This window comes from Gossypium arboreum, chromosome 2 (assembly GCF_025698485.1).
Source record: "Gossypium arboreum isolate Shixiya-1 chromosome 2, ASM2569848v2, whole genome shotgun sequence".
NCBI lineage: Eukaryota > Viridiplantae > Streptophyta > Magnoliopsida > Malvales > Malvaceae > Gossypium > Gossypium arboreum.
Window position 1 is genome coordinate 112,618,371 of NC_069071.1, and position 72,089 is coordinate 112,690,459.

At 33.1% G+C, this 72,089-nt stretch overlaps 2 protein-coding genes and 1 non-coding gene across 8 annotated transcripts; 2 read left to right on the forward strand and 1 right to left on the reverse strand.

Moving 5' to 3' along the window:
* Positions 1-10,801: 10,801 nt before the first annotated feature.
* On the forward strand, positions 10,802-21,726 carry LOC108466980 (1,4-alpha-glucan-branching enzyme 1, chloroplastic/amyloplastic). 5 transcript variants are annotated; one of them, XR_001868736.2, is made up of 23 exons: positions 10,818-11,216; positions 11,901-12,055; positions 12,356-12,576; positions 13,235-13,333; positions 13,900-13,942; positions 14,087-14,146; positions 14,678-14,758; positions 15,605-15,721; positions 16,353-16,436; positions 17,370-17,491; positions 17,669-17,788; positions 18,314-18,443; positions 18,545-18,655; positions 18,893-19,021; positions 19,161-19,264; positions 19,374-19,518; positions 19,731-19,878; positions 19,979-20,079; positions 20,309-20,386; positions 20,514-20,669; positions 20,868-20,942; positions 21,036-21,311; positions 21,417-21,726. XR_001868736.2 is itself a non-coding variant. In XM_053025183.1 (22 exons), exons 3-22 carry the CDS (start codon positions 12,383-12,385, stop codon positions 21,237-21,239), a joined length of 2,301 nt encoding a protein of 766 aa, XP_052881143.1. In that variant the 5' UTR covers positions 10,802-11,079; positions 11,906-12,055; positions 12,356-12,382; the 3' UTR covers positions 21,240-21,726. The 5 variants fall into 5 exon arrangements, 4 of the variants coding, with proteins under 4 accessions (XP_052881143.1, XP_017622897.1, XP_052881144.1 ...); XM_053025183.1 differs by having other exon boundaries at positions 10,802-11,079; positions 11,906-12,055; positions 21,036-21,726; XM_017767408.2 differs by having other exon boundaries at positions 21,036-21,726.
* A 32,509-nt stretch (positions 21,727-54,235) lies between these two features.
* On the forward strand, positions 54,236-55,701 carry LOC108462220 (uncharacterized). 2 transcript variants are annotated; one of them, XM_017762198.2, is made up of 4 exons: positions 54,239-54,730; positions 55,054-55,164; positions 55,265-55,345; positions 55,422-55,701. In XM_017762198.2, the coding sequence occupies exons 1-4, from the start codon at positions 54,479-54,481 to the stop codon at positions 55,494-55,496; spliced, it is 519 nt and encodes a 172-aa protein (XP_017617687.1). In that variant the 5' UTR covers positions 54,239-54,478; the 3' UTR covers positions 55,497-55,701. The 2 variants fall into 2 exon arrangements, with proteins under 2 accessions (XP_017617692.1, XP_017617687.1); XM_017762203.2 differs by lacking the exon at positions 55,265-55,345 and having other exon boundaries at positions 54,236-54,730.
* A 6,531-nt stretch (positions 55,702-62,232) lies between these two features.
* Positions 62,233-62,339, reverse strand: LOC128289756 (small nucleolar RNA R71). Its single transcript, XR_008279401.1, has one exon. It is a non-coding gene; the product is annotated as a small nucleolar RNA R71 (small nucleolar RNA).
* Between the last annotated feature and the right edge of the window lie 9,750 nt (positions 62,340-72,089).

Genomic DNA, 72,089 nt, shown 5'->3' on the forward strand with positions numbered 1-72,089 from the left:
TTCTCACTCTAACATGTACTTATGACTATTAGGTATTTTTACCGATTAAGCCCTTTTGCTCGTTTTCACTTAAAACCGAGTAGCACAAGTTGTCTAACATAATTTAAAACCTCATATTCTATCATAAAACACCAAAATACACAAATTTCACCTATGGGTATTTTTCCAAATATAAACCTAGGTTAAATTATTGCTAGCATAAGCTAAATCGAGCTACGGGACTCCAAAAACGTAAAAATCATTAAAACGAGGGTAGAACGGACTTACAATCGAGCTTGGAAGCTTGAAAACCCTAGCCATGGTTTCTCCTTGCTATATTCGGCCATGGGGTTGAAGATGAGCAAAATTGGCTTTTAATTTTGTATTTTAATTCATTTTACCCCTAAATGACCAAAATGCCCTTACTACTAAACTTTCCAAAATTCCATCCATGTCCAATTTTTGTCCATAGACTTAGAAATTGGTAAAATTACTCTTTAAGGACCTCTAATTAATAATCTAATTCAATTTTATGCAAAATACTTCTAGAACACAAGTTTTGCAATTTATTCAATTTAGTCCCAAATTTCAAATTAAGCACTTTATGCATAAAATTTCTTCACGAAATTTTCACACAATCATGCAATCATATCATAGACCTTAAAATAATCATAAAATAATTATTTATATCTCGGATTTTGTGGTCACGAAACCACTATTCCGACTAGGCCCAAAATCGGGATATTACAACTCTCCCCTTTAGGATTTTCGTCCCGAAAATCTTACCGAAAGCAGTCTTCACTTTTAATCTCATATTCGGTGTCAAGAACTTGCACTTAGACTGTACCTCCAATACATCTCTTCAATTTCTCATATGATCTAAAAGCTACGCCTCAACTCTCAACCGTTCTTAAACTTTCAACCCTTCTCGCTTCCCATGATATCATGACATAAAACCCGGATCTCAACTTGATTTAATGGAGACCGAATTCCAAGAAATCCGACAATCAAAGAGACCTGAAATTCCATGAATCGATGAGTAGTTCATTCAATACGATGTGATTTATAGATCTCGCCAAACATTTAACAATAAGATACATCACATTTTCCTCTTTCCGCCATAGAAATAATTCTGATATGGCCTCAAGAATAATCCTTCTCATTTCCATCCCAATATCAACATTGACAAGGATAATTTTGATAGATCCCAATGCTCGGCTTTAACCCCTTTAACAACTCCGATTTTATGTAACATCAGATGCTCTAAACTATCACATTACCTCACTGTCTTGAAACACATCACAATTTATACAACAATACATTACTGAAAGTCAGAAAGTCTTTGCTCAATGTAGACTAGTCTAGTTCAGATGCTTCGGTTACCAATATTCTCATCTATCCGAACTCTGTCAACATGTAATAAACTTTTCAGCTTTCACAAGATGGAAACCTTATCATTCGTAGTGACTTAAACTAATATTCAACTCTTTCTAATAAATATACACTTCTCGTTCAAACTATTTACTCTTTTATCCGTACAAAATGAAATTCTATTATCAAACTTGGGAAAAATAATCCTGACATAATTGTCACATGAAATCTTTCAAATAAATAATTTACCATACTTGACTAAAACTCGCTTTTATCACCTATGCCTTTATCGATGTCAAATCCTTACACGTAAATTAGAAAAAATCCCAATACTAAAATCACCACATTACCAAGATCAAATTAGAAGTATAGTCATATTTGACATGATTATCACGAGATGAAGAACGATTGAACATGAGTCATAATTGACAAATTATGGAACAAAGATAACAAGAAAACCGAATAAAGAAATCCAAGATAGAAAACCGGAATAAAGAAATCCGAATAAAGAGATCCGGATAAAGAAACCCAAGATACGATACTATGCCGGAGAATCGAAAACCAAACTCATAGAGAAAATACGGAATACCCGATAATTCTTCAAAGAAAGAAAGTCCGAAGAAAACATCATTTAATCCCAATGAAATCAAATATAACAAGATCAATATATCTTCCCATACATATATATTAGATGAAGCATCAAGTAGAAGAAAGCAGAATCATAATATCATACGTATTCTCTCATCAATTCTTATCGATTTAAATGAAATAGAATACCCGATGAAATAGAGCAATATAAATTATAAACTAGTCGACTACCAATGCTTTCATCCAACACCGAATTAGAAGACATTCCCATATAACAAGAATTTCTTCAAGATCAATAGCCATAGAAATATTTTTGAGAACAAGTAAACACATAGAACATCTCAAAAGAGATCACTAAATCATCCAATCATAATCTGTCACACTCGGATAGTTCACATTTCAATTATCATTTCCCCAACTAGTTCTGCCACACAAATTTCATATTAAACCATTCACTAAAGAATGTCGGTCTTGAATAAATTTCGATTTACCAAAGAGAATTCCTTCTCTAATCGGGACAAAGGTATAATTCCAATAATCTTTATATCAATCGATACTTTCTCGGCTCGACTTTACTTATCAGCTCATTTTCAATCTCGGATCATACTTATAATTATTCTATCACTGAACTCTTTGGGTTTTCAACAGAAACTTATTCAATACAAATCTCATGAAATTCCATTATAAGTACCACTTGATAAGGGGAGGGTTGTAGGACCTCGACTCGACTTTCTTATACATACACATATGACACAACTTCCATCATCATAGTAACATCATCAAAATCATGTCATTCATTCATGTTGGCTTACACCAATTTTCCTATTGTCCCATTTAGACAATATACTTATGCATACATTCTATGTTTTCTAGATAGCTTTACTTATCCATTCATTTAATTAAATTAATTCATGCTCATGACATTATATAAGGCCAAACAAACATAAATATTTGCATCACAATCACAACTTTCATTTCGTGCATCATCATGTACATATCATTACAATCATACAATTCAGTCCAACAATTTAACATAGATAAGTTCATTTCATTATAATCCTTTACCTCATAAAAATTATATACCATTAACATTCATCAACATTCGACATCCAATCAAGACAAGGACATTTTCATTCGTATTATGATATTATGACCTTTATTCATACCTCTACTACTTTTTATTTATTCCGTTCATCTTATCAAGTAAGCTACATACACTACATCGTATGAGCATTAAGCAAATATAGATATTTATCACAACATGAACTTTCATCTCACATATTATCACATATGTATCATAAACTTTTATTCGTACTTTTTTGAACCGAGACTTATCATAATCATAATTTTACTCAAATATCTTCACATAACATTGAACATGGTCGGCACAGCTCGGTTGGAGAGTACCCTGTCTAAATAAGACGGTACTTATACGCGTCGGAAGACATCACACTATCACAGATCAGTGGCATGTACAGCTAAACTTTTACACATGCTAGGTTAGTCCGAGAACCGACTAAACCTGCTCTGATACCACTAAATGTAACACCCGTACCCGAGACCGTTGCCGGAGTCGAACACGAGATGTTAACGGACTTAATTCATTAATTAAACAGCTCATACAATTCATTTTAAAATTTCCAGACAAGCTGGCTAACTGCATCACAGTCGCTTTAAAAATCATATCTCGAGTTACAAAACTCGAAATCCAATTCCGTAAATTTTTCCTGAAACTAGACTCATATATATATCTACTAATTTTTTTCTAGAATTTTTGGTTGGGCCAATTAGTACAGTTTATTAGTTAAAGTCTCCCCTGTTTCAGGGTTCAACTACTCTGACCTCTGTGTATTACGAATCAGATATCTCCCTGTACAGAGCTTCAATGACTATGACGTTTGTTTCTAATAAAACTAGACTCAATAAGAAATCTGTACATATAAAGCGTGACTTATAATTATCTTTGTAAAATTTATGGTGAATTTCCAAAGTCAGAACAGGGGATCCAGAAATCGCTCTGGCCCTGTTTTACAAAAATTTAAACATCTCATAAAATATAGCTCATATACCTGTTTCGCTTATTCCATATGAAAATAGACTCATCAAGCTTCGATTCCATAACTTATTCATTATTTAATTCCATTTCTACTATTTTTAGTGATTTTTCAAACTCACGTCACTGCTGCTGTCTGAATCTATTTTATGGTAAATTTTACCTATTTCATGGTTTCCATGGATTAGCTAGCAATTTGACATACATAATACCAAATATGATCATGATTAGCCATTCCAATGGCTAATCATTACCAAGCATTTCTATTTCCATACACTCAATAACCATATCATAAGACCATATATACAAAATGATTATAATGCTATACATGCCATACTCAAAATATACAAGCCATTATGCCAAGATGGTATACTGGATAGTGTGAGTGTGCCTCCGACCGCTTCCGATTTCCGAGCTGGCTTGTCAACACTACAAGGAATGAAAAGGAGGGAGTAAGCATAAATGCTTAGTAAGCTCACATGCAAATAGCAAGTAACATAACCATATAAGCAAACATAAAACATCATTTGCATAATCATCACCAAGACATTCATATCACCTTTTCATTTATCATCTTACCATATTGTTGTTATATCGAGTTTTCAACCCGAGGGTTAAGTACATACCTGTTCAAAGTATCCATTTCACAACACTTACCAATACGTCCCTTTCATCTTGAGTATTCCTCCATTTGAGTAGAACTTTACCCGTTGAACACATCGAATATAATTCGGATACATGGAAAGTTTGCACATAAGTGCCACATATGTAGCCAAGCTACCATGTAACCCGCCCATAAGTGAACTCGGACTCAACTCAACGAGCCCGGCGTTCGCATCCATAAGTGAACTCGGACTCAACTCAACGAGTTCGGATGCCTAGTTACATCTCACGAACTCGGACTCAACTCAACGAGTTCGGACATTCGCATCCATAAGTGAACTCGGACTCAACTCAACGAGTTCGGATGCTCAACCATCCTAGTGACATGTCACTTGTATCCTAATCTATTCCTAAGGTTCAAACGGGCTTTTCCTCGAACACTTATCCTTGCCGTCTTCCGTAGAATGCCGAAATCAATACTCAGTAACAATTATATTTAACAAATAATACACTTAATTTGCATTTTATTCAAAATAACCACAAAGCATATATTTCATGATAAAAATCAGCATATCATATATTTAACATCAATAACTTAAAATAACCATTATGCTACATTATTTACACATGAACTTACCTCGTATGCTAAAATGGCTATTTTTACCATTTCGCCCACAACTTGGTATTTTCCTATTTTAGCCCGAATTTCAGTTTTCCTTGCTCTATCATTTAAAATATAGTCTAATTAGGACTCACATTATTCAAATTGACCCAAAATCATATTTTGGAAAAATTACAATTTTTCCCTAAACTTTTGCATATTTACACTTTTGCCCCAAAGCTCGTAAATTAAAATTCAGCCTATTTTCTTATGTTTTATGACATGCTGATCATTTTTCCTTCTATGGCAACATCAAATTCTCACTCTAACATGTACTTATGACTATTAGGTATTTTTACCGATTAAGCCCTTTTGCTCGTTTTCACTTAAAACCGAGTAGCACAAGTTGTCTAACATAATTTAAAACCTCATATTCTATCATAAAACACCAAAATACACAAATTTCACCTATGGGTATTTTTCCAAATATAAACCTAGGTTAAATTATTGCTAGCATAAGCTAAATCGAGCTACGGGACTCCAAAACGTAAAATCATTAAAAACGAGGGTAGAACGGACTTACAATCGATCTTGGAAGCTTGAAAACCCTAGCCATGGTTTCTCCTTGCTATATTCGGCCATGGGGTTGAAGATGAGCAAAATTGGCTTTTAATTTTGTATTTTAATTCATTTTACCCTAAATGACCAAAATGCCCTTACTACTAAACTTTCCAAAATTCCATCCATGTCCAATTTTGTCCATAGACTTAGAAATTGGTAAAATTACTCTTTAAGGACCTCTAATTAATAATCTAATTCAATTTTATGCAAAATACTTCTAGAACACAAGTTTTGCAATTTATTCAATTTAGTCCCAAATTTCAAATTAAGCACTTTATGCATAAAATTTCTTCACGAAATTTTCACACAATCATGCAATCATATCATAGACCTTAAAATAATCATAAAATAATTATTTATATCTCGAATTTTGTGGTCACGAAACCACTATTCCGACTAGGCCCAAAATCAGGATATTACAGGTTAGGGGTGTTACACTAATGAAATGGGAAACATTGAAATGGTTTAGATACGAACTGAATCATATATGTTTCTAATTTAAGTTGTTATATATATGATCTTTGTTACAAGTTCATTTTATGAAAGTTTACTAACTGATTGGTTGTATATGATGCTATGCATTAGCTATCTCAACATATGTCAAAAAATGCCAAATTGAATTGTTATTGTGTTAAATGTTTAGTTTATTGAATTATCGAGGTAAGTTAAGTAAATTTCATATGAACTTATTAAGTATTCAATATTCTTACCCCGTTGTTCTTCCCTTCCCTTGTCGATTTCACCTTGCGGAACACGTCAAGCGAATCATTCAAAGCTCACACCATCCTATTTTTGAATCAGTAGTTTTTCAATCGTTTAAAGTCCAAAATTGTGGCATGTACATAAGTGTTATGTATTTGTTAGGTTTTGAATGTTCGTCAGGGTTTGAAACCTATCTAATGCTTAATCTTGGCAATGTTAATGCTTAGTTAAAATGGTTGGTTTTGGTAAATGTATTTGAGTTATGTTTGATGATTTAAAATAGCATGTTTGAATATGGTTTGACATAGACAAGAAGATGGAATTGAATAGCTAATTGATTGGATGAATGGTATGAAATTGAATAAGTTGAAATGGTGTAATTTATGATAAATGGAACTTATATTGAATTGATCATATGGAAATGGTTAAATGGATTGTTTTGGTATGTGTTTGGAGTGTTTTGGTACAGGTGAAGTTGGCTAATTATGTTTAAAATGATAAGTTTGTGTAGAAGCTTTGAAATAGGTACCAAATGACTTAAAATTTACCAAAAATAGAGTCCTTGTCTTGACGAGCAATTTTCCTTATCGCAACATCGGTCGACAATGAGTCACGTCGCAATGTCGAGTGGCCTGAGGTCATGATGTGACCTACTATTTTGGACGTCGACCCTGAAGTTTTTAAAACTTTACAATTTGGTCTTATTTTGAGCTCGGGTCAATAAAATAGCTTTTGTAAGCTTGATTAATGCTCAGATTTGATTGTGTAACTTAATGTAAATGTGTTTAACACTTAATTGCATATTTGAATGAATTTTTACTATATAATAGACAGTAGTTGCTTTGGCAACGAATGTGATATCTTGTAGCTCGGACCCAACGATTGGGTTAGGTGAGGGGGCTTACAGTTAAGTATTTAACGATGGGTGCCTAAAGTTTTAAATTTTGAAAATATTAGTGATGAAATTGAAAGTTTTTTAAGTTAGATGACCAAAATAGAACCTATTCAAAAGTTAGGTGACCACCAGATAATTTACCCTAAAAATAAGTCACCGTAATCACAATTAATACACATCAAAAGAATTATAACCGTAATCAAAATCATTAAAATGCATAGGATTAGAACTAAAATACGTCCAAATTTAAATTAGAAAAAAAATTGGGCATTGTCTATTTATTGTGCGACTTAAATCATAATAAATTCTGGAAGAACCTAAGCATGTTTTTATATTGGGTGAAACTCAAAATTGACATTTTAAAGTTCTCATAATTTCAATCATCTTTTGAGCCAATGTTTCATTGGCGTTTATTCATTACTTTTTCTTGATAATATTCTTTATATTCATTTTATAGTTCATATTTTTCATTTATTACTTTTGAATACACTGTAAAGCTCATTAATGAATTTTCAAATCTCGTACTTATAATGGACATAGAAGCAATGTAAAGGAGTGAAAGTTAGACACTTACCATATCATAATTCAAGTGTCTTATTCAGAGGAGTCCATAAGTTAAGTTAGATTGAATCTATTTTCTCGACCTAACCTAAAATATGAATAAAAAATTATTGAAGTTATCCATATTCATAAATAATTAACCTTAGCTTACTTAAATTTGCATGTATTATTTGTTAAAAATATCTTTTTTAATGTTTAATAATTTTATATATTTATTAAAATTTTAAATATAACAAAATTTAATTTGTTTTAAATATTTATATTATTATATTTATAAAATAAAAAAGCTGGGTCAAACAAAAATATAGTTTGGATCATGTATATTGTTAGTCAAATTCATCCTATATTTTAAATAAATTTAATTTTAGAATAAATAAAATACATAAAAATCGAAAATCGATTTGAAATATAGTATTTGGATAATTTTGGAATATAAATTAAAAAATATGATAATTGAACCAAATTAAATTCTTTTATTAAAATCCATTAATCATTCATTAAAAAAAATCTCAAAGATATAAAAGGTAATTTGCTTTAACCTTTTGTTTGAAACCTCACATAGTAATTTCATCCCTCAACAAAAAGGAAATAAAAAGGGGATGATAAAAGGCCATTTGATACCAAGAATTTGAGAGTATATGCTTTGAAGGATGATGACGAAAGAAGGATGGGGCATTGATTATGACCTTTGTTGGCACTTGCCTTCTATTTTGGGGATGACAACCATAAATCTACCATAGAGGACATTGTGTCGTTATCTAATTGAACCACATTCCTAATGGAATCCTTCTTATATGCCCTCATGATATTTTCTTTAATGAGATATTCTTTTCAAGTTAATCTTTTAAACAAAAGATAAGTTGGTAAAAGTACCATGAATGTCTCTTTATTAAAATTTAGATTATAATTGCTTCTTTATTAAAAAATAGGTAAATTAATTTCTATATATTAGATCAAATATTAATTTGGTCATTGTATTACAAATTCCATTTAATTCTATCGTTAAAATTTAGTTCATGTACATCAGTATGAGATACAAAGTAGCACGTCATGTGTCACTTTCTAATTATCCTATTAACCACTTACAGTTTTAACAATAAACATAGATAGAATTTTTAGCAAAAATGTTTAATTTACACTTTAATCTAATATATAAAATTAATTTATCAATTTTTAAGTTAAGAGAACAAAATCACCCTTTAAATAAATTCTATCATAAATATTTTTCATCCACAAAATCCAAATTTAAAACTTAAAATATTCAACTTTTAACCATTGACCTAGAAATAAAAATATTCATGAATCAAATTGAGTAAACTTTAGACCAAACCTAAATATGATATTAATATATTTTATATTTATATAAATTTAATTTAACCTGAAATATAAACTAAACAAATAACTCAACCTACGAAAACATATACCTAAAAGTATTGATGTCATTGTGCTTTGGCATTTATATGGTTTTATGAAATGAAAAATATCTTCCACAGTTCGGTTGCACTTCTGCCATGTTGCAAGCATTGCGGGAGCCACAAGGATACATAAAAATCAAGTATCATTTTATCATAGAAAATTTAGTTCAACAATCACTGAACCCAAAATTTTTATGTAAAATTCTAACAGCACATACAAAATTATATTGATTAATATAATAAAATAAAAGAATAATGTTATCTTAAAATTTATATTACGTCCGTAATCTTAGATAATTTAAAGGAAAAGATTATAATAAAATTACACCGAATCGTGATAATACGGAATGATTAAAATGTTGATAATTCATACACTATAATCTTATTATAGAACATAACATTACATTTGGCCAACCAAACGATCTATTCTATATCATTTCATTCATGATTTTTTCTTCAAATAAAATTAAAATATTCTCCATTAATAAGATCCTTGACTTCCTCACTTTCTCTCGATTAAGCCCATTTATCTCATCATCATCGTCACTTTGGTAAGCTTTAATATCTACTTCAACTTCTCAACATTAATTTAAATTTGTTGAATTTTTTAGATTCAGGATCAAATTGATAAAATTTGTAAATATGAATGGCTAAATTTGTTATTAAACCAATAAAAAATTTAGGCTTAAGGGTGCAAAAAGCCCTCAAATTTTTTTAACAAAAACAATTAAGCCTCTACTTTTTTTTTTGCACTCATTTGGGTACTTAAATTTTTAAAATGTTTCGATGTCCTCAAACCTTTAAAAAATAAAATTAGGCCCTTACTTTTTTTTACGCTAAATTGAGTATTTGAACTTTCAAAATTCATAAAAAGACCCTCAATATTTAAAAAAAACAATTATGCCCTTGCTTTTATTAAAATTTATTAAAACTAAAAAAATATAAAAATCTTAAAAAATACAAAATTTTAAAATTATTAAAAATCATAAAATATATAGAAATATAAAAATATAAAATTTTATAAAGCCATAAGAAAATTATACAAAATGTAAAGAAATGTAAATTTTGTAAAAAAATTATAAAAATTATTGTACCAAAAGAAATATTTTTATAATTTTTCTATAAATTTTTTATTGATATATTTTAAAAATTCAAGTGTTTAATTGAGTTAAAAAAAGAAGACTTGATTATTATTTTTAAATTTTAACTTTTATATCCTTAAACCAAGAATTTTATTTATTAAAACTAAAATATTTAATTTGTATGAATTTTTTTAAATAAAATAAAAGAAGGAAAATAAAACAGTAGGTTCAAGCATTAGCACCGTTCCTTCCTCATCTCTTGTGCTAAGCAAAATCCATGTGGCGGGGTCATTGATATTCAACTTCATTTCAGTAAAATAAAAATGAAAATGGACGGTTGAGAATGAATTTTGGATGTCTTCCTTTTGCTAAATCTATCATTTTACACCTATCCCCATGCATTTCTTCACATCACACGTAGCACCTTACAAATAAATAATATGTATATATATATATATTTAATTTTGTTTTCCTTCACTCTCGTTCACGCTACTCTCGGTGTTTGAAGCTTTCAGTGGCGAGAATTTTTCTTTTCTTCTCTCCTTTTTCTTCTCTTTTTCTGGATCTGTCATTATTTTTTTGCTTTCCAAACAGAAAAAAAAAAAGAAGTAAGTAATGGTTTACAGTGTATCTGATTTACGATTACCTTGTTCGCCTTCAGTTTACAGCTTCAACCAGTCTAGTTTCAATGCCTCTCGTAGAAGTAGCAGTTTCTCTTTATTGTTGAAGAAGGATCTCTTTTCTCGTATTCTCTCTCTCTCTCTCTCTCTCTCTCTCTCTCTCTCTCTTTATACTTTTTATTGTTTTCATTTTTGGATGTATGATTCTGTTTATGTTTCCTATTATATATTTTTATGCAATTTTTTATTCAGAGCGGAATTTATTTATTTTTGTTTTTAACTTTTTCGATGTAGTATATAATCAATCTAATTTTATTTTTATTGGTTAGCTTAGCGAAATTAATCACTCTCTCACTACGAGGAGTAACGCGGGAAGGAAATGTATGCAAATTCGATGTTGTATGCTTTATGAGATATAGAATTAAGGAATTTTTTTTAAATATTAGTTTATTAATAGTTAAATCTTCTTTGATTTAGGTAGTGATCCTGGTATGTTATAAGCGTTAATATTGAATTAAAAGAGGTGAATTGATCAACATACTTCAAAATATTACTGCTAAGTTTTTTCCTCTGTTTTTTTTTTTTTTAAAAGAAGTAATAGTTGCTAACGAGGGAAGCTTAGTTTAAAGTTGAAATTGGAATTTTAAGAAGGATGATTGCAGTGTGATGACCGAAATACTTCAGCAGAAAAAAAAAATGCTTTTGCCAGTATAAATTTAGTATTGTCAAAAGAATGCTATGGAAGGTGACTGCTTTCATGATCATTTGATTTCCATTATGTAGAAAATTGATTTGATGCTTGCTTGTAGGGAAGATCTTTGCGCAAAAATCTTCTTATGATTCGGACTCGTCGCCCTTAACTGTTGCATCCAAGAAAGTGCTTGTTCCTGATGATCAGGGTGAGGGTGCTTCATCCTTGACAGATGAATTGAAAAGCCCTAGCACTATTTCAGATGATCCACAGGTTTGCCATTTTCTGAGAATAATGCACTGTATTTTTTTATGGAAATGTTAGATTTTAGTTTTACTGTGTGCAGTTGAACATTCATGAGTTTATGATATAGGATTGAATTGAGAAATGGAAGTTTGAGATGGTGTTGATGTCAATCAAGCGTGTTGGTTCTCTGAAACAGTTTTGACTTGTTATCAAAAACTTGTGTTTCTAATTCTGAACTATCTCTTTTTTGGAAGGAAAATTATTGTAAATGACATAAAATGCTGCGGAATAACTGTCTATTTCCAATTAATTGTGATTTTGTTATAGGTAATTCATGATGTAGAAAGTGAAGAGATGGAAGATGATACGGAAATTGAGGTCGAAGAACAAGAATCTGTTCCTAAGGAGCTGTCTACCCCTTTAAACAGGAAAATAATTACCGAGAAAAGTGAGGCAAAACCAAGAACCATTCCTCCTCCTGGTATAGGACAGAAAATATATGAAATAGATCCATCACTGTTGGGTTTCCGTCAACATCTTGATTACCGGTAAGATCATCCTATACTTATATGTGTTACGTGTCCTAATTTGAGTTCAAATGTTGAGTCTCCTCTGGCCTTTATAAGATGGCTGTAGATTTCAGTTCTCTAGTTTGTTGGAATGTTTTTGCTATATTATCTTTAGTTGCTTGCACACTGCATTTTCCTATCTGTATTGTGCCAGACTTGCTGCTGGTCTTTGGAGGTCCATATTGGTATCTGGGTAGGAACTTGGCAAATACACTGTATTTGCATGTCTCCTATTTGCAGTAGGTACATGTGGTATATGAATATTTTTGCATTCTAACTACTGGGATGTCGACACTTTTGGTCTTATGTTTATATGTTCATTTGAACACCAACGTGAGGAATTATAGTTTGTGTTGGAATCTCTTTCCTGAAACATGTCAAACTTTCATGTGCCTAATTAACTTGCTTATTTTAGATGTCATCTGACTTGCCAGATTTATTTGAGGTTGTTTTCACTGCATAGTTCCCTGCTGCTTTATGTCTTTTAACATCAATTTTTTCCTCTTCCATTATGTTCTTATTTTGTCCCTGTCCCATCCCGTCCTGTCTTTTATATATATATATATATATATTCTAAATTGAACAGGTTAAAATAATGTTATGATTTGATTACCTTGTACATTCTGTCAAATTACAGGTATGCACAATACAAGAGAATGCGTGAGGAAATTGACAAGTATGAAGGTGGTTTAGAAGTGTTTTCTCGCGGCTATGAGAAGCTTGGCTTCGTACGCAGGTTTGCATTCTTCCCATACCTGGTTGTTAGCATGGTTATATCTTTTGTGGTTGTAGTGTTGCATGTTTATTGCTGCTCCCATTGTTGCATGAATTTTTTTTAACCCATTCTGGTTGAAACAAACAATTTTCATTAAATGAAATTAGTGTTGGAATATTCTTGTAATTAATTTTTGTGTGGGAACAGTGAAAGTGATTTTCCAGAACTTTTATATGTTTAAAATTCAGGCAGATTAGTCTAAGGTAAAAAAAAAAAAAAAAATGAAGTTCCTTGATGCTCAATGAAGTGTGAAGCATATGATTCTTCGATGCAAGTAAAATTTGAGAAATTTTATCCAAGCCCTTAGAATTAGTCCCTTCTCTATTGTATCTTTATATATTTATTTATTTTTGTGAATGTCTTTCCTTGTTTACTTCATGGTTTCTTTGTATCACATTGCTAAATAGCTACCTTTTAACTTTAATCTTTAGTAAAAATGTTTTTCTTTGTTCATTTTTATGTCTTAGAAGTCGTTTTCTGATACGTCGATGTTGCTTTTTCTGATTATAATCTCATCTGGCTTTCAGTGAGATGGGAATAACTTACAGGGAGTGGGCACCAGGAGCTAAGGTCTACTATGCATCATTTTAATATTTTGAGATTTTAACCGTAAATTTTATAAACTTCCATCCAATCAGAAAAGTATTATTAACTTTTAGGTGTTCTGTCTTCTTCTCAATTGTCGTGATTATTGTATTGCATTTTCTTTTTCAGTCAGCAGCACTGATAGGAGATTTTAACAATTGGAACCCTAATGCTGATATTATGAACCGGGTATGTTGTGCTTTCTTCTTTAGAACAGATGTCACCTGTCCATTATTTATTAATTGATATTTTCCATGTCTCGATGAACTGTTCTACCATTGATGGATTACTCGACAGGAAGTGTAGTGAAGAATCAGCATTGTCATCTTTTCACGAGTCCATTATATCTTATGTCATGATCATGATGAAGTTAAAACTTAATTAAGCTTGATTTTTTCAAAATACTTCGCCTAATTTCAAATCTGAATGTAAATATCTTTTTGTTTATGTGCGAGGACCCAAAGATTAGGTAGAGTTGGTATAATTCGAAGCTCCAAATGGAGAAGTTAAGAAGATAAACCTTATCAAAGCTTTTGTAATGAAGTAAAAATCCTCAGTCTTGTCTATATCACAGTTAATTGTATCAGCAGATACTTGTATTTAAGGCATGCTGTCTAAGTTTTTGACTGACATTGACAGTGATCTCTTTTGTAATTTTACATTCCGACTGTATTTTCCATTTAGTGTTTAATTCTAAAAATATTATTATTATTTTAACAGAATGAATTTGGTGTCTGGGAGATCTTTTTGCCTAATAATGCTGATGGTTCACCAGCAATTCCCCATGGTTCTCGAGTGAAGGTAAATTACCTGCAGATAAATATCAATTTCGCTAAGGAAAGTTATTGCTTTTACATTCAAAAGGCTACTTGTATATTATTCCTTCTTCCAGTTTTTTGATTCAGAGAAAAAAAAACTATAAAATTGCAACTCTTTCCTTACACATCAACAATGTAATTTTTTAACCTTTTAATCATGAACTGTGGACCAGGAACCTTTAAGTATGACTTGGTTTTCTACACTGATCCTATTGCATGTCTAATTAGCAGAAATCTCTATTGCATAAAAAATTGCAGTATATGATTTTAACATTGTTTTGTACTTCAACCTTTACTAAAACTCATGCCACAAAGGTGTGCTACTAAATGATTTAAAAAACTTGCACAATAATGAGGAGAAAAATAGGACATTTCAGAAGGCTATCTTCTGAGTTTGGTACAAAATGAGTTCTAAAATTTAAAAATAATTCCAAGTTCATATTAGTTTGAAGAGACTGGCTTTTAGTATTGTAACATGAATGTCTGTTCTGGAACTGTAATATGATGTATAGATTGGTCACGGAAGGCAATATCATAATTAAATTGCAGCATTTTCTTTGAGGCTGGATTGTGACAACAACCTCTCTAAACAAAATTGTTCCAAGTTAGCTTAGCTCAAATCGAACTAATTCCCACCTAAAAGGAAGAGAGAGAGAGAAAAGACAAAGATGGAAAAATGAAGAACATTTTCTTTAACTCTTCAAACCCCCAATCCGCTCTCGCTCGCCGCTACTAACGGGGTCTCGTGGACTGTTATGATCATGTCAACTATCATTGATTGAAAGCTCCTTTCCATGTCTATTTTAACTTTTTGACTGAATAATTGTAGATTCGTATGGAAACTCCATCTGGGATTAAGGACTCCATTCCTGCTTGGATCAAGTTCTCAGTTCAAGCACCGGGTGAAATCCCATACAATGGAATATACTATGATCCGCCAGAAGAGGTATTTTTAGTGTTTGTTTGTTCTTGACATTTTGTTGGAAGCATTAGATGGCTATTCTTTGAACTATAAGCTTTTTAGATATTTGGAGTTTGTGAAAAATAGGAAGTACCAACTAATGTTTGTGACAATCTTAAATGATTGCTTATTTACATGGACAACAGCATGCATGCAGACAAATATAACTATATAAACACATAGAATTTTTTATTCATCTTAGAATGAGTATATGAAGAGGTTGTTTCAATGAATCTCCTCCTTTATAACCTTGATGTTAAGACCAATTCCCTTGAAAAACGGTTTTTAAGAAAACAATTTCAGTTGGTTCACTTTCATACATAAGTCAGTTTCTAACTATATAAACACATAGAATTTTTTATTCATCTTAGAATGAGTATATGAAGAGGTTGTTTCAATGAATCTCCTCCTTTATAACCTTGATGTTAAGACCAATTCCCTTGAAAAACGGTTTTTAAGAAAACAATTTCAGTTGGTTCACTTTCATATATAAGTCAGTTTCTAAATTACATTCTTTCTTTTCCAGTTTAATTGCTGCACAGCACGATCAACTTAGTTCAGTCTGTTATATGTGTCTTTTATCTTTTTGTTACTAATGATGTTGCTCTTGTGACAGGAAAAGTATGTATTCAAACACCCCCGGCCAAAAAGACCAAAATCACTTAGAATTTATGAGTCACATGTCGGAATGAGTAGCCCGGTATGCATCTCCCTTTTCCTTGGCATGTTTCAAATTGTTAGTCAAATCTTCCACAAGTTCAGTTGCATATGGTTTTTTTAATTGTGAAGGAGGATCATAAGTTCTATAAAATCTTCATTCAATGCTATGATATGTGGGATCTTATTTTATATTCTAGTTCTTTCTAGACTTGTTAGAATAAATCTTCCTCTTAGGCATTAGGACTGAAAGTAAAGCAGTAGTTTTTTAAGAAAATACATTTTACAGGAAAGTCATCATAGTTTGTACTTAAATTATCAAATTTTCATTGCAAATTGGAAAAGGAAGAAAGAAGAGAAACATGTTACACTTGCATTAAACATAGTAAAGAGTGTCAAACATGGTAGCTGGCTCAAATGGCCTGTAAATTTCTAAATCAAATTGTTAGTACCATCCTGCATCCTGATGGCAGAGTGGCCTCTCTTAAAGAGAACACCCATTAAATTAAGTTCGCAAAAATCTATGTAGGTGTGTATGGTATACTTTTGGTGCTCTTTGTTCAAATGAAATTAGGTTGTCTTTCCATTTGGACTGTACTAATTATGTATTTTAGTAAATTTCTAAACCTGGTTGTTTTGGAAAAGGCCAGAAATAATAGTATAGTGTGTTTTAATTGTTTTTACAGAAGAAGATTCTGACATCTAATCCTTATCCTTCATTTAGGTAGTTCCATTCCATTGGTGGTTAAACATTTGATTTTGCATCAATAAACATTTTAGCCTTATGTTCGGTCTCACCATGGATAATGGCATATGCATATGATATATGACTAGCATGCTTGTATAGAATATGACTAACATGCTAAAACTTAATGTTCATGCATTCCATCATTCAAAGAAAAATTGTCCCACGAGCACCTTTGATCTTTATTTTCTTTGTTACAATTCTCTTAGCATTATCAACTCTCTGATGTAGGAGCCAATGATTAACACATACGCCAACTTTAGAGATGATGTTCTTCCCCGTATTAAAAGACTTGGGTACAATGCTGTTCAGATCATGGCTATTCAAGAGCACTCATATTATGCTAGCTTTGGGTATTACCTCCATCGTAATATTAGCTCAAATCTATTTGTTACTGTGTGTGTTTGTAAGTTTGTAAACTTGTACTAACTGCTATGTGGCAGATAGTAGACACCTTTCTTCAGAACTTGATTTTGGTTATGGAAACTAACATTTTCTTCTTATAACAAGTTGCATTTAATATTTTGCAGGTACCATGTGACAAACTTCTTTGCACCTAGCAGCCGCTTTGGAACCCCTGATGACCTCAAGTCACTGATAGATAAGGCTCATGAATTGGGTATACTTGTTCTTATGGATATTGTGCACAGGTAATAATTAGATTTGCAGGAGAATATAATTTCTAGAAACATGCCCTTCAGCTATATTTGATGTTATACTTTTTGTGCAAACATTTTCCCTGATTGTTTGATGTTAGATTTTTTGTGCCAGCAAAATTTCCTGGATTGTTTGTACAGGAAATGAGAACTTGAACTCTTATTCTTTTCCTGCTTTGGCTTTATGCTCATTTTTCCAGTAGACTTGATGCAAATATGGCCATGAGAATTTAGGCTCTTATTGGTTGTCACTTTTACTTCTTCGTTTCTCTAGTTGATTTTTGCTTCCTAAAAGGTTGCGAAAAAATAAATCTAAAAGAGAGAAGCAAAGTCGTAATTGATTGAGAATATATAAATGACTAGAATACTATAAAATTTCTAGTATGATTGTTCACGACCAGCTTGCTGTGAAAGCATTTGTTTGCTAATCCGCATTCATTTTTATTCTATGGTTAAATTAAGTTGCTAATTTTATTTTCCTATCTACCTGTGTATCTGAATATTGTTTTATGAATACAGCCATGCTTCCAATAATGTGTTAGATGGGCTGAACATGTTTGATGGAACTGATGGTCATTACTTCCACATGGGGTCAAGGGGTCAGCACTTGGTGTGGGATTCTCGCCTTTTTAATTATGGAAGCTGGGAAGTATGTACTTCTACCTCAACATTTCTTAATGAATAGCTTGTTGAAAGATTTTGGCTTCCTCCCTTCCAGTTGTAAATATTATTTCTTAATTGTTGCTTTAGGTACTAAGGTATCTTCTTTCAAATGCAAGATGGTGGCTGGAGGAATATAAGTTTGATGGGTACAGATTTGATGGTGTGACTTCAATGATGTACATCCATCATGGGTTGCAGGTATTATATATACGAGTGAATTTGGAGATTCTCCAATTTCATGATGTTATATAATAAGTTATTCACATGCTCAGATGTTAATTGCCCAGTTTTGACATTATTTTGAAACTGATGTTACATTTGGTTCTTGCAAGTAGTGAAGCATCATTCTTTATGTCTGTTTCTTAACAATTTTTTCTCGAGGACTAAATGGTCTCAATGTCCTGCTTAATATTTGTTTTCCTGAACTTCCTGTAGGTAGGATTTACTGGAAATTACAATGAGTACTTTGGATATGCGACTGATGTAGATGCTGTTGTTTATCTGATGCTGGTTAATGATATGATTCACGGGCTCTATCCTGAGGCTGTCACCATTGGTGAAGATGTATGTTCTATAACTCCTCTAAGAATAATCTTGAGCATCCTATGACTTATAAATTGTTATCAAGATGAGCAATTCTTTCAGGAGAATATCAATGTCCTTTATCTTCATTGTTTTATTCATGCTATTGCGAATGCTACAGGTGAGTGGAATGCCTACATTCTGCATTCCTGTCCAAGATGGTGGTGTGGGATTTGATTACCGTCTTCACATGGCCATTGCTGATAAATGGATTGAGATTCTTAAGTGCGCATCTATCCAATTTATAACTTTTTACCTTGCGATGACCTTTAATTCACTGTCTTGTGAAATATTTGATAACTATATGTATGTTTTGCCGTGTTATGTCATATAGAAAGAGAGATGAAGACTGGAAAATGGGTGATATTGTTCACACGCTAACCAACAGGAGGTGGATGGAAAAGTGTGTTGCTTATGCTGAAAGCCATGACCAAGCTCTAGTTGGCGACAAAACAATAGCATTCTGGTTGATGGATAAGGTTAAATATGTTCTTACTTACATTCATGCTGATTAGTATTACATGCTTAGAGAGCTAACTGGCTGTCGGGAATGCTTTTTTAACAATTCTTTTATATGTAGCTATTAGAAGCTTGCAATTATACTTCCTTTTGCTAAGTTATAAATACAAAAAGATAGAGCTAAATTAGCTTTATAATCTTCAATATAATTAGATTCAATTCCTTTTCGCAGGATATGTATGAGTTTATGGCTCTAGATAGACCAAGTACTGCACTTATAGATCGTGGCATTGCATTACACAAAATGATTAGGCTCATTACAATGGGACTAGGTGGAGAAGGATACTTGAATTTCATGGGAAATGAATTTGGACATCCCGGTAAGTGTCAACTGGTTATGAATCTTCCCAACATCTCATTCTTAGTATAAACTGGTGGTTCTTGAATGTGTGCTAATTTCTCCGTTATTCTTTTCTTTAGAGTGGATTGATTTCCCAAGAGGTGACCAGCGTCTTCCTAATGGTGTAGTAATTACTGGGAATGGTTACAGTTATGATAAATGTCGACGTAGATTTGATCTTGTAAGTTTCCACTTCAATTCATATTTTGCTTGTGTTGTAATTTGTTGCAAGTTTGATAGTTATGCGATTTACTTTCATCAAAGGACTGGCAGCATTTTTACATTTTATTTTACTATCAACAAAGGGTATAGTTGATCCATACAGTGGCTATGCGTATACGTCTCTGCTTTACCTGTGACTGTTCGCATGCCACCTCAAGGCATTGATATCTTTGGTTTTATGCAAACAGGGGGATGCCGACTATCTCAGGTATCGTGGGATGCAAGAATTTGATCAGGCTATGCAGCATGTTGAAGAGAAATATGGTGTAAGTATTGCTGGTGCTCACTGTTTTGCTGTTTTATACGTGCTAGCCTGTCTGAATAGTCAATACACTTTACTTTCTGCTTATTTAGAAAAGTAAAAATGATGCATGGTTGACTTTTTTAATTCAGTTCATGACTTCCGAGCACACATATATATCGCGGAAGGATGAAAAAGATAGGGTGATTGTCTTTGAAAAAGGCAACCTGGTTTTCGTATTCAACTTCCACTGGAATAACAGCTATTTTGACTACCGTGTGGGGTGTGCAAAACCAGGAAAGTACAAGGTATAATGTTTTCTGGATTCATGCATGCGGAACTTGAAAGAATTTGCACGTTTTTTGCTTTTCCACCGTACTCTTAATTATTCATATCCATTGGTCATTGATTTTGTAATCTGGTTATTGATTCTTCAAATATAGTTTTGACAAAGTTAAAGGTTGCTTGCCATGCAATGGTTAATATATATTTTTATCACCTTCCAGATTGTTTTGGATTCAGATGATCCGTTATTCGGAGGCTTCGGTAGGCTTGACCATAATGCCGAATACTTCAGTTTTGTAAGATATTTTTATTGCTCTTCCTACATACCATTGCTTTTAACATTCACTCTAGGGCTTTCTAACATTAAAACCTGACGGATGCTTTTACAGGAAGGATGGTATGATGACCGGCCTCGTTCATTCATGGTGTATGCCCCAAACAGAACAGCAGTTGTTTACGCCCTAGTTGAAGATGAACCAAAAGTAGTCAACGATTTGGAACTTGTTGAAATTCCTGAAACTGTTAAACCAGCAGCAGCAGAACCTGTTAAAGAATCTGAAACTGATGAAGAATCAGAGGCTTTAGACAGCTAAACCTTTCTCGACAGCAGAATCTCGTGTTATTGACCATTCAAAGTCGGTCAAGGAGCTGTCCCACTGAACGCGGTATTTTTTGCTTAAAAATTACGTATTCCACGATTAGTAGTTTCACTGCCTAGGAGATGAAATGATCAAGTTAAACCTTCCATCAAATGCCGGCCGGGCATACAGGTGAAAATTCGAAGCAGTAGAAGGCAATTCTTTCATGAGAATTAGAAGGGAAAAAGTAGACAACTATGTGGCATGCATGTAAATGCTTTCCCTGTGTTGCATGTGAAAATATAAGTTGCAGATACGAGGAACATGCTATTTACAGCAATGTGAGGTAATGGATTCCTTTTTAAGCTATTAATGTAATGACCGAATAATTTAATAAGAACAGTATTTCTGTATTTGTTCTTTCCTTTTTTACATTGTAATAGTTACGGTGTAATTTCGTTGGATGTTTGCTAGAAAGAGAAAGTTATAATGTCAAAAATAACCCTTAATGTTTGGCTGTTTGGTCATTTTGGCTTGTTCTTTGGAGCACTTCCACCCTAAACTTTTTTTTTTTTGTCATTTTGTCGAATTGATCAATTGATCAATTTTTAGCAGGTATGTTGATGTAGCCGTTAGTGAACTAGCAGTTAATAACCGTTGACATGACGGTCTAAATATAATAAAAGATATAATAAAATATTAGTGTAGTATTATTTTGTCTTATATACTACATAATAATTTTAAAATTAATAAAATTAATTATTTTTATTTAGTAATTTTTAATTTTTAGTTTCTTCTTCCTTATTGGTTTTTTTTTTCCATCATCATCACGGTCTTCGATCTTCTTGCCCATTGTTTCTTTGAAAACTTCAAAATCTATTCTTGAGTTTCAACATCATCATCACCGTAAGTCAACCTAAACATAATCTCATCAACATCACTGTATACCCTTCAATAACCATATCCAAAGTTTCTACAACTCAAATCTCTATTACTCAGTAAAAATAAAAAAGTGCTAAGTCGGAAGTTTGAAAAACAAAAAAGAAAATAAGTTAAAAAAGAGAGAAGAAAAAAAATAGAGAAAAATCATAGAGAATCGGAGATAGAAAAATCATAAATAGAATTGGAGCCTCTAGTGGTCTTCTTTCAAATTTAAACAGTGGGTTCGACGCTAATCTATGAAGAACAGCATACCTTCGAACCGAGACAATTAGACAGTCTAAGAAGGAGATCGAAAGGCATTTCATTAGAACTAGGTCGTTTGCTATTTTACTCTTGCTCCAAACTCCAAATTCCCATATTTTTGTTTTGATTTTCACCATTCTCATCAACTCCATCTATTATTGAATCAAAATTTAAAAACCCCCTGTTGTAGGCCAATTTTGGGCCTGTGTATATCAAGATTATATGGGCCCATTTATAACCTAATCCCTAAACCCACAAGCTTGTTTACAACATTTCAAACCCATTAAAATTACAAAGCCCAATGTCTAATACAAATTAACCCATCAGCTAACCCTTACCCAATACCCCTGACCTATTTACATTACAATACCCATCTAAACTAACCCAATTAACCTAAACCCAAAACCCACCAGCCCACTAAACTAACAGCCCATTACACAAATCAGAAACAAAAAATACCTAACCCCAAACCCTAGCCCCACTTTCGGCTCCCACTTGTGCTACCACTGTCACCAAAACCTGCAGCACCGGCCACCTGGCCTCTGGCCCCCATCACCTCCACCGTTCAACTGCTCCTGCAAGACAAAAAGGGACAGGACAGAAAATAAAAGAAAATAAAATTGTATGGCTATATAAGCTGATTAAAAGCAAAATCGTCTCTCTTCTTTTTTTTTCCGGATATTCAAGAACAAACAAATCAATACAAAATTAGATTTCAATACAAAGAATACCATAATCTCAGCGCAAGAACAGTGATTCAAACACCCAAAATCAGGGAATCAAAAAGTGAAAATATCAGGGATCAAAACCCTAAGGTGATTTTTTCTATTTTCATTTCTATTTTATTTTCAAATCTGTTTTTTCTATACCCCTAAGCACATAGAAATAAATAAATAATAATATTTTTAAGACGTAAAAATAAAATACAAAAAAATTTAAATTTCTTACCTTTTTCGGCCACTGTGTACGGTGGTCGGCGCCGGTGCCGGCGAAGGTTCGGTGACAGACCGGTGCCCCCCTGGCTGGAACTCCTTTTCTCTCCCCCCTCTCCTTCTTTTTTTTTTCTTCTCGGTTTGAAATGAATTTTTTAAAATTTTTTTATCTTATATAGGGGACCAAAACGGTGCGTTTTGGTCCCTCCCCCTGTTTAACATAAAAACGAAGTCGTTTTGGCCCCAGGTCGGGTCGACCCGACCCTCTCCGAGCAAGATCCGCGTGTTTTTTAAAACGGAAGGGTTATTTGCGCATTTAGCCCTTCCGCTTTTTTGTGCATTTACAATCAGATTTTTTTATTTTCAATTTAGCCCCACAATTTGTTGCGATTTTCAATTTGGCCCCCAATGCTGCTGCGCGTTTTGATTGAAAGGGTTTATTTCCTTTTTAGTCCCCCCACTATTTATGCGCGTTAGAATCAGTCATTTTCCTTTCTTTGTTATTTCAGATTTCCCCCCAAACTTTATTTTTAATTCGATTTAGTCTTTTTTTAGTTTGCTGCTTCATTTTCAAATTACTTGTTTTCATTTTCTGTTATTTATTATTATTAATTATAATCTTTATATATTTATCATATTTATTATATTTTATATATGTAGTAGTGTATATTTTATTATGTACATATAGGTATATGTATTTAATATATTTATGTATATACTTGTGAAACATTATTATTAGTTATTTTTTAACATATATATATTATTTAAATATTCTAATATTGTATTATATATATATATATATATTTCTCATATATTATAAACATGTGTTCTCAATATTATACATATTATTATGTATATTTTAGTATATACATATGTATTTGTGAAGTATTGTCAATAGTTTATTATTATTATTTTTAATATGTATATATTACATATATATTCTAACATTACATTATATATTTTTATATTATGCATATATTTCAAATATTATATATTAAGTATTTCTAACGTCATTATTATATATATATATACGTATTTATGTATCGTATGAATATTTTATCACTTCTAATATATATATATCGTATATGTTTATGTATCATATATTTTCTTATTTATTATTATTTTCCTTATTAGTTACATATTTTTATAATATTTCATGTATATGTTTTATATTAGCCTTATTATTTTATTAATCTTAAGTATCTGTTTTATTATATATATATATATATATATTTTTTTTACTATTATGTATATATGCTTTTGATACCATATTTATATATATTATTATGCACATGCATTAATATTATTAGTTATGTATCTTTATACTCTTATAGTATATTCCTAACACCATTATTATTTATGTATATATATATGTACCTTTTAAATGTTGTATTTTATATATATCATGTATATATTTGAATATTATGTAGTATATTTCGACACTATCACTATTTATATATATATATATGTGTGTGTGTTTTGACGTACATGTTCTTAATATCATTTTTATGTATGTATATTCATTGTTTTCTCGTGTTTGATACTATTGTTACGTTTAATATCGCGTGCATTGTCATTGTCTTTAATATTATTGTCGTACGTATTATGTGCCTTGATGTATTTCCAGCTATTATCTTTCGTTTCCCGCCCATTTTTATATATTACTTCGTTGTTCACTATTTTAAAATGTTTATTCATGTTTTTTTTTATTTTAATAATCAAGGCAACGTACCGATTTAACATTAAGTCATCGATTTCATCGCTATGTTGGGTGAACATCAATTGACTCGTGTTAAAACGGTATGTCCTTCTCAAAAACATAAAAATTAAAAGTTATCATCTTTTCAACTAGATCACGATTAAATCTTACACTGAACTTGTATTTTGAAAATCAAGACAACACGTGTTTATAAGATACCAATTTTGGGCGTCGCGAGGGTGCTGATACCTTCCTCGCGCGTAACCAACTCCCGAACCCTAATTTTTATCTGGCTTTTGACGTAAACCTAAACTCGGCCTTCTTTTTATTTTAAAAAGAAATATAATAGGTGTCCGATCACACCTAGGAAAAAGGATCGGTGGCGACTCCCTGTTTATTTCAAAATCAAACTTCAGTTTTCGAGTTTTCACTAAATCGCCACAGTTAGCGACTGAAGGCAAAATTTTACGTCGCTACAGCTGGAGACTCCGCTGGGGACCCTTTTTGAGAGTCGTGTCTAGAATTAAACTCGCGTTGTCAGAATTTTCAAAGTTCCTTGTTCAAATTGACATTTAATCGTGATCCTCAAATTTTTGTTTTCAAAAAGTCATGCATTCGCATTATGTGGTAAATATCTTTCTAACTCGTCTTGTCCTTTTGTTTTTCAGCTTTAAGTTTTATGGTTTTAGTTTAGTAGTTTTTAAATAAATGAAAGGTTTGTGAGTTTCCCCCACACACCGTGCACGTGCATATTTGCATAACATGAGCTCTATACCCGGGCTCCGTCCATTTAAGTGAAAGTAAACGCTATGCCTTCGTGAGTTAACTCGTCCCTCCGCACAGGCTAGTGAATACTTTCGGGTTACATATGACTTATGCTTTCGTGAGTTAACTTGTCCCTCCTCATAGGCATAAGTAAATGTAATCCCTCGAATTGAACTCGTGAGCCTGTGATGGGCTACGACCGAGGCTTTGTACTAATCTTAGTAGATGACAGTACGGACAATTCGAGTACCTGTATAGAACCGAAACCACATATAGTGAACCGTACGAGCCACCTAATTAGAGCCATGCCGAACCTCCGTCCGTTAATAGTCACCAAAATAAGTACATGGGAGAAACACCTCTTACCTTTTATTTCTTTGACATTTACACTTTCTATTTTGATTTTCCGTAATTCATATTTGTTGTACTAACCAAGATATTTGTCTGTGTTCTTATTTTGCATCATGCATTATAGACATCATATTAGGAAGGTGTTGACTAGAGATCGGTTGCCAAAAAACGGGTTTCTAATGGAAGATTAAATTATACAAACAATCGAGAAGAATGCCGTGGTTCGGGACTGGTCTCTAAAAACTCAGAAAGAAAAAGGGGATAGTCTAGTGGAGGGCTGTATTGCCAATTTGCCCGAGCACGTAAATGTGAATGTTCGCCAGAATAGCCTTGAAGATTTGGTTCGGGTTTGGAATCAGTGGGACTCAGACACTAGGGGTATCTTCACTGAAAGATATAGGGACATAGCCAACTTGATCGCTGTCAATGTAGATGAACGATTGATCCAAGCCATGGTCAGATTTTGGGATCCGGCTTACCAATGTTTTACCTTCAATCGAGAAAATATGACTCCGACTATAGAAGAGTACGTTGCTTTGCTTCGTGTTGAAAATGGACAATTCCATAAAGTATATGTGAAGGAGCCTAAGCCGATGACCTTCAAGAAAAAATTAGTGAGATTGACAGACATGACTGACGCATGGGCCAAAAAACAGATAAAGAAGAAGAATGAAAACATTTGCATTCCATGGTCTTCCCTACGATATTTGGTTTTGAATCATCCCGACATGTTGAAAAGGATAAATCTATTCGCTTTGGCCATTTATGGTTTGATCGTCTTCCAGAAAGTCCTTGGACACATAGAAGTTGCGGTGGTGGATTTCTTCGAAAGATTAAAACAAGGAATCAACCCTGTCCCGACTATCCTAGCCGAGACCTTCAGATCACTGATTAGTTGTCGGAGGAAAGGAGAAGGACGATTTATTGGATGCGCGCAGTTGCTCAATGTTTGGATCTTGAGTCACTTCTGGAAAGTAGAGCGCACTCCGTTCCATATGTTTTCAAAAACATTTGCCTCGTTGGAAGCTTATCTCAAGAAAGAATAGCCAAAGGAAGTCACTAAACAAAATTGGGTCTCAGTTTTTTAGAACCTTCGCGCCGATGATATAACGTGGAGAGCACCGTAGATTTGCCATTCGGTTCTGTTATAGGTTGGAAATCAAGATTGGGTACCACTACTCGGGCTATGGGGAGGAATTGGATACGCTTCGTTAATGGTCCAGAGGTAATTTTCTTTATGACAATTCATACCCGCCACTGAGGATTAGCGCAGTCCGAGTTTGCTTTTGAGGGTGAAGGCTATATGAAGAGGGTCCGAGGCGCTGCAAAATCTTGGAAGAAAGTTCATCTGATAGAGTTGGCCCTGTATGCTGATACTCTCACTCAAGATAACGACGTATGGAGAATGCAACGGGTGAATAGCCAGCAAGTTTCGTCAATGAATTACGCCTTTCAGAATCCCTTCTTGAAGGAAATGCCATCCGAGTTAGAAGTGGCAAGACAAGAGTTTGAACGCGAAAAGACCAAGATGTCAAGGGACCTCAATGCTTTTCAAGAAGAAAATTACCAGTTGAAGATCGACGTTCAGATTGAAAGGTCCAAAATCGAGAAAGTGCAAAAAGAAGTTGAAGTCGTAAGAAATGACTTAAAGAACCTCCATCTGGAAAATAAAAAGTTAAAAGGCACAATAAAAAATAGTGGGCTGGGCAAGTCGTCGGCAGAATAGAAAGAAAAAGTAAGCAACATTAAAGGCAGGATGGAATTTTGGAAAGGAAAAGAGAAGAAAGAGGAGGAAAAGGCTGCACGGGCTATGATTGAACTAAGGAGGAAGAACGCTAAATATGAAACTATGTCTGCTGAACTTACGATTAGTCAGTCCGAACGCCGAGAGTGAAAAGAGAGAATACGAGAATTAGAAGATATGCTGCAAGATTGTCAACAACAGTTAGATACTCTCTTGGAGGCTTTGGCAGAAAAGAATAGTCAATATGATAGAGACGTTCGTGCTTATGAAGAGGGCCTCCAAGAAAAAGAAATGCAACTTAGCTATTTGATTAATGAAATTCGTGGGGTAGCCATGCACGTGGTACAACTATCAGAAGAAGCTAAAATTCTCATTTGCCAATTCCCTCCAAGTCGAAGATCGAACATATCAGAATTCATAACACGAGTAAAGAAATATGGCGATATAGCTAGGAAGTTTGTGTAATGGCTGAATCGAAAATGGCAAAATGTTTTATAATAAATTCTTTTGATGAATGAAATGCCTAAATAGGGGCTATCTTGAAATCAACACCCATTTCTTGCATTTCTTTCATGATTGATGTTCATTTATGCATTCATTCATTCATTGCATGTACCTATCCCATAATCACTCGCTAAGGTTAGAATCATAAAGTTCTAAGTCACAACACTTCAAATCTGGAATCACGCCATTCGTATAGAACGCGTCGACAGGATAGAACAATGGAGGCTAAGTTCAACGAAAGAATCGAAAAGATGGAAAGAGTCCAAAGGGAATTGCAAGAACAACTGGCTAAGTCACAGTAAGAAACGAGGGATCTGATGGTGAGATCTCGAGAGGAATCACGTGAACAGAAGGATCAAATGGCTAAGATGATGGAGATGATGTCGGCTCTGGTAAAAGGAAAGGAACCTATAAACCCTGATATTGTGGAACTACAGTTAAAGGCTAATCATGATCAGGATCCGCCCCATCTGCCAGGATTTACTCCACCGCATGCCCACGCAACACAAAGAGGGTACGCTCAATGGGAACCTACAGGCCTGGAGCAACGACCTGCGCCACCTGCTAATCTGGGGCAAGGAATGTTCGTATCAAACCCGAGGGCTAGTCCTACTGATCCACTCATTCCAGATCTGGACGATCCAGCAGAAATAGCCAAGTTGAAAACCGGTGATCACGAGGCTCAAGAGAAGTATAGGAGCTTAGAGGAAAGACTTAAAGCAATAGAGGGTATTGAAGCCTTCTCTGTATTAAGTGCTAAAGAGCTCAGTTTGGTGCCCGATCTGGTTCTGCCTTCGAAATTTAAAGTACCAGATTTCGAAAAATACGATGGCACGAGATGTCCAAAGACGTATCTTGTCATGTTTTGCCTGAAGATGACTGATTACGTGAATAAAGATAAACTACTCATACATTATTTTCAAGATAGTCTAGTAGGATCGGCTCTTCGGTGGTACAACCAGCTTAGTAGGGAAAAAGTTCGATCCTGGAAAGACTTGACATCAGCATTCTGCGAGCAGTACAAGTATGTATCGGATATGGTGCCTGATCGAATGACCCTACAAATGATAGAAAAGAAACCAGTAGAAACCTTTAGACAGTATGCGCAAAGGTGGAGAGATATCTCAGCCCAAGTGGAGCCTCCACTGACTAAGACTGAGATAACAGTCCTTTTCATCAATACTCTGAGAGCACCATTCTATGACAAGCTGGTGGGAAGTGCTACAAAGAAATTTTCAGATATCGTAATATCCGGAGAACTTATTGAGAATGCCATCAAAAGTGGGAGGATGGAAGGTTCAGAAAGTTCAAAAAAGACAGCGTTCATGAAGAAGAAAGAACTAGAAGCCCGTATGGTGGGAATGGGAAGCTGTTATACCCCTAATCCATATCTGAACCAACCCCGACCTTAAAATTATCCTCCTCTGAATTTCTATTATCCTCCTCAGACCCCTTACTACTAAGCACCACAAGCACCACCTCCTTCCTACCCCGTATAAGCCACGAACAACCAAAGGCCCGTCACTATATTTCCACAAAACACTCTACCCGCTCAAAGCCAACCCAAAAATGAACCAAGACTAGCAAGGCCCAATCCCGAAAGACCGTAATTTACCCTTATTCCTGTATCGTATGGGGAACTGTACCAAAAACTCTTGGAGAAACAATTAATATCTCCCCATTACATGGCACCCCTTAAACCTCCATACCCGAAATGGTACGATCCAAACGCTAGTTTTGCATACCATGCCGGGAACCAGGGGTATTCTACGGAGAATTGCCTTGCCTTCAAAAGGAGAGTTCAATGACTCATCGATACAGGCATTCTGCGATTTGGTGGCACTGACGGTACGACCAGAAACCCATTCCCAAACCACATCAAAGGGAATGTGAGCGCAGTGGGAGAGGAGGACAAAGGGTAAAGTAGAAGATGAGTTTCTGAAATAAGAACGCCTCTGCAGAAAATCTGGGAGGTGCTAGTTGAAAAGGGGTTACTCTGTTATCTTAGCAAAGTATTCGAAGGAAGAAATGCAAAAGGTCAAAGTTTTTACGAATTCCATGGAATTGAGGGACACGGCATTCAATCCTGCGAGGAGTTCAGGATATTACTGCAAAATATGATGGATAATAAGGAGATTGGGATTTTTTATAAAGGCAAAGAGGCCGATAGAGGAGAAATATGCGCTTCTGACAATCAATCGTCAGGTGTCTCGTATAGCGCCGACCGATCGTTAATAATTTATTATGACACGAAGAATGAGCCGGTGAAACCAAAAGTGATAATCGAAGTACCATCTCCTTTCCCCTACAAGGACAATAGAGCAGTATCATGAAAATACGATGTCAATATCGTCACACCTGAAGAAGAAAAACCCAAAGCCATGACTGGAAGTGTTGGGGAAGTAGGTCATTTCACTCGTAGTGGGAGATGTTATTCGAAAGAGGTCGAACTTGTGAAGAAGAATAGTGCCTTGAAACAGAAAGAAAAAGCACCGATGCACGTGACTGAAGATGAGCATGAAACTGTGCCTGAACAAGAAGCTAAAAAGCCTGTGGACAAGGAGGAAGCACAGGAATTCTTAAAATTTATCAAGCACAGTGAGTACAACGTGGTGGAACAATTGAGTAAGCAGCCAGCACAAATCTCGGTATTATCTCTACTGTTAAATTCATAGCCACACCGGAACGCCTTGTTAAAGGTGTTGAATTAAGCTTACGTGGCAAACAATATATCCGTTGATAAGCTTGATAGATGGGTGAATAATCTAAACGCTGATAATTTCATTTCTTTTAGTGATGATGAAATACCACCCAATGGTAGAGGCTCCGTGAAAGCATTGCATATCACAACTCGCTGTAAGGGTTATATAATACCGAACGTGCTCGTCGACAATAGATCGGCACTCAACGTCATGCCTTTGGCCACACTCTCCAGGATTCCGATAGATTTGTCCTATCTAAGGCCTTGCCATTCCACAGTAAGGGCATTCGATGGAACAAGACGAGAAGTTATGGGAAAAATCGAGATCCCCTAGAAGTGGGTCCTTACATATATGATGTCGAGTTCCAAGTCATGGACATTACACCAGCATACAATTGCCTTTTGGGAAGACCTTGGATCCATTCCGCTGGAGCAGTCCCATCATCCCTCCATCAAAAGGTGAAATTTATCATGGATGGCTATTTGGTCACTGTCAAGGGAGAAGAAGATATTGTAGCATCTATTTCTACCGACGCACCATACATTGAAGTGAGTAAAGATGCTATAAAATGTTCCTTCCGATCCCTTGAATTTGTCAATGCCACATTCGTCGCTGAGGAAAACAGAATTTCCGCACCAAAACTATCAAGAAATACCAGGATGGGTATCAAGATGACTGTGGGAAGAGGAGCCCGAGCAAGGAAAGGTTTGGTAAGGTATCTGCAAGGAATAGTCAGGGCCTTAAAGCCGGTACATCACAGAGCTCAATACAGTTTAGGGTTCCAACCAGATGTACGTAAAAGGAGAAAATAGTGGAAGAAGGATCAGGAGAGAAGGATTGCGAGAACTTTGGGCCGAGAAATAGAATGGGAGCCCATAACCTACCCTCCTTTGTCAAAAACATTTACATTTGCAGGAATGATATACCCCAAACAGGATAATTCATGAAGCACGTGTCATTAATTGAAAGGGGTCTTCAGAATGTCAGTATAAATGTCATTGACAAAGGAAGTGATCCAGTTAAAGATGTTTCAACGATACGCCCTTGTCCTCCTAGTTTCATGTTGAACAATTAGACTGCCGAGGACCTTCTTGTAGTTTATAAGTCTTCAAAGTAATGCTCAAACATTAACCCTCTATTGTGTCCTTAGATATAATAGAATTCTTTTGTAAGAGCTTGCATTCGCTCTTTATCATTTAAATGAATATCAATGAAGATGCATTTTGTCACGACCTTTCGAATTATCACTAATTTCATAATCATTTTCTCATTTCATAGCCTATCCTTACATTTGCCTTATACCATGCCATAACATTTCATTTGTTGGTTCCAATACTTGGATGCACATCTATAGTTTCCTTTTCCATTCAACTTTCAGGTGCTCAGATATCAACAGCATGAACAAACCCGTTACGAGTCCTGAAATCGATTTTGAGAAGGCTGCTTGTTTAGGAGAATTCAAAGTCGAAGAAAATGCTGAAGACTATGTCTTGTCTCCTGACTTGCTAAGAATGGTGGAACAAGAGGATAAACAGATTTTGCTTTATCAAGAATTTGTTGAAAAAATAAATTTGGGAACTGAAGAAAATAAGCAAGAAGTGAAGATTAGGACCTCTATTTCAGAAAACACCAGGCATAATTTGATTGCTTTGCTCCGCGAGTACAAAGATGTATTCGCATGGTCATATCAGGACATGCCAGGATTGGATGAAGATGTAGTGGTCCATAAGCTCCCATTAAAGCCAGAATGCAAACCCATTCAACAAAAGCTAAGACAGATGAGACCTGAGATGTTATTGAAAATAAAAGAGGAAGTCAAGAAGCAATTTGATGCTGGCTTCCTACAAGCCTTCAAGTATCCAAAATGGGTGGCTAATATAGTCCTGGTACCAAAGAAAGACGGCAAAGTACGAATGTGTGTGGATTATCGTGACCTGAACCGAGCAAGTCCTAAAGATAATTTCCCTTACCACACATTGACACGTTGGTGGATAACACAGCAAAACATTCATTGTTTTCTTTCATGGATGGATTCTCGGGGTATAATCAGATCAAGATGGCCCTTGAGGATATGGAGAAAACTACCTTCGTAACAATGTGGGGGAACATTTTGTTACAAGGTGATGCCATTTGGGTTAAAGAATGCTGGGGCAACATATCAGAGGGCTGTGGTGACGTTATTCCATGACATGATGCATAAAGAAATAGAGGTCTACGTCAATGATATGATTGCTAAATCTCGAGGGGAAGAAGAGCATGTAGTGAACCTCAAGAAGTTGTTCGGAAGGCTGAGAAAGTTTCAGCTAAAGCTTAATCTAGCCAAATGTACGTTTGGGGATACCTCGGGAAAGTTGTTAGGCTTCATTATCAATGAAAGAGGTATCGAGGTTGATCCAGATAAAATAAAAGCCATTCAAGAGTTACCACCTCCGCGCACGCAAAAGAAATTCAGAGGATTTTTAGGGCGATTAAACTACATCACCCTATTCATCACTCAACTTACCAACCAATGCAACCCAATCTTCCTACTTCTTCGAAAACACAACCCGGGGAATGGAATGAGGAATGCCAGGTGGCCTTTGATAAGATAAAACAATATTTGTCTAGTCCTCCAGTACTAGTACCGCCAATCCGGGAAAGAACATTGATATTGTATATGACCGTGTTTGAAAATTCAATGGGTTGCATACTAGGGCAACACGACGAGTTAGGAAAGAAAAAAAATGCGATCTACTACCTCAGCAAAAAGTTTACTGAATATGAGGCAAGGTATTCATCCATTGAAAAATATTGTTGCGCTTTGGTTTGGGTAGCTCGGAGACTCAGGCAATATATGTTGTATCATACGACATGGTTAATCTCGAAGCTGGACCCAATAAAGTACATGATGGAATCACCTGCACTTTCAGGAAGAATGGCATGATGGAAAATCCTACTGTCAGAGTACGACATCGTCTAGGTGAGCCAAAAGTTGATAAAAGGGACCGCAATAGCTGACTTCTTAGCAACTCGAACAACAGAGGAATATGAGCCATTGAGATTTAATTTCCCAGATGAAGACTTGATGTGTATCACGGAAAAAGAATGCAAGTCACCAAAAGAGAAGTCATGGAAGATGAGCTTTGATGGTGCATCGAATGCATTGGGGCATGGGATTGGAGCAGTCTTAGTATAACCAGAAGGAAACCATTATCCATTCACTGCCATGCTGAATTTCTTCTGTACCAACAACATAGCGGAATATGAGGCCTGTATCATGGGACTTCGTACAGCAATTGAACGAAACATCGAAACTTTAGAGGTATACGGAGACTTAGCGTTGGTGATATACCAAATCCGAGGAGATTGGGAAGTGAGAGATTCGAAATTAGTCAAATGCAGCGATCTACTGGCAGGACTGATTAAAGAATTCAAATAAATAACTTTTAATTACTTCCCGCGAGAAGAAAACCAATTGGCTGATGCTCTGGCCACTTTGGCTTCAATGTTCAAAGCAAACAGACAAACATAAATAATGCCTCTTTAAATGAGCATATATGAAGTCCCTGCACATTGTTTCAGCATTGAAAAAGAGCCAGATGGTCGGCCATGGTTCCATGATGTCTTAAAATATATCAAGAATCAAAAGTATCCTGAACAAGCAAATGAGAACGACAAAAGAACAATCAGAAGAATAGCAGCAGGATTTGTTCTTGATGGGGACATCCTGTACAAAAGAGGAAAAGATCAGGTGCTCTTGAGATGCATGGATGCTATTGAAGCCAGAAAAATACTTGAAGATGTCCATGAGGGAGTCTATGGAACACATGCCAATGGTTTCACTATGGCCAGGAAGATTATGAGACTCGGTTACTATTGGTTGACAATGGAAAGTGACTGCATTAGTTTTGCAAGAAAATGCCACAAATGTCAAATTTATGGCGATAAGATTCATGTAGCCCCTTCGCCCCTTCATGTCATGACTTCTCCGTGGCCTTTTTCTATGTGGAGCATGGATGTTATAGGGCCAATTTCCCCAAAAGCTTCTAATGGACACCGGTTCATTTTTGTGGTTATTGATTACTTCACGAAATGGATAGAGGCCGCTTCGTTTGCCAATGTGACGAAGACCGCAGTTTGCAGGTTTTTGAAAAAGGAAATCATTTGTCAATACGGTTTGCCTGAAAGAATCATTTCAGATAACGCCCTGAATCTGAATAACAAGATGATGAAAGAAGTATGTGAGCAATTTCAAATAAAGCATCATAACTCCTCACCCTATCGCCCGAAAATGAACGGGGCTGTTGAAGCGGCCAACAAGAATATTAAAAAAATCATTGGGAAAATGACCGAGACCTATAAAGACTGGCACGAGAAGCTACCATTTGCTTTGTATGCATATCGCACATCGGTATGGACATCTATGGGAGCAACTCCTTTCTCTTTGGTTTATGGAATAGAAGTTGTGCTACCTATCGAAGTTGAGATCCCTTCTCTACGAGTCTTAATGGAATCGAAACTAGAAGAAACAGAATGGGTTTGAGCTCGATATGACCAGTTAAACCTTATTGAAGAAAAACATCTGAAGGCAATCTGTCATGGACAGATGTACTAGAAGAGAATGATCGCAGCCCATGACAAGAAAGTACGGCTAAGAGAATTCTACGAATGAGAACTCGTGCTGAGAAAGATTCTCCCAATACAGAAAGACCTACGAGGAAAATGGGCACCAAATTGTGAAGGACCATACGTCGTAAAGAAAGCATTCTCGGGTGGAGCTTTAATTCTCACTGAAATGGATAGGAAGGAATTACCGAATCCAGTGAACTCAGATGTTGTAAAGAAATATTATGCTTGAAAAAGGAAAATCAAGATGAAAACACGAAAAGGGCATCTAAAAAAAAAGATGATCAAGGTGAAAACCCGAAAAGGGCGTCTTGATTAACATGAAAGATTAGGATAAAAACCCGAAAGGACATTCTAATGAAGCGAACACTGGGCTTGAAAAGCAAGGCGTTTTGAACGGTGGGTCAAACAGCGAGACTACAGTATTTGAAACATTTCTGAAAGCTCGAAATCTTCGACGCAAGAAGCCATGCTCGAAAATATTCTTGATTGATGAACGTGGAAGAGTTCATGCGTTGAATATCTAGAGCATTTGCATTCGTTGAATGCGATCCCTTTTCTCTTTATGACACTTTTTACTATCCTTGGTTAACTTCCTTTGTTTGCTACCTTTGAAATGAATAAATGTGAGCTATCCCTTTCGTCACTACCTGACTATTTTCATGCATCTCATTACGTGGTTTATTTAAATGATAAATAGTGAAATGACATACTCTGAACAAAAGAAATGTTGAGCATTATCCGGATGAGAATTTGATAAGTACAAAAGCCTCAAAGCAAGAACAAAGTTCAACCAGGGGCAAAAGAATGATATTTGAGAAACGTTGACTATTCGTGAAACTTGAGGACGGGTACAAGACCTAAAGAGAAAGTCAAGAGCCGAAGTAATGAATGCGGATCATCACAAAAATCGTGACGAAAAAGGACATATGACAAACATGCCTGAGGCGCATAGCAAAATCATGTAGGCATAAAGGCATTTAAGACAAACATGTGCATATCATGATAACATCATGCATGACATATACAGATACTCCAGTAAAGCAAGAGGATGTGATGATAGCTGTACTGAATCAAAGGAAATGACACATGAGTTCCACCAGATGACATCTTTTGGTATTTTGATGTTTTTATTTCTATTTTTAAAAAAAAAATATCAACTCATATTGCGAGAGGTAAGTTGAGCCTCAGGGCGCGCTGAGGTATTTTCAATTTCTGTTTTTTCAATTTATATTTTTCAAAAATCAACTCATATTGCGAGAGGTGAGTTGAGCCTCAGGGCACGCTGAGGTATTTTAAATTCCTGCTTTTCAAAAAAATCAACTCATATTGCGAGAGGTGAGTTGAGCCTCAGGGCGCGCTGAGGTATTTTCAATTTCTGTTTTCTCAATTTATATTTTTCAAAAATCAACTCATATTGCGAGAGGTGAGTTGAGCCTCAGGGCACGCTGAGGGATTTTCAATTTCTGCTTTTCAAAAAAATTAACTCATATTGCGAGAGGTGAGTTGAGCCTCAGGACACGCTGAGGTATTTTCAATTTATATTTTTCAAAAATCAACTCATATTGCGAGAGATGAGTTGAGCCTCGGGTCACATGTCAAGGTATTTTCAAAATCTGCTTTTCAAATTAAGTTTCAAAAACCAACTCATATTGCGAAAAGTGAGTTGAACCTTGGCTCACGTGCTGAGCTATTCTCAATTTCTGTTTTAATGTCTATTTTTGAAGAGTCAACTCATATTGCGAGAAATGAGTTGAGCCTTGGGATCACATGCCGAGTAAAGAATAAAGATTGGAGCTGATTGAAGATACCAGATTTTGTCTCCCTGAAGTTGCAGTGGAACTGATCGAGGATATCAGATCTTGCCTTTCTGAGGTCGCAGAAGAAAAGACCACAAACTTTGTCTCACTAAAGCGATAGAAGAGCAGAATGAAGATGTATATCTTATCTTTCTGAAGTTACAGTAAAGCAGATCGAAGCCACAAATCTCATATCCTTGAAGCTACATCAAAGTAGATTGAAGCTACAAGGCGTATATCAGAAGATGCAGTGGATTGAACCAAAGCTACAAGACACAGTGGACTGGAAAGAGACTGCCTGAACAAGAAGAGCACCAACAAAGTCAATACTCAACAAGACTGGGCAAAATTGGCCTTCCTTTGTATCTTTGCTCTATTCCCGTTACACGACAATGAGCAAAGAGGGGCAGCTGTTGTAGGCCAATTTTTGGCCTGTATATATTAAGATTACATGGGCCCATTTATAACCCAATCCCTAAACCCACAAGCCCGTTTACAACATTTCAAACCCATTAAAATTACAAAGCCCAATGTCTAATACAAATTAACCCATCAGCTAACCCTTACCCAATACCCCTGACCCATTTACATTACAATACGCATCTAAACTAACTTAACTAACCTAAACCTAAAACCCACCAGCCCACTAAACTCACAGGCCATTACACAAATCAGAAACAAAAAATACCTAACCCCAAACCCTAGCCCCACTTTCGGCTCCCACTTGTGCTGCCACTGTCACCAAAGCCTACAGCACCAGCCACCTGGCCTCTGGCCCCCATCACCTCCACCGTTCAACTGCTCCTGCAAGACAAAAAGAGACAGGACGGAAAATAAAAGAAAATAAAGTTGTATGGCTGTATAAGCCGATTAAAAACAAAATCATCTCTCTTCTTTTTTTTTCCGGATATTCAAGAACAAACAAATCAATACAAAATTAGATTTCAATACAAAGAATACCATAATCTCAGCGCAAGAACAGTGATTCAAACACCCAAAATCAGGGAATCAAAAAACGAAAATATCAGGGATCAAAACCCTCAGGTGATTTTTTCTATTTTCATTTCTATTTTATTTTCAAATCTATTTTTTCTATACCCCTAAGCACATAGAAATAAATAAATAATAATATTTTTAAGACGTAAAAATAAAATACAAAAAAAATTAAATTTCTTACCTTTTTCTACCACTTGTATGTACGGTGGCTAAGCCAGCACGGCCGCGAAGGTCCGGTGACGAACCGATGCCCCCTGGCTAGAACTCCTTTTCTCTCCCCCCTCTCCTTTTTTTTTCCTTCTCGGTTCGAAATGAATTTTTAAAAATTTTTTTATCTTATATAGGGGACCAAAACGATGTGTTTTGGTCCCTCCCCCCCGTTTAACATAAAAACGAAGTCGTTTTGGCCCCAGGTCGGGTCGACCCGACCCTCTCCGAGCAAGATTCGCGTGTTTTTTAAAACGGAAGGGCTATTTACGCATTTAACCCTCGCCTTTTTCGTACATTTACAATCAAATTTTTTTATTTTCAATTTAGCCCCACAATTTGTTGCGATTTTCAATTTGGCCCCCAATGCTGCTGCGCGTTTTGATTGAAAGGGTTTAGTTCCTTTTTAGTCCCCCCACTATTTTTGCGCATTAGAATCGGTCATTTTCCTTTCTTTGTTATTTTAGATTTCCCCCCAAACTTTATTTTTAATTCGATTTAGTCTTTTTTTAGTTTGTCGCTTCATTTTCAAATTACTTGTTTTCATTTTCTGTTATTTATTATTATTAATTATAATCTTTATATATTTATCATATTTATTATATTTTATATATGTAGTAGTGTATATTTTATTATGTACATATAGGTATATGTATTTAATATATTTATGTATATACTTGTCAAACATTATTATTAGTTATTTTTTAACATATATATATTATGTAAATATTCTAATATTGTATTATATATATATATATATATATATTTCTCATATATTATAAACATGTGTTCTCAATATTATACATATTATTATGTATATTTTAGTATATACATATGTATTTGTGAAGTATTGTCAATAGTTTATTATTATTATTTTAATATGTATATATTACATATATATTCTAACATTACATTATATATTTTTATATTATGCATATATTTCAAATATTATATATTAAGTATTTCTAACGTCATTATTATTATATATATATATATGTACGTATTTATGTATCGTATGAATATTTTATCACTTCTAATATATATATATCGTATATGTTTATGTATCATATATTTTTCTTATTTATTATTATTTTCCTTATTAGTTACATATTTTTATAATATTTCATGTATATGTTTTATATTAGCCTTATTATTATTATTAATCTTAAGTATCTGTTTTATTATATATGTATATATATATTACTATTATGTATATATGCTTTTGATACCATATTTATATATATTATTTGCACATGCATTAATATTATTAGTTATGTATCTTTATACTCTTATAGTATATTCCTAACACCATTATTATTTATCTGTATATATATATATATATACCTTTTAAATGTTGTATTTTATATATATCATGTATATATTTGAATATTATATAGTATATTTCGACACTATCACTATTTATATATATATATATGTGTGTGTGTTTTGACGCATATGTTCTTAATATCATTTTTATGTATGTATATTCATTGTTTTCTCGTGTTTGATACTATTGTTACGTTTAATATTGCGTGCATTGTCATTGTCTTTAATATTATTGTCGTATGTATTATGTGCCTTGATGTATTTCCAGCTATTATCTTTCGTTTCTCGCCCATTTTTATATATTACTTCGTTGTTCACTATTTTAAAATATTCATGTTTTTATTTATTTCAATAATCAAGGCAACGTACTGATTTAACATTAAGTCATCGATTTCATCGCTATGTTGGGTGAACATCAATTGACTCGTGTTAAAACGGTATGTCCTTCTCAAAAACATAAAAATTAAAAGTTCTCGTCTTTTCAACTAGATCACGATTAAATCTTACATTGAACTCGTATTTTGAAAATCAAGACAACACGTGTTTATAAGATACCAATTTTGGGCGTCGCGAGGGTGCTGATACCTTCCTCGCGCGTAACCGACTCCCGAACCCTAATTTTTATCTGGCTTTTGACGTAAACCTAAACTCGGCCTTCTTTTTGTTTTAAAAAGAAATCTAATAGGTGTCCGATCACACCTAGGAAAAAGGATCGGTGGCGACTCCCTGTTTATTTCAAAATCAAACTTCAATTTTCGAGTTTTCACTAAATCGCCACAGTTAGCGACCGAAGGCAAAATTTTACGTTGCTACACCCCCAGAAACTGAACCTAACTCGTTTTTATCAACTTCCTTGGTCATTGTTGAACAGACACCTGAAAACCAAAAATTTTAAAAACAGAAAACTCCCATAAATTAAAAAACAAAAGCCCTTTTTAAAAAAAAAATCAATTGATTATGTGAAGTAGTGAAGTAATATATGACATGGTGGTGGTGGTGGACTTGGTGGATGGGGTTATAGAGGTGATTGGGACCATGGGAGAGATAGAGAAGTTAAACAATAGAGAAGAAACGGGGATAATGATTTTAATAATTTTAAAATCATTTACTGATGTGGCATATAAAATAAAATAGTGCCACATCAGTATTTAATTATATTTAGACTATCATGTCAGCGATTAATGTTAACTGTTAGTCAATTAACGGTCATATCAACATGTCTATTAAAAATTTATCAATTTAACTAAAAAAGTTAAAAGAATAAAAATTTCAAAAAAATAAAAATAAAGCACCAAAGTGATTAAACAATTAAACGTTAAAAGACTACTTTTGAAATTAAGCCAAACAAAAATTAAACTCACAAATTTTATGTTCCTTCTTAATTTGGTCAAAGCAGGGGAGGACTGCTGAGATTGGGCATTCATTGCGAACGTCTAAAATTGGTGCATTTGGAGAAATTGAACTTTAGGTTAGATTTTTTTTTTTATATTATACATGTTTATTTTATAATCTATGTTTAGGGTTTGTGATTATTTCTCTTGATAATGTTATCTCTAACATTTTAACTTATGTTTTCTCTTAAAAGTGCAATCTACCTTATCATTATTGCATCCAACCATTTGTTGATAGTACTACCAGATTTTTATGTAGAATTAAATGGATGAACGGGTGCATTACTTCATATATATATATATATATATATATATATATATATATATATATTTTTGGAAGAGTTTATTATTGATAATGGTTCTTTTAAAAATATGATTGTCCAAAATTGATGTGTTTTAAACAATAATTGTTTTGAATATAACAATTTTTGAAATACAATTATTTTAAATAAGAGTTGTTTTGAACTTCAATTGTTCTCAATAGAAGTTGTTTTCAAATGATGTTACACTAAACCGCAGTTATTTTAAATATAATTATTCTCAAACAATGGTGGTTCTAAAGAACAATTATTTTAAATAATAATTACTTTTTGGAAGAAAAAATCAAGGAAACAACGTTACTACTTGTTCCAAATTAACTTTATTATTATCCTAAAAATATAATTTTTGAAATATAATCTTCTTTGAGAAGAGAAAATATTAATAACTAAAATTATTTATAGATTTATTTATTTTTTCCAATTGAATTGACGTCTAATTAACCTACGGTCATAGACTTAATCAAAATTTTAATATAGAATAAATAAATAAATGTGAGATGAATTATACTATTACACAAAAGTTTAAACAAAAAGGATATGCTATTAATTTGATTAATATATAACATCTTAAACATAATGATATAGGTTTGATTTAGATTTAAGTTGCGCTAATCATATTGATTGTTTGGGTTTTACCTTGTTGCTGTAATTCATAAAATAATAATTAAAAGAAAAAAAAACCTGATATGCCAAATTTAATGTAGATTTTATAGAAAAATTTAAAATAAAAAGTTAATATTAAGGTTAGGGAAAAAATTTTAATCTTTTCTTCTCTTGATAAACAGGCATGATCTATGGCCAAAAAGAGAAGGCACGATTACATGTTTGGAGATTGAAATCAGTCCCATCCATCAAAATAACCTTCCATAATATCCTTTGAGCAAAAAGATGAGATAAAATAATCCAATGCCATGCACTTATAAATGTGCTTCTCACTTTTTTTCCTTTTCTGGCTAGGTTTAAAATTATTAGTAATATGCAGGTTAGCTCTTACTTTGACATGAAATATTGTTGTCAATAATACAGGAGGATATGAGTTTAAGTACGTTAAAGCACTTTATCCTCCTATTTATGAGTTGAGGAGGGACTATGAGTAGTTTTATGCATTGTGTAAAAAAATAATATATAATCAAAATCTATAATGAGATTATTAAAAAAAACTATTAATAATATTTATATGAAAAGATAAAATGGTGGAGACAAACAAGTAGACCTGAATTCCACATACAATAGTAATATATAGAGATAGAAATAAGTAACCCTAATTATTATTCAATCATTCATTAATATTGTTATGTATAAGTAGATGTTTTTGTATTTACATGTTCATTTTGCTGTACATATTCGGAGTTTATAGTTACTTTTTTAAAATGTCATTTCTAATATTTAAATTTACGCTTCTTTCTGGAAATGTAATGTGTCTTCATTTCATTTTAAGATTTAAAGGAATTATGAGTAAAAAGAAATATTATATTAAAAAATGCAAAGCTAGTTAGTAGTAGCGTATGACAACCTTTCAAAGGTTCTTTGCTTCAAAGATGAACATCTATCTTATCTTTAAATATTTATATAGGAAAGAAAAACATTAAAGTTAAAATGGAAATAAACTTGTTCAAAATCATATCGTAGATCCAAACTTTTATTTCTTTACTTAAATTTATTTTGATATTCACTAAATTTTAAAAAAAGTAAAAAATTAAAATATTTATTTTTGATTGGGCACAATTAATTGGAAATGTCTTTTCGACTATTTGCCTTTCTGTTCTTTATTTTTAGGTATATCGGCTTTTTTTGTCCTCCAATTTTATAAAAAAGTTATTTTAGCTCTCCATTTGATTTTTCGTTTTTTTTAATCCTTAAACTTGTATTTTTTGTCAAAGCACACGAAATAGATAAAAAAATATTAAGGTTTGTTAACTTTGCTGACGCGGCATACATGTGGGTAACATGTCATTATTTAATTAATTTTTTTAAATTTAAAAAATATTTTTTATAATTTTTAATTTTTAAAATAATTTTTATAATTTTTTTGAATTTTTATAATTTTAAAAAATTAATTAAATTTCGATGTGCCATCCACATGGCAATCGACGTGTATGCCACTAACAAACATTAACTTTTTCATCTTTTTTGGGGTGACTTAACAAAAATAAAATATAAATTTAAGGGTTAAAAAGATGAAAAATTAGTTGGAGGGCTAAAATAATTTTTTTTACAAAGTTGGAGGCCAAATAAGCCCTTATGCATTATTTTTATCCCAATTGGTAGAGAAATCCTACTAAAATTAGAGTTAATTGCACCAAACATCTCCAGACTATGACCGCATTCTAAATTAGTCACTAAATTTCAAAATAGCCTACTTACATATCTAAACGATTAGTGTTATATAAATCAGATCTTTTCACTATTAAAACTGTTTAATTTGATTGTTGACACATCAAATATTATGTGACATAACTTAAATTGAAAATAAAAAACTAAATCATTGTTGCATAACTTTTAAAAGTAAAAAAAAAAAGTAAAGTAAAATTAAAACAAGAAGACAATGAACGATAAAGCTTCTATAAAAGTTTTGAAAACTTCAAAACCAAGATTTTTACAACATTCATTTTTCTTTAAGAGTTCTACTTTAAATTATGCCACATAAGTTTTAACGTGTCATTTTACGGTTAAATTAAATTGTTTTAATAACAGAGGACTTGATTGATATAACATTGATAGTTTAGAGATGTAATTAGAATATTCTAAAGTTTAGGGACTAATTTAAAATAAAATTCATAGTTTGGGGATGTTAGCTAAATAACTCCTTTAAATTTTATGTTAAAAAAGATGGCCCAAGGCCCAAATTTAGCCCTAATTTTGTTTCACCTATCCATTTACTTTAGCCCCTTAAATAATTTCTAGTAATATTTATTTAGAGGCCCTAAACATTTATTCATTTAACAAAAGAGTCATCTGATCATTGATCAAAGGTTGAATCCCTAAAGGAAAATCCATAATTTTTTTTTTTAATTTGGAAGTGGTCATGGTGATGTTTATAATTTTGAAAGAAGCGAAAACTATAATCTAAGTCAAAATCAATTATAAAATTATTTCAATAACTCGCTATCACTTCAATCAATAACATTTGATAAATCATTTAATATTATCGATATTATATTATATCGGTCCGATTCATCAATATGGCTTTATTGCATTTTTTTTCCATAAGGATTCATTACGAAAATTAGGCATGAAATGTAATTAAACGATATTAATTAATGATGGTTCACACAACTACCATTAAAGGCTTGGGAAGGTTGCTTGTGGTTGAATTAACATTTTCTTGGTCCTTAATTAATTAGCATTGATTTGAGCTTGATCTATCTCGTTAAATAATTAATCAATGCAGCTGTTTCTTGTATTTATGTTATTTATTAGCATATAGAGACTAGATCTATTTATAGGGTGAGTTATATTATTGTATGATTTTTTTATTCAAATTTATTTTGGTCTAATCAATTTATTAACTCGAATTTGTCATTCTTTATCTCAATAATTTGTTATATATATATATATTTGGAGTTTAGAAACTATAACTAAACTATTCGAGGTCAAGTCACTTCAGAAAAATCGTCTTGTAGCCTTTGAAAAATTTCATTTGAGGGTTGCAGATAAAATACACCAGCCCCAAGGTCTTGACAATGCTATTGTTGCCATATATCGGTGATTTGGTGCCTTTTATGAAAACATATGTAACTCGAATTATCCAAAACGTTGAAGGATTTAAGGGTATAATTAATAGAAGTAAGCATTATATAAAAAATCAATTATAATAACTTAATTACGACAAAAATTATATCTATTTAATATTTAAAATTAATATTTTATATATTTTTATAATTAAATTTAAATAAAAATATTTTAATTAATAAAAATAATTATGATTGGGTAAAGTTAGTCTAAAGTCAATTTTTCTTTCTTCAAGTTCAGTCCAAACAAAATCGAACTTATCAAACTTAACAAATTATCCGAGAGTCTAATTGAAAATATGTAAAAGTCAAAAAGAAAAAGAAGGGGTGAAGAATGGTAACGTATAGCAAATAGGGGTTACAATCAAACCAGCTGTAGAATAAATGCAAAAGGGAGAATGCCCAAATTAACCCCTTTTGTTGATTCTAACAGCTCCGACATGTACCGACGAAACTCGTAAAGATAATTCTAAATTTAAGGTCTGAGCTATATTGACTTGGCTCGATAAATCAATTCTCTTATATTCCATAGTCAAATTGAGTCGACATTCAAAGTAAAAAGTAAATTCTCTTAATATTATTTTCTCCGAGAAAAGTCATAAATTTTTCTGGGAGTCAAAATTAAATTATAAAAAATTTTAAGTTAAAATATAATTTTATCATAGTTTTTAGAAAGATTAACTCATAACTATATTATTCTTTGAGGGGTTAAAGTGTAATTATAATTTTAGAGGGTCTAAGAGGTAATTTTTTATTTTAATTGGTACAGACTCTTGTTAGCCCCAGTTTGCCTATCCACATTACTTGAACTCAAAATCTTATATTTTTTATCACTCAGATCTTAATGAGAACGGAATTTAATCATTCTTCATTTCATTTCATTATATGGTGCTTTATAATTCACTTTTTTTTTCTTTTTATAATAATTGTGATGTGGATGAAATGTATTGGAAAGGATTGAGATTCAAATAAGATTTAGCTCACTAAAAAAGAAAGAAAAATAAAGTATTACATAAAGGGGATTCCAACAAGCAACTTGGATTATTGATATGTTTACACAAATAGACAAATTTATTGTAATGTTGTGTTTATAAAATTAAGCAACATTGAAAAGGTAAAGGTTTCTCTGTCTTTTTAAAGAAGAGAAAGGGTTAGATAGAAACAAACATTTTTGACTAATTTTTAGGTGTCATTACATAAATGTCTAGATTAGCTACTTGACCAGCATTTGGAGCAATATTTATAACTAATAAACTTTAGAATTAAACCCCTTTTTATTTTTAATTTCACAAGTTTAGCATATGACACGTGTATTTTTTAACAAAAAAATTAATATTCCCTCAAAATACATGGTAACATTTCACCCTTACTTGTGGGCCAAATAATTACCCTAAAAGGTATTGAGACATGTTGATGCAAAAATAAAATCGTGATGGTTCATAGTGATTCGCCTGGAAGGCAAAGAAACTTAAAAAAATAAGAATAGTCGGAATGTTGTTGACTAAGAGGATTAGAGTAGGAAAGGAGAAGACGTTAGAATGAAAGTTGAAAATGATCAAGGAGAGAGAGTGTTTCGGTCTCTTATCCTGATGTTTTTAGGCTTTTAAAGAGTTATTTATGATCATTTTTAATGTGTCACATGTTATCTATGTATTGGTTTCGGATTTCATAAAGTTTAATTAGTCTACTGATATCTTATTATCATAAGTATAAATTATCATATGAGGATAATAGATATAAATAACGAGTAAAAGACAAATATTCTATCTACATTAAAGATATGACCTCGATGATATAAGATCACAAATAAAAGGTAATCTTTGAAGGCATTCACCTAAGAAATTAGATCTCTCGAGTTATAATCATAACCAACTAAAATACATCAAAATTGTAAAACTCTCTCCAACATAAAATAGGGTGGTGTGAAGCCAAAGATATGATGACATTTTGGGCTGCCTTGATTTTAGAGTGGAGTTATAATTATATAGGTCAAAAAGCCAAGAAATTAGGGCAAGTAAAGGCAATTAAATCTTATAAAAGCAAATTGAAGGCCGATGCTTTAATTTCATAGGAATTATTATAATGTAACTTTCACAATGTTTAAATTGATTTTACAAACAATTGAAAAAGTGGGTGAACTCGTAAAGAAAATATTTTTTGAGTCTTAATTTTTTAAAAATTGTTTAAATAGACCTAAAAAATGAAAACAGAAACATTATAATTTTATATAATTGTTGAGTGTTTTTCTTTTATCGCTCTAAGATGGTGATGTTTGTATATTTATATGATATGAGTACTATTTATTAATATGACATATTCGATAGGTTTCATGCATATAAGAACATATCCTACTCTAAACCTAACATATGTAACTTTGCTGGAAAGCAAGTTCTATTTGCGAGCTCAATAAAATCCGACCCAAACCCTTTCGAATTTTTGGGCCAATAATAATAATTATCCTACCAATAATAATAGAATTTATACCAGATTTTTTAAACCCCTAGGCCACATGTATGTATTGTAGGGGTGATAGATATTGAAAAATTAAATTATTGAATTTTGACTGATTTATTTAATTTCTAACAAGTTAGGTTAGGTCAAGTGAATTAGATAATTGGGAATTCAGTTCTACAAACTTTGGTTAATCACTAATTTTCGCACTATTTAAATTTTAAAATTTTATATTTGGAAATTATAAAATTCACAAAGGTTGAAATTGAGATTTTCTTTAAGATAATAAATTTGAATCTCACTTTGTTAAATTATATATGAGTCATGTCTAGATTTATTCGCTTTAAATCAGAATATTTCGTTATCAAGAGAAATTTTAATTTGATAACTTTGAAATTGAGTTTATATATATATATAACATTAATCTCATTACAGGTTATTATCATATCTATTTTTTTTATACAATATTTAGAACTACCTATAGCTTCTCTCCAACCCTTAAATAGGAGGATAATGCGCTTCAGCACACTCGAACCCACGTTCTCCTATACTGATAACAATGTCAATACCAATCAAGATAGGAGTTAATCGGCTATCTATATTCTTGTTGGAAAAATATGAAATTGACTGTTTTATTTAATTTTTGACACGTTAGGTCAACTGAATTAATAACAAGGGAATTTCAGTTGTTAAAAACTTTGGTCAACTTGTGGTAATTTCCCAGAAAATAATTAATATCCCAAAACCTTAGCAGCATTTTTTTGGTAATTTATATGTTGTTTATTTTGTTTCAATAAAGTAAGAGTCTACAAGCCACTCTTGAGTCAGTCAGTCTCTCAAGGTATTATTCCACATACTAGTTAGGTTTTTACCTAATTAATAGTATTCAATTTTCTTGAATTTTGAAAATACCCTTTTGGTTTTTTCTTTTTTTAGTTATGAAAATACCTTTTTGTTTATTAAGACCTTACCAAAAAACTATATAACAAAATAAATACAAGAAAGGGTACTCTTTACATTTTGACTTTCTTACATCTATGATTAAAAAAGGAGAGAAGTAGGTGCCTAGAATTATGGATCCAACAAAGATTCATTATATAAAAATATATAAAAATAATAATAACAGTCAACTAAAATGGACCGAATCAAGTTTAAATTTTGGAGTCGATATTGTTTGGAGGATTTTATCTGAATATTATTCTTGACCTGAACAGGACAATACTCAAACCGTAAAAGGGATGGGGATACATGTAGTTTACACAAAATAAAAACTCAGACCGTAAAATGGATGGGGATACATGTGGTTTATACAAAATAAAAAGAAGCAAATCTATCCTGATTGGTGTAATCGTATAGTGGCCGTCGCCCCCTAAGGTTAACACAGCACTTTAATATCCATACACCCCCAAATAAAGAAGATGGAACACAATTGATATTACTCTTCTCACAAAGAAATCGAAACTTGAAAACAAAAGCTTTGAAAGAAACAGTCGAGTTGTGGGAGAAAAGATTGCTCGTTATAGTTAAAAATAAGAAGAATGACTTGCTATTTATATTGTTTTTTGAAGCCACAAAACAATAAAATAACAGCGTCAGTTTCCAAAAATAACAGGGGATTAATATTTTGCAATTGTTAGAGGATTTTTCCTCAACTGACAATATTCTTACAAAAAAAATTACTTTTTTACATTACCAACCGTGTTCGCTCTCCCAAAAATAGTAAAATTATTTTAAAATCTCTTTAAAAATTGTAAGAATATAAATTAGTATAATAGTAAAATTTTATTTTGACTCTCCAAACATTTATAATTTACTTTTAATTCCTTGATGAAAAATTTCTAATTTTACTCGTGATGACACAATATATTTACAAGTAAAAATTCAAATTTGAACTCTAAAAAAAATATTATTGAAAATAACAATCACAACCCCGATAACTCTAAAACCAACATTAATCACAATTGTCAAACATCTAACCCAATACAAAAATCTAACCAAAAAAAAATCCAAGAATTGAGAATCCAAAACACACAGTTGAATATGTCCATAACTGTAAACCTCCCAATTGACAAGATTCTTAGTAGAGTATTATATTTATATATATATATATATATATACTCGTAGACATGATGGGTACGTTGCAAGATACCCAAAATGTTTTCATTCGATGTCAACCAAAAATACATAAAAAAATGATAAAATTGGGATACCAAGGAGTGGGGCTGTTACAGCAAATCATTGATGTTCCAAACCTGGCCTTAATCCAACAACATGTATAAGCTGGCATTATTAGGTGGTAGTGAGCACTAGCACTGACCCTCTTCGCAATTCTTTCTTTTTGGGTTAATATAACTTTTAGTCTTTGAATTTCACAATTAACTTACTTTTTGTCTACTTTAGTACCCGAAACTTGACAATTAAGTTCTTTTAGTCCCTAAACTTGACAAATATAAAGAGATTGATGATGTGACATTCTCAGATTTTGTCACGTTATCACTTCGAAATTAAAGAAAAATGGTTAAAAATGACGTTAGTCCCTATACTTTGAAAAAAGAAGAAGATATAGTCCATGTATTTAAACAATTAAAAATTAAATCCTCTTACTTTTTTTATTTAAAATTCTCAAGTATTTCAAGTTTTGATTTGTTCTGATATGACATGGCATATGACTGACTGAAAATAAACATGATAAATTGACAAATTTTGACAAAAACTACCAACAATGATAATAATTAGATTAGGATTTTTAAATTGAAAACGTAGAATGATTGAATTTTTAACTTTTAAAGTACAGGGATTAAATCTCGAACTCTATTCAAGGATAAAGACTAGTAACATGTTTTAACCTTAAAAAAATATGTTTTAAAATCTTTAATTGATGACATGGCTTAATCACATCAATATTTCTAGATAGAATTCAAGTTTGGAGACTAAAATAAACTTAGTTGTTCAGATATCAAAGTGGACTCAAAACAAGTGCAGATACTAAAGTGGATCTAACTACCAAGTTTGGGGACTAAAGTTATATTAACCCTTTTTAATTTAAAAAAAAATGTAGTCCAGGTTGCACGCCAGTGACGTATTGGATGGTGAGCTTTCAAATGGGGGGATGGGCCCACCAGCAGATTCCTAGGCCCAAAATCAGTTTTTTTTTTTAAATCTCAAGATCCTCACCGTTTAAATGGGGCATTGTTTTTTTGCTTTTTTGTTTTGTTTTCATTTTCGTGGAAAATGAAATTTCATTTTTGTTTTAACTCTGAACTTGTCAATTCATTACAATCTGGTCCCCCCAAAGAGAACAAAAAGAAACAAAACAACAACAACAATAAAAAGAAAAAATCCATTAACTATTGATTAATTTAATTATGTTATTTTGGAATATTTTTAAAGTGCAATCTTTGAGTCTTGACCAATTCAAGGATCATATTTGATAAATATAGTCTCCAATGTTTATTCATTTTGTCACTCTAGTTTTGATTTTCTTTTTTTCTTTTCGGGTCCTTTTAGTTCTCAACCTTTAAAATTTAATTAAATTATTTTTTAGATAAAAATTAACTAGATTGTTAAAATTATAACAGTGTTATTAAAAATTCAAAAGATAATAAAAATATTAACAAAATTAAATGAAAGGTTCAAGAAAAATCTTCATTCAGCAGTGAAATATATACGTAAACTATCAAGTAAGCTTCCATGTCACTGCCATTAAAATTTAACAGTTCAATAAGTTTTTTCGTCCAAAACAAAATAATTTGACTAAAAATTAGGGTCAAAGTGAAAAAAATAGATAAATATTAGGGGCTAAATTAATCAATTTAATATTATTTGATAATTTTTTAAAAAAAATTATATATTGAGGAAGTGTTGAAAAAATGAGAAGAAAAAAACAGAGATTGTTTGAAGGGAGAGAGTGGGAAGTTTAGTGAGATATTGTCAAAAGGTTAGCTAAGCTGCCGCCAAATGGCGATTTTCTCTTCTAATTAATTAATTAAGTTTGGTGTGATTTATTTGTGGGTAACCCTTCCTACCAAACCTTCATTTAATTTAATTTAAGTGCCTAATTATGTCTTATAGGAAACTACTATTTATATCTCCATCTAATATAAATATGATATTAAAAGAAATAATAATATAGTTAAAACTCATATCTCGTATTGATTGAGTCATAATTTCACTGGAATCAACACTGTTGCCAGTACGGGAGGATATGAGTTCGAGTGCATTAAAACGCATTATCCTCCTACTTAAAGATTAAAGAGGAATTATTTAATCTCGAATTTCAAAATTCTCAAAACTTCAACATTACCTATAAACGAAAACTTCATTGATAAATTAAATTTTATATAACATAAATTATTAATATGTCAATATTAGTTTTTTCTAGGGAATATATCAATATTAATATTAATTAATATCTTAGTTTTTATAAATATCAGAAAATAGAATATGAAAATTTTAATTCATCTTAAAAGTATAAAGCTTTTTTAAAAAATTATTTTTAATTTGTTGGAAAATATTTATTTAAATATTTTAGTATATTTAATGTATCATATTTTTCTAAATTTATTTTTATATAAAAATATAAAAAATTAATACAGGCAAACCAGACTAGAGTTAAGCAAAATTTTAGGCTCATTTTTCAAGCAAAACAGAGCCCGAACCTCTAAAATGGGCCTAAAATTTTACTACAATCTGACCTGACCCAACCTATAATCACCTCTAGATAGTATATATCAATAACTAACACAATATGATATGCTAAAGGTATAGAAATATGATTATAATATACCAATTTCTCCAAATTTATATAATACTTAATCATTAATATGTTAAAATTTATTTAAATAAAATATATGAAAACAATATGAATCCGATTATAATATGATAAAATGAAATCATTTTTATAAATTAATGGCTTCAACTCGACAACTACATTACATTTTCAAGATGATTCTAGCAATATATAAACTAATAAGAGGTAAACTATACAAATAGTCATCTAATTTGTTTTAAAAGAAAAAAAATGTATTTTAAGCACTCAATTTTTTTACAAAATAATAATACACGATATATAATTTATTTATTTTAATCACTCTCATTAAAATTACAAATGGATATCCATGATGTGATTCCAACTAATTACCCATTTGATTATTCTTTTATTAGCTTCAATTACACATAAAAAAACCATGAAAACTAAAGATCAAAGACGTTTTACTTACACAATCCACTAATATACCCTAACGAAAAGATTACGTGAACAATCAAATTCGTTAAACCTTTCCAATTAAAAAAAAAAAAACATCAAGCATGCATGCTGCATGCAAAATAAAATTATTAATATAATTTTATATTTATAGTTAAATTATTTGTTAAGAAATAAAATTTTAATATTAATTACTTGTGTCAGTCATCCAAAATGTATGAATGAAGAATTTGTTGAAGTTGTCCATCTACCTAAAACAACAAAACAAAATTTGTACATATATATACAATTGCTATGAAAGGCCCCATTTTTTTCACCTTCAAACAAGTTTACAATTTGGTACAAAGGGAAAAAAAGAGAGCAAGTTTTGTTCTTTTTTTTTTAAAAAAATAGAAAATTATTTTAAATTCCTGAACCGGGTTAATATTTCAAATTTTGACATATTTAATTATAAAAATATAACGGTTTTTATGGATTAGATTGGATCAGATTAATTGAAAGTTGAATTCTATCCGACCATTGTATAAGTCAAAATCAAATCTTGATGTATCTTCACCGGTGCAAGTGGTTGGCAAATTGGTCATTTTAGATTTACAAATTTACGGTAAAAATATTTTTTCGATTTCTTTTAATTTCGATATTGAATAAATTGATCTCTAAAAATAGAGCCATTTAGTCCTCGTCAATTTCAAAAGTAAGCAATTAGGATAATTTTCATTAATGTTTTCTAGAAATTGTACATAATTTTGATTGATATAATAAGTTTTGTCAACTTAGTTCTAATTCATTTACACATTTCTAGCTAGATTTGTTAAATAAGAACTAAATTGACAATATCATTATACCAATCAAAACTGCGTAAAATTGATGAAAAACATTAATGTGGTAATTACTTGTTTTTAGTTGATGTCTTTCAAAACTCAGAATGATTTGATTTGCTTCAATTTTTTTTTGAAGGAGTCCAATTCGCTCAATATCAAAATTGATAGGGACTAAATAGGTTATTTTACCCAAATTTGCCTTATCTTTGAACTATTATTTTCTTGGTTCACAAAAGGTCGCTAGGCTGGCTTGAATAACGATACTTTAATGAAATTAAAAAATAAAAAATAAATAAAAATCTTTGATAGCCATTTCTTGTTTACAATAAAAAGAAAGGGAAAGAGAGAGAATTGAGAGAAAGAGAAAACATAAGCTATCTTTTCAAAGCAAAAAAAAAAAGAAAAAGAAGCAAAAGCAAAGAGATAATTAAGAGGGGAATTCGAGGAAGAAGAAGGGTTTTTTTTTTCAAAAAAAAAATTGCTTTTTTTCTCTTTTGTGTGAAGAAGCTGGAGCTATCAAAGATGATGCAGATTGAGCAGCAACAACAGCAGCCCCAGCAGCAACAAAACCAGTTAATGGTTCAAAACTCTGGGAGTTTAAGCTTTAGCAGTCACTTGTCTAAAGAAGATGAAGAGATCTCTAAATCAGCTCTTTCTACTTTTAGAGCTAAAGAAGAAGAGATTGAAAGGAAGAAGATGGAAGTTAGAGAAAAAGTTCAGCTTCAGTTAGGTCGTGTTGAAGAAGAAACTAAACGTCTGGCTGTGATTCGTGAGGTTTGTTTCAGAACACAAGTTTAAAATTTTTCTTGAAAAAAGATGAGTTTCTTTAAATGTTCTAAAGTTCTTGGTTTCAATCAAGTTCACTTCTTTTTTTTTTTTTTGGTCAATTTCTGTAAAAGAACAAACTTTGAGGGTCAAATAGTAATGAAATTTCATGATCTGGGCTTGGATGTGAGGGTCTTTCAGGTTTATCCTTTGGATCTTGTAATGTACAGATTTGTACTTAAAAGGTTCTGAATATAAAAATAAGAACTTGTTAGTTAAATTTTTAGGCTTTATAAACAAAGGGTACCCTCTTAAATGGTTGATTTCTATAGGAGCTTGAAGCACTTGCAGATCCTATGAGGAAGGAAGTTGCTCAGGTGAGGAAGAAGATTGACGCAGTTAACAAAGAATTGAAGCCATTAGGGAACACTTGCCAGAAAAAGGTACCAACTTTTCCATTGATTTTGATTGTACCCATAGTACCATTTGTAATGGGTTAAATCATGTCATTGAGTTTGGGTCTGTTGTGAAATTATGTTTTAGGAAAGGGAGTACAAGGAAGCCCTTGATGCATTTAATGAAAAGAACAAGGAAAAAGTACAACTAATCACAAAGTTAATGGAGGTTAGCTAGTTACTTAGTCTAAACTTAGAGATGAAAATGCAAAGTATCTCACTATGTCCTTAATATGTTTGAACAGCTGGTGAGTGAAAGCGAAAAGTTAAGGATGAAGAAGCTGGAGGAGCTGAGTAAGAACATAGATTCCATACACTGATCATATAAGGAAAGAGAAGCCCCTTTAGCTTTGGTTTTAACTGATTAGGCTTGAGTGTGATGTATTTAAGGTGACTTTGAATATTTATATATGGGTGTGTTGTAACGGTAATCTTTGTTTGTTTTTGGTTAGCATTCGATGAATGTTCAACTGATTTAGAAAAAGGGAAATACCCTATAAAAACAAAACAGGTTTGTAACTAAAATGCATCTCTTACATTTCTCATGTTCATCTATTGTATCTCTTTGTTTAGTTTCTTTTCAAGTTTTATGTAACTCGAACTTGCATACTGTAATTAGTCTACAATACACCCTTTAGTAGTTCCTTGAAATTTCTGGTGAAAATTGCTTTGAAAATGATCTATTTGGTGTTGATGCTATTTGTTCAAAGCTTTGTCAATGTTTTCTTCATTGGAAGTTTCTTATTAGCTTCAACTTTTAGGTGGTCAAATGACAATGTAGTGGTTTTCACACCATCTACGCACTTGAATCCTGAGATCCATTTCCATGTTTGGATATGTCTCGGATATAAACAGTGAGAACAGGAACTTCGATAAAATATGAGGAGTCCGATCGAGTCATTCGTCGGGTAGCCGTGTCTGTTTATACGCGCAGATTCGGGTATACGCGACATGGAATCTGGTTGATTCCATTTCACTAAATTGATTTCTGAAAAATGACATGAAAATCCCAAATCCAACAACTGTTTATTAATATGTTTAAAGTAATAGCAAAGCACAAATTTTCTGATTGTAGTTTTGTCTTTATTTAAAAAATGGGTAAATTAGTTTTTGGACGTTTAAATTAAAAAATGGGTAAATTAGTTCTTGGACGTTTAAATTAAATGTTAAAAGTTTTATTTTTTTCTATGGTTAAAAACTGGTGACTAAACGATCATATTGTCGTACAATGATAAAATTTTAATAGTTAAAATGGATGAAATTTGTAACAATAAGACCAGACGTGGCTAACCGAAAAGCTTTTGAATTAAAGCTTTTTTACTCAAAAAAATGGTAAATTAATTTTTATACATTAGATCAAAGTGTAAACTGGTTATTTTGTTAAAAATTTTAACATTTTTTACTATAAAAAATTAGTCCATGAATGTCAGAATGAGATACACGTGATATGTCATGTGTAACTTTCTGGTTAATTTTGTTAGCTATACTAATTATTAATAATAAAATTAATAAAAATTTTAATAGAAAAGACTAAATTCTTTTTAATATGACATACAGGGACTAATTTATATGGACAAAATATAATTTGAATCTTAATATAAAGATTTTCATGATACTTTTATCATTAATTTATTTATTTTTAATCACTTTTACTGTGAATTTACACATCTACTGATGAAATATTGGCAGGGAATCTTTAGGCAAAGGCACCTGTAAAAAACTTTATGACGATATATATGATGGTTGTGATTATTTGCAGCAATGATTCAAAATTCTCATACTTCACCTTTTTTTCTCTCTTTGGCATTAAAAAAAAAAAGCAAAAGAAAGATGCCATGTTTACAGGCACAAACGCTGCACTTTTATTATGTTGCAGAGCATCTTATGATCTTATCCAAATCCTAATCCAAGTAGTGGCTTTTTATAGAGATAGAGAAGGGAGACACATGGCATATTTGGTTTTTGGGGTGTTGTTGCTTAACTTCAGCTAATAATAATGGAGATTTTGAGTGTTGGGTTAAATTAGGTTTTGGTCAAAGTTCAATGTTTTTAATGCTCTAACTGTTTGAATGTTGAGATTTTAGGGTGGTTGTGGTTGGTGGATCCAAGTATACAATCTGTAAAAAGTTAGCATACATTCCATCCATTTTTTGTAAAATCTATCATCCCTCTATTATTTTTGTATTCTATCTCAATCTTTATCCTTTTTTATTGTAGATATCAAAATTTGAAAATTATTATCACCTCCATAAATATTACTTGCCCATCTTCACGTTATTTGACGTATATTTACTTTTAATAATTACAATGTTGATTTGGTAAATAGACACAAAAGAATAATCTATGAATATTTCATATAAATATTTTTGTTTACTAAATAATATATTATTATTAGGACGAAATTAGAATTTTCTTTTTTAGGAGTCGGGATTGAATTATATATTTTTAAAAAATTAAAATGTAATTTCACCATTATATAAATTTATATTATTATAGTTTTTAAGACTAAATAAAAATTTATTATTTTTAAGACGCTAAACTATAATTTACAATTTATTAACTTATAAGTTTATAGATGTTGAGGTCATCTATACCTAAAATTAATCATGTTCCACGCCTAACCAAAAATAAACATTGCATGAAGAGATAAGGCAACTTAAATTATTGTAATATTTGTAAAAATAAAATATTTTTATTTGTGCATATAGATAGTATATATGAGTGTTAAGTAGGTTTCGATTGAAACTAATCATATTAGTTTCATTATATGTTCTTATAATATCTGCTCTTTTTGATATAATATCTAGAACTACCCATAACCCCTCTTCAACCTCTAAATAGGAGAATAATGTGTTTTAGCATAATTATACTCATGTTCCTCTGTATTGGTAACAATATCGATACCAATTGAACTCAAATTCAATCGGCAAATTTAGAAAATGCATGTGTAGTTAATATACCCAAATAACCACATATTTGGCATGACAATGGAAAACAGATGAAAGGATTACATGTTTGGAAAGTGCTCAACATTATGTTATATGGCATGAAAAATAATGATTTAGTTTTCAACTTAATCGATTCCCATGATTACTTCGAGCATCCATTGACTTTCGAAACAAATTTTATTGAAAATAAAGGTTAGTGCTAGATTAATATGCATGTGATAAAAGTAAATGCAAATATTATTAAGAGGTAGGTGTAGTCTGGATTGAGTTTTAGTTTAATTAGTATGAGTATTATTGTCAATGTAAGAAGACATGGATTTGAGTGTGCTGAAGCGTATTATCCTCCTATTTATAGGTTGGGGAGGGATTATGGGTAGTTCTAAATATTGTATTAAAAAGTGAACTACCATTATTATCTAATCCACCATTCTTTCCCTGTTAATACTTGATTTTTTGAAGTAATCTGGAAAACCCAAATGAATTTGATTCAGTAAATTAACTTTACATAAGTTTCTGTTGAGGTAATTGTTGAGGGGGATCAATTCTTTCGAGAGAAGTTTTCGAAGTGTCGTTCGTCAGAAAATCGATATGGTCCCCATAATTATAGGTACTGCTGAAAAGGCTAGTTATGCCTTGGTTGGTGATTCGATTCACACTGCATGCGACTTCATCGATTAATTATGTACACGTCCTTAAGGTGTATACTCTCTCCACCAACCGAGACACTCCTACTCCATGAACCTTCAGAAACTTATTTCAAAAGAGTCCATCCCCTCAACACTATTCATTAAAAAAATGTTTTAATGATTTAGTCAATTTACTGAAACAAAAATTCTCTAAACTACCTTTGAGCAAAACACCTGTCCATTAATTGAATTTTAATAATTAACCCACTGAATTCATGCATTGTAATTTCTAGCAGGCAAAAGGAAAACAACTTTTAAGGGGTCGTTTAGATCACATCATCAAAGATAAACTTCATTGAACGGATGAAGGGGTTACAAAGAGACAAGCTTCATAGTAACAACATGGACTAAAGAGGTACTTGTTGAACTAAAATAGTATTAATATTATATATAGTTATTTAAGTTTAATATGACTTGAAATATAAGTAATAATTTTTTTTCAAATTAATCTACATTAATGTCTAACTTAAATCCATTTAAACCCACTTTTATTATTTTTAAATTTTTATTTATATTTAGTATTATATACATTTCTTTTATCACTATCATATATATTTTATTAAATTTCTAAATTTAAACAACGTATAGTTCAATGTAATAGTAGTATAAAAATCAATATATTTTAAAACCAAATAAAATTATAGCAAGTGCACTAGATCACTTGCAAATAATAAATTAAAGCAAAATAATTTTGCTGAAAGAAGTATTTTGAGTATTGAACACAAGGAAAGAGATGTTCTATAAAACACCAATTAAAATATACACTTGAAATATTAAGTGTAGTAAATATTAAATATGACAAACCAACTAATTGAGGTGAAAAAACAATTAATGACGTGTTGATATCAAGTGCCAACAAAGAGGAGGAGATAGAGGGGATAAGGCCTGGTTTGCTTGAATAGGGCGGGGAGCTGGTAGTAGGAAGGAAGAATAAGAGAGTAACTTGGGGAGGGTCCCATTTCTCTCGTGTGCTTGGGCTTATACAAGGGGTTTGTCATTTGTCTCATGATACCAATTCCCCAATAAGCGAAGGTATTGTCCCTCGGTAGTGGTTTTGTACCCTACCTCTACCAAGAGCCATGTACGATTCATGGAGGGGATGCGCTTCCCTTAGTGATTAACATGGATATGACTTGTAAGACTGAAGGGAGAATTGACAATATAAAAAGTGATATTAAGTATGCAAGTCACCTGGGCATGTAGGGGCTTGAACCACAAACCTAAGATACCATGGTTGTAGGTAAGTGGCTTAAGTCCCTTAAGTTGGTGGTTTGAGTCACCGCACACGCAGGTGGCTTACATAATTAATATCACAACTTATATTGACACTTCTCTCTTGAGTCTTATAGGTCGTATCCATGTATCACCACCAATAGAGGTGTGCCCCCTCCATTAATTGTACATGGCTCTCGATGGAGGCAAGGGACTGATAAATCATAAAAGTAACACATTTTGATCCCATGCTTAGCATATTTTTGGATGATTTATTATTTAATTTAGTGAATTTGATGCTCTTAATCCTTTAATTTCATGTTTTATATTTAGGAGAGTATAGGGGAACAAAAGGAGCAGAAAACGGGCCAAAAACGGACAAAACGGGCTAATTTAAAGATCCACATAACCAAGACCATCTCCACACGGGCTGAGCACACGCCCGTGTGAGCCACACGGGCTAGCCTCATGCCCATGTGGTAGCCCGTGTCGATATCACTCCCGATTTCCCAAACATATGAAAAAAAGCCAATTTTTAGGGTTTCTGAGCATTCTAAAATCTATATAAACACATTGGAAGTAGACCTAAGGGGGACACACAGAGTAGAAAGCAGAAATTACTCGAAGAAAGTCGTTGGAATCATCTCAGAAGCAGATCCACTTTAAGATTGAAGATCTCTATTCAAATTTCTCTTGAAGTTTATTTGGATTTTTTATGTCTTGTTGTTTTTCCTATTTTTGAGATGTCTTCCTTTTACATTATGAACTAAACTCCCTAAATACCAAGGGAGGATGAAAGCTACAATGGATCTTATTATTCAATTATCTAAATTACACGATAAATACTTGTTCTTATTCTTAATTATGTATTCTTAATCCTTGCCTTAATATTTTCAGGATATTAATCCAAGTTTGATGTGCTTATTCAGTGGAGCAAAAGTCCCTGTTTAAGAGTAGATCTAGCATAATTAAACGGAGTTGCATGCAATCCTAGAAATAGGAACACATAAATCTGCCGGATTAGAGTCAAATCTAATAAGGGAATCCATAGATCGAGTTAATGCGATGATAGGGGTTTTAATTAGAAAGAGATTTCAATTAATCAACTAGAGTCAATTGTTCTTAGTCTCGAAAGAGATATTAACATAATTTAAGGATTTCTACGGATCAAGACAAGTGAATAAATCGTTTGATTTACAGTCGGAATAATAAGTGAAGTCTAGGTGATTTTTTTCCTAGGTATTGTCTCTCTCATTAGTTTGCTTAAGTATTTTCCCAATTCGATTTCTGTCTCGTTCATAGTTAATTAGTTTAATTTTAGGTTAAAACAAATCCCTTTAATTATAGGCTAAATAATAGAAATATAGTTATTACTAGTACTTTTAGTCCTCGTGGATATGATATTCCAGATTCACCATAGCTATACTACTAATCGATAGGTGCGCTTTCCTTAGTCGAAATATTAGTTAGTTTCATGACCCATCAAATTTTTGGCGCTGTTGCCAGGGACTAAGATATTAAGAACACTTAATTTTTATTACTTTAGCCTTTTTTTTTTAATTTTAATTTTTGTTTTTACTTTAATTTACTAACTTTTTCTCTTATTTTCTCCTGGCAGGTTCTTGTAGTTAATGACTATAAGAAACCCGTCAGGACCTCTATTATTTGATAGTGAAATTGAAAGCACGGCTAGTAGAAATCGTAGAGAAATAATGTGGAGTCTACAGTATATAGAGGAAGAGCACAAGGACGATACCAATATTACCGAGGAGATGGCTAAAAATCAGAATAATCCGTTACCCCTTGTGGTTGCCGTGAATCTTGTAAATCAGAATCATGCTCCTCGTACTATGTATGACTATGCCAAGCCTAACTTAGCGAGGGCTGAATCGAGTATTGTGAGACCTGCTATTGCTGCAAATAATTTTGAACTGAAACCTAACACTATTCAAATGATTCAATAGTTTGTTCAGTTTGATGGTTTGCAGGATGAAAACCCAAATACTCATTTGGCCAATTTCTTAGAATTCTGTGATACTTTCAAGATAAATGACGTTTGTGACGACGCCATTCGCCTTCGGTTGTTTTCTTTTTCATTGAGGAATAAGGCTAAACACTGGTTGAACTCTTTACCACGAGGTTCTATCACTACTTGGGACCAAATGACCGAAATTTTTTTGCTAAAATATTTTCCACCGACCAAGATAGCCGAATTGAGAAATGATATCTCTTCCTTTGTACAGATGGATCTTAAGACTTTATATGATGCATGGGAGAGGTATAAGGACTTATTGAGAAGGTGTCCTCACAATGGGTTACCCCTATGGCTGTAGGTTCAGGCTTTCTACAATGGTTTAAACCCTTCAACTAGGCAAATGATTGATGCAGCTGCCGATCGTACTATAAATAATAAAACACCTGAGGAGGCTTATGAGTTCATAGAGTAAATGTCACTGAATATTTATCAGTAGCAAGTCATCAGGACAAAGCTGACAAAAGCAGCCAGTGTTTTTAACGTTGATGTGGTTACCATGTTGTCAAATCAGGTAGAACTTTTAAATAGAAAGATTAATGGTTTGTGTGGTTCTATGCAGGTACATCTGGTGCAGTGTGACACGAGTGGAGGTGGAATGAGCAATTTAGAAAATTTACCCTACGGTCATATTATGGAAAATGAGCAAATGAGTTATATGGGTAATAATTCTAGACATCAAAATAATTCTTATAGTAATACTTACAATGCAAGTTGGAGGAACCACCAAAATTTTTCATGGGGTGGTCAAGGAAATCAAAGACCACCACCCCCTCCGGGTTTTCAACAGTAACCTTATCGGTAAGAAAAGAAACTGAACCTTGAAGAGATGTTAGAAAAATTTATTTCGGTGTCATAGACTCGTTTCCAAAACACCGAGACAGCTTTGAAAAATCAGCAAGCATCGATTCAAGAGCTTGAAAATCAAATTGGGCAGCTTGCTGAATTAGTTTCGGAAAGGCGACAATGTAGTTTGCCTAATAACATTGAACCCAACCCAAGAGAGCATATAAAAACAATTACATTGAGAAATGGGAACGTGTTAACTAAACCTGAAAAGAAGTTACTACAAGAATCTGATGAGGAAAAGGACGAAGAGGTAAAACCTGAAGTGAGTGTAACACCGGTACTCAAGGAATATAAACTGCCCATCCCATATCTGGCAAGGTTGAAGAAAGGCCGTATGGATGCACAGTTCAGTAAATTTCTTGAACTTTTCAAACAGTTACATATTAACTTATCTTTTGTTGAAGTTATTTCGCAGATGCCTACATATGCGAAATTTTTGAAGAAGGTTTTAACAAATAAAAAGAAGTTTGAAGAGCTGTCTACAGTGGAACTTAACAAGGAATGTTCAGCTATCCTTCAAAATATATTGCCAGCCAAACTGAAAGATTCAGAAAGTTTTACCATTCCCTGTTTAATTGGTAGTTTAAATATTGAAAAGGCATTAGTTGATTTAGGTGCTAACATTAATTTGATGCCTTATAAAATGTTCAAGCAGCTTGGTCTTGGGGAATCAAAACCCACTAGAATGAGTATTCAATTAGCCGATAGATCTGTTAAATATCTTAGGGGTATTATTGAAGATGTGCTCGTTAAAGTAGATAAGTTCATATTCCTTGTTGATTTTTTTATGCTTGACATGGATGAGGATGTTAAAGTACCTTTAATTTTAAGTCGCCCATTTTTAGCCACTGCTAGAGCTGTTACTGATGTAGGTGACGATAAAATTTTGCTTAGGGCAGGTGATGAAAAAATTATTTTTAAAATCTATAATGCCATGAGGCTTTCTAGAGAACAAGATGATTCCTGTTATTTTATTGATTCGATTGACCATGTTATTCAAGATTCTTTAGAGGATATTGTTAATAAGGACACGTTAGAACTGTGTCTCATTCAATGAGAGGAGGTAGATGATGATAATGTGTGATAGCTAAGACAAAAGTAGAGTTAAATTCTAATGAATCTTCACTGAGACAAAAGAATTGTGAAGGCATTGAGGTAAATGATGAATTAAAATTAAAACCCTCTATTGAAGAACCTCCTAAATTAGAACTGAAGCAATTACCTAATCACTTAGAGTATGTATTTCTTGGAAATAATTCTACGTTGTCAGTGATTATTGCATCAGATTACAGCCCAATGAGAAAGATGAGTTACTTCAAGTATTAAAGGAGCATAAAAGAACTGTAGTTTGGAAGATTTTCGACATCAAAGGGATTAGTCCTTCTTTTTGCACCCATAAAATTTTAATAAAGGATGAATACAAACCATATGTGCAAGCCTAAAGATGATTGAATCCAAACATGAAAGAAGTCATTAAGGCTGAGGTAATTACGCTTCTAGATGCTGGAGTTATTTATCCTATTTTTGACAGTTCTTGGGTGAGTCCTGTGCAGGTTTTTCCTGAGAAAGGAAGCATAACTGTTGTAGCAAACGAGAAGAATGAGTTGATCCGAACAAGAACAGTCACGGGATGGGGAGTCTGCATTAACTATAGGAAGTTGAACGATGCCACGAGAAAATATCACTTTCCCTTACCATTTATCGATCAAATGTTGGAATGATTATCTGGGCATATGTATTATTACTTCCTAGATGGACTCTCTGGCTACTTCCAAATCCCAATAGCTTCTAAGGATCAAGAAAAAAATGACATTTACATGTCCATACGGTATGTTTGCTTATCGAAAAATGTCTTTTGGATTATGTAATGCTCCTGCTACTTTTCAGCGATACATGTTGGCTATTTTTGATAAACTCGTAGAAGACATTATGGAGGTATTTATGGATGACTTCTCAGTGATTGGTAATTCTTTCCATCTTTGTCTTAAAAATTTAAAACGAGTTCTAATAAGATGTGAGGAAACGAACCTTGTACTTAATTGGAAAAAAAATGTCATTTCATGGTTCGAGAAGGGATTGTGCTAGGCCATAAAATTTCTAGTAAAGGGACTAAGGTTGACAGAACGAAAATTGAAACAATTGAAAAACTACCTCCTTCTAGTTCAATTAAGGCTGTTCGAAGCTTTTTAGGACATGCTGGATTTTATAGAATATTTATTAAATATTTCTTTAAAATAGCTAAGCCTTTAATGAATTTGCTAGAAAAAAATGTGCCTTTCGATTTCAATCAGGAATATTTAGAAGCGTTTAATACCCTGAAAGATAAACTAATTAATGCTCCGATTGTAGTTGCACCTGATTGGAATTTACCCTTTGAACTAATTGCGATACGAGTGATTTTTCAGTAGGTGCAGTTCTTGGACAGCGAAGAGACAAGCATTTTCAATCGATCTACTATGCTAGTAAGACATTGACTACCGCACAAGAAAACTACACGACTACTGAGAAAGAATTGCTAGCTGTAGTTTTTGCGTTCGATAAATTTAGACCATATCTAATATTATCTAAAGTTGTCGTTTACACTGACCATTCAGCTCTTCGTTATCTCCTTACTAAACAGATACAAAACCTCTACTGATAAGATGGATTTTATTATTGCAGGAGTTTGAATTAGAAATCCAAGATAAAAAGGGAGCTGAAAATCTTACGGCAAATCACCTTTCCAGGTTAGAGAATCACATCTCAACGAGGTTGATAAGAATGAGATAAATGACTCGTTTCTTGAGGAACAACTTTTGGTGATAACTGATTCTGAACTTCCTTGGTTTACGAATATTGCGAATTATTTAGCTGCTAACATCTTACCAAATGGATTGACACATCATCAAAAAAAGCGATTCTTTGCTGATATGAAAATTTTTTTTTGAGAGGATCCCTTACTTTTTCGTGTATGTGTAAATCAAATAATTCAAAGATGTGTTACGAAATCAAAAGCGAGTAAAATCTTGGAACACTGCCACTTAGGACCAGTAGGAGGACACTACAGTAGGACTAGAATAGCACATAAAGAGCTAGAGTCAGGTTTTTATTGGCCTACACTGTTTAAAGACGCTAACAGGTATGTTACTTTTTGTGATAGATGCCAGAGAATAGGTAACATTTCTAAACGTGATGAAATGCCTCAAACTTATATGCTTTCATGTGAAATATTTGATGTCAGGGGTATTGATTTTATGGGTCTATTTTCGAGTTTATATGGTAATAAATATATCCTAGTAGCGTTCGGTTACATGTCAAAATCGGAGAAGGCTCAACCTTTACTTACAAATGATGCTAGAGTGGTAGTTAGGTTTATCAAGAAGCTATTTTCTCGATTTGGAACACCTAGGGCAATTATTAGTAATAGGGGTACACAATTCTGTAACGTTCAATTTGATAAAGTACTTAAGAAATATGGAGTGCATCATAGGAGAGCTACCATTATCATCCTCAAACTAGTGGACAAGTCGAGGTTGCAAATCGAAAGCTTAAATGCATCCTAGAAAAAATCGTAGAATCAAATAGGAAAGATTGGGCGATGAAAATAGATGACTCGTTATGGGCATATAGAACGGCTTTCAAAACACCCATAGGAACATCGCCTTACAAATTTGTTTATGGGAAAAGTTGTCATTTACCATTTGAGTTAGAACACAAAGCATTTTGGGCTATAAAATTTATAAATTATGATCTCCAACTTGCAGGTGAGAAAAGATTGATTCAACTAAACGAGTTAGGTGAATGGCGAGCGAATGCCTATGAGAACTCTCGATTATACAAAGAAACGACAAAGCGACGCCACGACGCTCGTTAAAAGCAGCCTAAACAATTTAAAGCTGGAGATCTTGTCCTTTTATATAATTCAAGGCTTAAGTTGTTTCTCGGAAAGCTGAAATCGAAATGGTCAGGCCATTAGTAGTACAAACCATTTTCCCTTACGGTACAATACAGGTAACTCACCCAAAATATAACACATTCAAGGTAAATGGTCATCGACTTAAACTTTATAATGATGAGGATTTTTGGAATGATAGAGATGAGCTTCAACTCCTCAAACCACCGTGATTGTACGAATACGAGGTAAGTCAAGCTTAGACTTTAAATAAGCGCTTCTCGGGAGGTAACCCAACTATTAACATCGCTAATTTCCTTATTTTCTATTTCATGTTATTTCTTTTAAAATTAACGAAACATTAAAATGCAGTTTTTTGACCCACACGGCCTGGACACACAAGCGTGTCCTAGGCCGTGTGACTTAAAATGGGTGTGATAGCGAGTTACACAGCCGTGCAATATGGCCGTGTGCCCCACAAGGCCTGGACACATGGACGTGTCCCTGGCCGTGTGGCTCATTTGACTTAGTTTTTGAAATTTGAAAAAATTAATAGAGAGTTGCACGGCCAGGCGACACGGTCGTATAGCCCACACAGCCAAGACACACGGACGTGTTCTCGGCCGTGTGAGCCCTAAAGCTTAAAATCCCAAAAATCGACAGAGACACGGGTTAAAAGAGGCCACACGGGCGTGTCGCACGACTGTGTGGACTACACGGCCTGGACACATAAGCATGTCCTAGGCCGTGTGAAAACTGGAGTTTAATTTTCCAAATTTAAAACAAGTCAGAGAGTTACACAAACAAGGTAAACGGCCGTATGTTCGGTCACAAAAAGCGTGTGGTAGGTTACACGGGCGTGTCCTTGGCCGTATGATAATTGGGCTTGAATTATTAAAAGTACACGGGCGTAACAGGAGACCACATGGGCATGTGACACGGCTATGTGGCCCAACACAGCCTCACACGATCGTGTCCCTTTTAACCTCCAAACCTTAAATTTTTATTTTATTTTTGTCTTCTTCTACAAACTTTCCCCAACTTGCTGCCAATCACCCTTACTTTGCTCTCCCTTCTCTTCTCCCTCGTCTCACAAATCCCCTATTCCCAACAAATATACATCTTTTCTCCCTCTCTTTTCCCCTTTCCTCTTCTTCCTCTATCCCTGACCCTTCATCATCCCTCAACCCCCTCACTTCACCTCTCTTCTTCCCAACGCGCAGCCCGACTCACCATCGAGCACCCCCGACAATCCCCCTTTCCCACTCTTTTCTTTCCCTATCTTTTCTCTCTTCCTTTCCTCTTTCTTTTCCCCCTCCGAGCACACGACCAGTAGCCATGAGCCCCTGACAGTCGGTCACACACCCTTCCAACCACTAACCACCGTTGGTTACTTTTTCTCCATATTTATTTATTTAGTTATTTCATTATTATTCCTTATTATTATTTATTTCTTATTTTACTATTTCTTTATTACTATTTTCTTCTGCTTTATTTTTATTGCTGATTTATTTATTATTCTTATTTTTGTTTATTATTGCTTGGTTGATCTTTTGTCAGTTCCGTATTGGTAATTCCATGTCTATGTTTCATGTTGGTTTAGCCATTAGCAGTATTTTACATTTATTTTTGCTTTAGGGTCATGGTCTTTCAGATGTTATTCATATCATACTTGCTCATTTTTATTTATTTATATATATATAGTGATCACTTATTTAGTTTACGACTAGGTATTAACATTCTACCTATTTTTTCTACTTGATTAAGTTGAACTTGGCTGATTGTTTCATATTCATTTGCCTATTGTGCTGATTCGTCTAACTAAATTATGTGATTGCTTTCTTGCTGATTTTTTATGACGAACACTCATGGCAAGTCCAAAGTTGCCATCCCCGCTTCGAAAAAGCGGAAGGGCCCCAGTGGGACCTCCTCCTCGAGCGCATTCGCCGAGGTCCGCCACCCTTATCTTCGATTTTTAGCAGGCCCTCAGGAGGATCTATTTCAGTTACTTCGACAATGACCACTCGATCTAGGCTGCTGCATTGATTGGGCCGCACTAGAGCAGGTCAGCCTAGCTGTAGCACCCCAAACCCGGCTCAGAAGTTATGACCGGATCCGACATGCCACATCGAAGCGTTCAAAACATTTTTCTATTCTAAGTCCAGAAAATCGTACTTGATGTTCAAAAGATTAATTCATTAAGGGTTAAGGTGAATGAAAGTTGTGCATCAGGTAGGAAGCCGGAAAAAGAGGAGGTGAGTCCATCGGACTACTTAAGTACCATGCTCCCTTCGGATCCAATCCTAGACATGCACACCGCCATTGCCACACCTTAACATCCTGTATATTTTCAGGCAACCAATTTGATTAAGTCCATTTTAGGAAAAAAGATTAATTTTGGAAAACATCTTCATTGCGGAAGCTTTGCTGATTTTCGTGTTGTTTTGAAATCAGTTACTGTTTTTGAAAACGCGCCCTAAAGCTATCCAATTTCAACAGTTAAATTTAAATGTTACCTATCTTAATAAAACATATAAAAACCATCAAAAATAATTAAGCGGCCTTATTACATTTAAAAGCCCAAAACCTCAAACGTAAATATAATGATGTCCAGTTCACCAGAAGAAAATCAAACTTTCAGAATGGGTGGCCACTCCGAAATTCCCCCCACAGCTTCAAGCCTACTATGGTTGGGGATTACCTGCGTGGATGAAAATAAAAGGGGTGAGTTTGGGGAAACTCAGTGTGTAAGGAAAACCCATTCAAAGCCCAAGTCAGCTCAAGCCTATTGGGCCTAAGCCCATTCAGTAATGATGGTAATTGGACCGAGCCCTTTCAGATTACAATAAACTGGGCCTTAGTCCCTTATTCAGATAACAGTATGGCCCATAGGCCCATTTCAAAATGCATGCATCATCAATAACATATGCAAGCCCATTTGGGGATACTACTCAACCCACCAACCACTACACTCCATCCGTACCAGCCCTACACTCCATGTGGGGAATAGCTCAACCCACCCAAATTTAACACTCTCACAGATTGCACCTTGCTTTGCTCGCTTATCATAAATTGAGGCAAAGCCTCCAATACGTGGACAAGCCACTTTCAGTACTTCTTCCGTCAATATCCCAATCCCATGCATCAGATAATAACAACATGGCATGCAGTAAATAACAACAGTTAAACATGCATTTAGGTCAATTTAACCCTAGGGGTATTTCGGTAATTTATCTACTAGGGGTAAAACTGTAAAATTTTCACTTTTAAAGGTATTTCAGTAATTTATCTATTTTAGGGTTTTTCATGCATATTCCTACTTTTCACGTACTAACAAATCACGTACGGAGGGTTCTTACCGAATTGGGCCCGTTGGCCCATCATTCCAATTTTGGCCCATTAAGCCCAAAAATATCGAGGCACGTAAATCATGCACTTTGCGGTCAAATTTTGCAGCTTACCAAAACATTAATCGATTTACCTCACGAGCATTCGCAGACATCAAAATCTACAAAATACCGGTTTTCGGCATTTCGCTTTTCGACTTTTTCCGATCCAGACTAAGAAAGAGGGTGTTAGTTACACACCTGTTTGCGACGATATGCTGACGAGATCCACACACGAACCACTTACAATTGGATTACTAACACGTTCATCTAACTATTCAAATACAAATTACGTATTAACCCCTTACAATATTCGGCCAACTACACCTACAGATCATAGTAAGCTTATAAGAAAACAATAAGCAACTCATTAACAAATTTTTGTCAATGTTTACCACATAATCATAATTTCACTGCAAGCTGTCTTCCTAAGCAACAGTCACTAAATCATTTATAACTGGAGCTACGAAACTCCAAATCAAGTGCCGTTAATTTTCCTTGAAAATAGACTCATATATCTTCTATCCATAAAATTTTAAGAATTTTTGGTTTAGCCAATCAATACCATATTTTTTCTCAAAGTTTCCCATGTTTCACTGTTTGACTAATCTGACCACTCTTCATTACGAATCAAATTTCTCATTGTACAGAACTCAAAATATGTTCTCGTTTATTCCATTTGAAACTAGACTCATTAAGCTTTAATTACATAATTTATGCAGCTTCTAACTCATCTCCCACAATTTATGGTGATTTTCCAAAGTCACGTTACTGCTGCTGTCCCAAGCAGATTTATTACCAAATCACTCTTTCACACCTAACTTGCATGCTTGTTACTTAAACATGTATATCACCAATCAATCATCACATATCTATGATTTTACTTAAGTATAATCTCCATTTCATCATTTTAAAGCACAACATGTTAGCCGATTTTTCCCTTTAACATCTAAGGCACATGCATGCTCATTTGGTTGGCTCAACTTCACCTATCTTCCATTTTTTTCATCAAAAGAACATGAAACAACAACCATTTCCTTCATTTTAATTCATGACTAAATGCTCACAACACAACTAAAAACCAAAATATGTTTCAAGAGTTAAGGTAGAATCAAGAAGAACTCATGAACATCAAGATAGAAGTAAACTACCATGAACTTACCTTCAATTTTTTTCCCCAAGTGACCGAATATTCAAGAGCTTTCTCCTCTCCTTTCTCTTCTCTAACTTTAGGCTATGATGAACAAAGATGGACAAAACTTTGTTCTTTTCACCCCTTTTTCTTTTAATAAAATTTCATATTTCATCCATTTAATTCTTTAATACAAAAGACATGAAATGCCCATCATGGAACATTTACCTAAACCATTATCATGGAACATTTACCTAACCCATTATCATAGAATATTTACCTAATCTATTATCATGGAACATTTACCTAACCCATTATCAATTTGTACCATAAATTATGGATATCAAGTGCACATATTGTCTACAACAACATGATGGCTAGCCACTTCATGTAAAATGGGAGGTTTGTCATGCAAATCCTCCTATTTTGCACTCCTATTTATTTGGCCACTTCAATTTAGCCTATAGCATTTTCAAACATTTTCACATAGGCCCTATTTCATAATTTCACTCACAAATGACAAAATCAAAGCATGAAATTTTGCCAACATTCACAGAATTCCTGAAAATTGGGGCGTTACAACTCTACCCTCCTTAAAGAAATTTCGTCCTCGAAATTTACCTGATCCAACTAGTTGAGGGTATTGTTGGCGCATAGTATCTTTTGATTCCCAAGTAGCTTCTTCCCTTCCATGATTACGCCAAAGTACTTTCACTAACGGGACAGGTTTCCTTCTGAGAACCTTAACATCTCGAGCCAATATTTGCACAGGCTCCTCTTCAAAGGTCAAATCAGTC

Bases quoted from the DNA above. Each gene is read 5' to 3' on its own strand.
- LOC108466980 (XM_017767408.2), top strand. From the start codon at position 11,087: ATGGTTTACAGTGTATCTGATTTACGATTACCTTGTTCGCCTTCAGTT. The intron at 12,056-12,355 runs GTTTGCCATTTT...ATTTTGTTATAG, and splicing joins CTATTTCAGATGATCCACAG to GTAATTCATGATGTAGAAAG. The intron at 17,789-18,313 runs GTAATAATTAGA...TTATGAATACAG, and splicing joins CTTATGGATATTGTGCACAG to CCATGCTTCCAATAATGTGT.
- LOC108462220 (XM_017762198.2), top strand. From the start codon at position 54,479: ATGATGCAGATTGAGCAGCAACAACAGCAGCCCCAGCAGCAACAAAAC. The intron at 54,731-55,053 runs GTTTGTTTCAGA...TGATTTCTATAG, and splicing joins GTCTGGCTGTGATTCGTGAG to GAGCTTGAAGCACTTGCAGA. The intron at 55,165-55,264 runs GTACCAACTTTT...ATTATGTTTTAG, and splicing joins GGAACACTTGCCAGAAAAAG to GAAAGGGAGTACAAGGAAGC.